Genomic DNA, 72,089 nt, shown 5'->3' with positions numbered 1-72,089 from the left:
ACTTGTTGCAATGCATGGAATTGCACTATTTTGTGATTCAATCCTGTTTTCAGGTGTATGAGATTGGTGGCTGCCCCCAATGGGAGTATCAAATCCCCCAAGGGCGCTGCAACCAAGTTCAGTCACCGGCCCAGTCACTGGGGCACTAGCTCTTTGGGCAGAGCTAGAATTCACCTCCACTCCATTGAATGTGGTACCCTGCCACCTCTCCTGGGACCTGGGAATGCACATTTGCTGTTCTAAGTCCTTACACTTTTTAAGGAGTCTGTTGGCTTCATCTTGCAAATAATTATTTTCATCATTCATTTTATTAATCACCTCCTGCATATCGCACATTTGCATTTGGCATTCATTGAACTCTTTATTTCTCTTGTCTCTTTCTTGAATCATTTTAACCATTTCTTCTTCTGCACTCTGGAGATCACCTTCTTTTTCGCAATGTTCTTTTTGTAAAATCTGCATTTCTGAAACAACCTCATCTTTATCCTGCCTAATGTGATCCACTAAGGCTTTTAAGTGTGCCAATTCTTGCTCACTATCTTCAAATTGTTTCTTGCTTTTGGATAACTGAGTATCAAAGTCTCTGCATTTTAATTGCATGTCTTTTTGGCATACATCCAATTCTGCTCTCAACATTTCCTGATTTTTACTTGCCCCCTCTAATTCAGTCTTTAACTTGTTAATTAGCTGAGTATCATTCTCTTGCATTCGCAGGGACTTGTTTAAAATAAACCATATTTTGCCGCATAGCCGTATTAAACAGTCTTTCTCTGCACTTTTATCGGCTGCATTCAATAATCTTGTAAGGCAGACCTGAATTATGCTGCCTTCTGCAAAAATATTGTCTAGTTTTTCTTTCTGCACCTCACCCTGAATGCGGTTACTCCATTCTAACGTGCTATTCGAAGACCAATTCCCATGTGCAAATAACTTTGCCTCTAAATATTGCACTAGATCTGAGAATGTGGTTTCCCTTTGTGACATTCTGAAATTCGTTTTTAGTGGCACACTGCTATTATAAAATGGGTTCCCTTTAATGTGCAAATGGCAGTGTGAGACACACTTGCCACACCCAGTAGGTACTCTATGATCACTTTCCCGGCCTGCAACGCACCATAAATATGTAGGGTATTTTGTGGAGATTTGGGGCCTGACGGTATTTTATTACTGCCGAAAAATAACTTAGCAATAATCACTCTTTGTATTCAGATTTGGCCATGTGCAACAATAATACAATGGACATGCATTATTTCAGCACCCAGACCTGCATATTTGGTATACGTGGTTGGTGGTATTTTGGTGAGCATAATTCCCTTGTTTTATTTGTGGCCCCAATGTCCAGAATCCCTTATCTTTGCTTAGATTTTTCGTGTGATCACTAGAGAGACCTCAGACCTGCATTCTAGGAATACCACATTTTCCAGTGATAGTGTTGGTGTGCCACCATGGGCGAACTCACTGACTTATTTACGACAGAGAGCTATATATGGTAGTCTTGTGGTAATTTCCACTACCTTATATACGGTAGGGAGCTATGTTCAGAGAGTCTCTCTTCCCGTTGGCTCATGTACCTCCAACGAGCTATGCTACAGTCACTCACAATTATTCATACTGATTCTGACATGCACACATCTGTCTTAAAATGACCATTGCACTGTTTAAAAATCTCCCCACATCATCAGCATTGTAATGGTAAACAATAAACATCACCCGTCTGTTTTCAAATATTTTTCTGTATTATAAAAGTTGTATTTAAACACCATCTCATTCTTTACAGAAATAAAATGGTACAGTCAAAGCATTGTCTGTGACACACTGCAAAGAGAGTGGCGGAGAACAGAACTCAAATTGCAACATTAGCACTTGATTAAGACACGCACAGGAATCCCCTTTCCTACACTGACTGCATATTTTCGTGCACACACACGGCTCCCACGCTTATGTAATTACCTTATCTGAGTTTTCTTCAGCTGTTCTCTTTCTGAATGTAGCTCCCTTGAAGATTAACCCCAGTAAAAGGATCGCCTTTCCTTCTCAAACCGGGGTCATTGCCTGGAATTCTCAGCTTTTGCAGATAGGAATGCCTCCAACCAGGAAAAGGTCTTCCTCCCAGCTCGGCCAAATCTTGACTGTAGCAGGACGCAGGAATCTGCATTCAGTCAGGGGTCCCACAGCCAGGTCTTCTCCCCAGTAGTGCAGAAAAATGTCTGCCTGTCTTTTTCCCCGATACTGCCCACTAAAACTTTCATCTCAGCCCTCTGTATGACGTGTCCCAATGAAATCCATCATCTCTCATCCTCCTACTCTCAACAATAGCTTCGCTTATACATTTGCAATTGTTGCAAATCCGACTTCCTTCTTCCTGCAGTTACTGTGCACAAAAACACGGAGAAGCAGGCAGAGAAGCGAAGAAAAAAAAATCTGCACACACATTTAAATGGCTTTCAGATTATGCCTAATTCTGCAATGGAGAACACATTTTATTAGTGGGTTATGTTAAATAAGGTTTTATTAGTCAGGTTAATGGTTAATAGGTTAGCTGTTAATTTTCAAATGTGTCTCTCGCACCATAGGCATTTCAGGTGAAAAATAGTGTGCATTTTTAAATGAGCACGTGTGCTTTTAACTGTAAAAATAGATTTGCATCTTATATGTTAAAATCGTTTTTGGCTGAATAGCCTGTCTTTCCTTGTTAATCTGGTAACCCATATAGCAATGCACCGCACCCTTGTGGTGGTGCTGCGAAAAAAAATTGCTACCTGTGCAGTAGTGCTGTACTCTGTGCTGTTTGCTACCTGTGAAGTAGTGCTGTACTCTGTACTGTAACACGCCAAATATCCTTACAAAACTGATAGTGGACCGGACTGTGTTAAGCTCAAAGTTGCAGTGGCAACATTTGCATAAAAGAAAAGAAGATAATAGACCAAGGTCTTTTGTGAACAACCAAGGTATTAGGGTTAGAGTGGTGTGGCGCCACGTGGGCGCTCATTCGAAAGACTCTAATGAATGCCCCACTCCTGAATGAGGAGGATGTGTTGAGTTGAGAAAACTACAAGAACCAAGAGGCCCTAGGAGAGGCCAGCTAGAGATGTCAAAAGGGTCCTACAAGGGTCAAGTCAAAACCCCTTGTACAGTCGAAAGTCTTTGATACGTTGTAAATTGAAAAGCTAAGTGAACTGCATTGTGGTGACAAACGTGAACCCGACTGAGGGATGTCCACAGTGAGTTGTTGGTCTGAGCTTGAATGAGGGAGGCTAACGTTGTGAATGGGATTGTAGGCCGGATGAGGGGGATCCTCGGGTGAAGAGTAAATGCCCGACCTGAAGATTAATATAACAAACTTTTGTTTGTTGTTTGTGATACATCAGGCCCTCATAAGCAAGAGACTTTGCATAAAAGAGACTTGGACACAGAAGGCCAGGGCAGGATATTGGAAAAGGAACATAAAACTAGGGACGGAGAAGCCCAGAAGTGTGATGTGCTTGAGAGTCCCATCTTGTCCTGTGCTTCAAACGTGGGGAAGGGAGACACTGGCCATAACATCCTGACATTTTGAGAAAATGTCTTACTTTGTGAACATTATCCCACACTATTTTGTAGCATAGCGGTAAGAATTGGCAATGGGTTTTTCTTAGTATCGGCCCTTCTTATTTGACTAGACTCCACTAGGACTGTATTATTATTATTTGATGGTCATAGCTTGCTCCCATCTTAGATTTAGGTTTAGATTAGGTGTTTATCTCACCCATTTTTACAGTTAAAAAAAAACACCCTTGAACTGTGATCACTTGTATCTGTCTTGCTTTGATACCATGCCTTCCTTGCAAAACTCCCAAAAGATCAGATCATTCACACATTTAAATTGATTGAAATACGGGAAGTAGGTCTGGAAACTCCAAACTCCAAACATCTTCTGCCTAGCAGGTGTATGCAAAAAATATCCATTGGCCACAAAAGCTTACGACATAATTGTTGGGTCGTGGAAGATGTTCCTTCCGCCTTTTATCTGGGAAGTGACATTCACAATCGATTCGCAATCAATTTGGACCTAATTCATAATAAAGCCTGGTCAGGACTGGTGGATAACACCATGGGCTTGGACAACACTGAAAAAGCATTCTGTTCAGCTTAATTGCTGCCTTATACTGTTGAAGTTTATGTGCGAGAAGAGGTTACCATCCCAGGCCAGGTGTAACAATTTACCATTCCCCTAAGACTTAAGCGAGGACGGACCTCAAACATCAGGACGCCTATATCAATTAAAAATTCCAGTCTCCAACAACAAGGTTTGTATTTAAATCCGACACTTCTAGTAGACCTAGAACACAACAGCATTTGAATATAGGCAGATAACAGCGACCATCGAAGTATAATTTGGGGCGCAGACACCTTTATTGGAATGACGGTTGATGCCCAACATTATTCTATTGTTTTGGGTAATGAAATCGTGGGACCTACCCAAAACGACTGTTTCGACATCAGTGACGGTATTCCACCAGAAAAGATTTTTAATACGCATAGGGGAAATTTCTTGGTTTACTCTTACTGCCCCTACGGGGAGGAAGAGGTAACCTGTGACATTAGGAGGGAGGCGGTAGTATTCAGAGTCAAGGACCATTACCTAGAATCCCTGGAAGCTCCTGTTCAGGTCAACACCATCAAAAGAGATCTTTCCACCCAACTGGAGGATACTACTGAAATTGCTAAGCCCAATGTCTTTCCAGGTTTCAAGCAGATGGTCGACTTAAGGATCAATCTTGCTGATGCCTGTGAGACAGAGGAGCAAAGGCAAAAGCTGAAACAGGTATTCCTGGAATTACAAGATATCTTTTCAGTGGACTCATGCGACTCTGCACGCCTCTCTAGTCATTCAACCACCATAGTCACGGACCGTGGGATGGCTCCAGTATTTGTAAAACAATACTGGTTACCTCTCGCGTCCATGGAGTCACTCACAGAGATTATTTCGAATTTAGAAACTTGTGGGATAATTTGTTCAATCCACAGTACCTTCAACAACCTAGTACTGGGGCTACTGAAACCAAACGGCCAAAGGAGACTATGTGCAGACCTGATAAAACAAACGTGTCCACATTTCAAGATGGCCACTTCCCTACATCAGCCAGGGCGTGGCACAGGTCCAAGGGTCAAAGTTGTACACCACCATTTACCTGACCAATGGCTACTGGACAATACCTGTGAGTAGGTAAGAACTTTAAAATCTTGCCTTTAACTTCTGGGAGCAGCAATAAAAGTGGACCTGAATCCTACTTGGATGCATAAACTCTGCAATGAGTTCAACATCTTTCTACATAAGGCCATGCCCGACTTGGGCAAAAGGGGAAACCTGGCCTATGTCGATAATATTCTGATCAAGAGCTCAACTGTAGAGAAACATATAGCAGAAATATGCTATGTTTGTTTGTTTATTTGATAAAGCGCAACCAAAACCCTCAGGTAGCTGGGCGCAAACATTACAAGGATACTTAGAAGATTAGTTAAAGGGTAGGTAAGTACACACATACAGTGATAAACATAGTTACATACAGTGATAAACATTTACTGCTACATAGTTTACAGTGATAACAGTAGTCCCAAATGGATATACCAAAAGAGTACAGTCAAGTGGTAAAATAGAACATATACAGTTGTAAGTGGTAAGGCCTAGCAGTCATTATAAAAAAGACTATGCAGTCAAGGTGTGGGTACAGCGGGGGATCAATTGGGATGTGAAGAGGTCGGCAAGATTAGGTATCATTAGTGCGTAACCAGGTGAGGACTTTACATCTAAAACTAGTAGGGTTGGTCTTTTCTGAGATCTAAAGGGAGTTCATTCCAGGATTGAGCAGCTACAACCGGGAAGCTAGAACCACCAGCTGTAGTCTGTTTATATCTGGGAACCTCTAAGGTGTAGGCGTTGGCAGATCTCATGGGTCGGTCAAAGGTTCTCTTGTTTATTCTTTCTACAAGGTATGGTGGCGCTATGTTATTTAGCCATTTGGACATGAGAGAAAGTGTTTAGAGGAGGATCCTGTCCTTAATCTTGAGCCAGTGGAAATCTCTTCTAAATGCAGAGATATGATCTCTATTTGGAATATTTAAAGCTGCTCTAAGGGCATTATTTAGGAGTATTTGCATTTTGTCAGTAATGTACTTATTGGATCCCGTGTATAATGCATTGCAGTAATTCAGTCTAGATAATATAAGTGCATTGGCTAGAGTGATATGGCTGGTTTCAGGGAGAAATGGTCTGCAGGCTCGGATCAATTTGCAAGTGTATGTAATAGATGATGCTAGTGAGTTTACTTGTTTCTTAAGGGTGAGTGCAGAGTCAAGATAGAAGCCGAGGGTTTTAACTGCAGGCATCACTTTGATGACATTATTTTCAATGTTGAAAGAAGCATAGCTAGGGTTAAGTTTTTTAATGGCTGTCTCTGAACCTAAGATCAGTAGCTCCGTTTTATCGTCGTTCAAGCATAGGCCATGAGAAGCCATCCATGCCTGAATGAGGAGGTATATCTTATTTACTAAGGCCGAGTCTTCCAAGAAGTTGCCCGAAAGGGGAATGAGGATCTGGGTGTCATCTGCGTAGTTGGTATAGGTGACACCCAATCTGTCAAACTTATCAAAAAAAGGCTTATGTTATACATAATGGGAGATGCACATGATTCCTGAGGTACGCTGGAGGAGACTTGTATGGGGTCAGCGGCTGCTAAAGGGGAGAAGACTCTCGGTTTGCTAGGAAGGATTAAACCCAGGTTATGGCATCACTTGAGAAATGGGCAGCTGACCTAAAGTGGTTGCATAAGACTGCATGATCCACCAGGTCAAAGGCTGTCGATAGGTCAAGGAGGAGTAGCATAGCTGATTTCCCATTGTCCTTCAACTCGTCAATTTGGGTCTTAAGGTCAATGAAGGCTGTTTCAGTGCTATGGAGGGGGCGGAAACCGACTGACATGATCCTAATAGGTTGTTGGCTTCTAGGTAGTTTTGTATTTGTAGGTAAGCTACTCTGTCGATGATTTTAAGTAAGAAAGGGACTGCAGTGATAGGTCGTTAGTTGGTCGGAATAGAAGGGTCTAGAGTTTGTTTTTTGAGCAGTGGGAGCACCCAAGATTGTTTGAGGTTATTGGGCACTAGGTTTGTCTTGAAGGAAGCGTTGATGAGCTTCGAGATGAAAGGGGCTAGGTATCTGGCTGCATCCTTTACATCTTGGGCTGGGCATTTATCTCCTTTGCAATTAGAGGGTTTAAGTGAGAGTATGATTTATTCTGTTTCGGTTATGGATATTTCCTTGAAGCTGAAGGGTGGGGTGGTGCTATCATGAGTGATTACAGGTAGTTGCTTCTGAGGTAAGGGCTCCGTAGGTAAGAGCAGCAAGGCTTTTTTTTGCTATTTTTAGTTGGAGGGAGGTGTTTTTATTCGAAAGAGCATTTTGTGTGTCAGTACACCAAGACTTGTCCTTAGGAGTGTTATCAACCTGAGGTATTGGTGATTCCATTTCACGAAGGATAGAGAATAGTTCCTTAGTGTCTGATTTTGCCTTGGATATTCTGTCATTAAATGTGTTATTTTTTGTGCTAATTATTTCCTTCTTGTACAGTTTAGAGAGGTTTGTTAGCTTAGCTTTGTTCTACTCATTGGGCGAGTGGTGCCAGATAGATTGCAGCTTTCTTTTCTGAGTCCTTAGTTCTTTCAGTTGGGGTGTGAACCACGTATTAAGGTGGGATTTCTGTCTACCTTTGCAGATTTTGACAGGTGCAATAGTATATAGTGCCTTGGTCATGGCACTATTAAAGACTTCCACTAGTAAGGTGGGGTCTGTATTGTTAGCTAAATTGTTGAGATTAGGGAGAAGATGTGGTAGTAACTTTTCTGCAGTAATGTCCTTTTTGCTTCTAATGGGGAGTGGTGGTGCCATAACTATCGTTTTGGGGCGGATGAGGTCAAGAGAGGCAGAAAAGGTGATTAGATCGTGGTCAGTCCAAGATTGTGGTGTAATATTGGTGATTGTAGTGTTACAGTTCAGGTCAGCAACCCAATGTAGGTTTCTTACTTTGGTATGTGTAGAGGTAGTGACTTTTTGTGCCAGCTATGTTCTAACACAGTTGCAGAAAGCAGAAGCAAAACTGTCCTTTCAGAAGGCACAGTGATGTAAGACCCAAGTTAACCTCTTAGGGCATGAGATCACCCCTGAGGCTCTTAATCCCCAGGTGAATAAGGTGGAAGCCTCATTGAAATTAAAATACCCTACTACTCTGCGAGAATTTAGAAGCCTTCTTGGTCTCACTAATTACAGTTGGAAGTTTACTGAAGACTACGCAGAGGTCACTCAAACCTTTGATCCATCTATTAAAGGCCAAAGTCAAGTGGTAGTGGGGTCTGCAAAAATCTGAGGCAGTTAACCACCAGGCTCCTTGTTTGGCTTACCCCATAAAGAACAAGGAGTTATTCTTGGGGACGAGGTTCTCAGATACGTGCCTAACAGAAATGTTGTACCAAGAGCACAACAAGGTCAACAAAATCATCTTGTACGAGAGCAAAACTATGTCCTCTGTGGATAAAAATTCAATGACTGCAGGAAGGCAAGGCACTCCTGGCCACAGTGTATGCACTGAGAAACAACCACCCATTCATCCAGGCAGAGCACATCATTATCAATACTCCTCAGCAACCTTTGCAATATCACCAAAGTGACAGAATCCGGGTGGCGAACATAATTCCAGAATCACTTCCTGGATTCAGTCCATACAAGGCGTCCCTGTGGAGGTCAGATATGGCCAAAACAAGAAGAGCCCCTAGCACATGGATTGGCGGAAGTGCATGATTCTGTTCAAGAAAACAGTCTCGAGGACAAAGGTCTAATCACCAACAACATGGAGGTGTACTTAGCTTCCCCACACAAGGTCTACAAAGAAGACATTTGTCAGGGGAAACCCACAGTTTATGTGGATGGGCGCTCCTACCATGTTCATAACTAGTGGCTGGCATTGGGAATGTCTGGTTGAATGATACCCTGGAACTCTGCTGGTTACAAAATAGGACCCTGAAGTAGTCAGGTTGCAGAGTTGATGACTCTTCATTAAGCCATCCTCACTTCAGTGCACCACCAACTCAAAGAACTGGTCATAAGCACTGACTCCGATTATGTCAGGAATGGGGTTGTGGAGCATCTGGTTAACTGGAAGAATCGAGGCATGCTTTGTGTCAACCATAAACCATTAAAGCATCCCAAACTGATCCAGTCAATTGATAACCTGGTGACCTCCAATGAGATTGTAAAGGAGCAGGTGAAATTTTTCTCACTAGTTCTTGCCCATCACCACCGACATATTGGAACAGCAGACGAAGGGCTATGGATAGTACCCCTTGTGTAATCCCACTAGCAGATTGAGTGTATGAGAGACGTTATGAACTCAGACAGCCATACAGAATGTACCATTGCAGTGAAAGTGTGGAAGGATGCCGCATGAAAGGATGTCAACATGCACCTATGGACATCATGGAGTGTTAAGAGAAATCTGATAAGGACAGAGTGATGTCATGAAGAAGATATATGAACCTATGCTGAAACGATATGAAAATACTTAAGAGTGACGATGTAACTGAAGCACCAAGAGAAATATGTACCTATAGCTAAAGTAATCGTGGAGATAAAGAAGAATGAAGTAACTTACTGGTTAATGACTGTAAATATGCAGTAACGCAAGATAGATGAGACATATGGAAGTTTGCTTTAGAGGAATATATAATGTGGCAAGGACGACCATGATAGGAAAATGGACGCTGGTTCATGTCGATTTCAAACAAGCTATCTCAGAGTCAGACCGAGGCTGTAGAATCAGGAGATGCTGGAAATGCAGTTTATCTGCAAAACAGCGATGAGTCGAGTTTGGCCTAGGATCAAGGATAGTATTTTAAGGAATAATTGCAATGTCACAAGGGGAGTTACACAGATAAGCTCTGAATGTGAGACATTGGGCTTCATTACAAGGTTGCCCGTCCGGTAAAATCGATGCCAGTATTACAGTACTGGCATCGTTTACTGGACCGGAGTATTAGGAGCTGTGATGCCGGTGTTAGCGGCATCGACAGGGACCCACCATGACCGGCCTCACCCTTGCCGGTATGAGCATCGGCACGCAGCAGCCATGCCAGTGAGACAGGCATGCCGCAGTTAAGTGCACATTAAGAGATGCACGGACATGCAATTACCGGCATGGACATGCCGGTAATAAGGGATTCAATGATGCCGTTAACACCGGCATCACGGTGCAGGCGTTAACAGCAATCAGATGTGTAGAAACCTGCCACAGATGCACACAATGAGCACATGTGGAAGCAATGGAGTCTGGCAGAGCACAAAAGGAGCACTCCCACATACCAACAAAGCTCCCAAATTCTCAATGCTACCATTAGCACCTGCAGTACTGGAGCTGGAGGATATGCCTGCACTGCTACTACTCACTGTGGAGGCAGAGAGGCAGAGAATGCAGCGGAAGCTCAGGAGGAGAAGGAGGGCGAGAATGGGCCAGCACATACCCATTGTGCAGGCAGTTCTACCCCACAGGCAGCCACCAATCCCTCGCCTAAGGGCCAGCCCATTCACCCTAACCCCTGCTCAGATCCACACCCTGTACCGGCCGGACAGGGACACCATCACCACAATAGTGGACCTCATTCATGATGACCAGGTGAGCCTGATCAATATCCGGACAGCCTTCCCTCTTTTACTGAAGGTAGTCTCTGTGCTACACTTCTTAGCTACAGGCACATATCAGCACACAATGGGGCAGCTGCATGGAATCTCCCAACCCTGTTTCTGACGTGGTGTGCTGACGCAGGTGACAGATGCACTCCTGAAACACGCAAGCAACCACATCATGTTACCACGGACTGCAGAGGAGGTGAATGCAACCAAAATAGCTTTCTATTCACTGGCAGGCATGCCAAATGTAATCAGTGCCCTCAACTGCACACAAGTGGAGCTGGTTGTCTGGCATGTTGTGGAGGCAGTGTACCGCAACAGGAAGCTGTACCATTCCCTCAATGTACAGATGGTGTGTGATGCACGCAAAATCATCACTCATTGCGGTGCAAGATTCATTGGCTCCACACATGACGCCATGGTGCTGCACAACTCCACGCTTCCCCACTACATGTTACAGCACGCTGCAGAACGTACCTGGCTGCTGGGTGAGTCTAACTACGGGTCCATGCGGGATGTTGAGTGGGGGGGAATCCAAAGCATAGTGTACGTGTCTGCTGGCTGGGACATGAGGGGTGTTTATTGTGGGGGGTGTTCCAAAGCATAGTGTACGTGTCTGCTGGCTGGAACATGAGGGGGGTTGGAACATAGCGTAGGATTGCATGCATGAGGAGCAAAAGTGCACACAGCATGCATTAATCCACCATCACTCCTGAAATAGGCGTAAATATTACCAGGCACTGGGTCGGGCAATTGAAGGCAAAGTCGGATGAGGAATCAGACCTAGCAACCTCCACATTCCCAACCAGCACAACAACAACCACACAGAATAGAATGGAAGAAGACCACACACAGCGTCCTGGGTGAACCGAACTATGACCTTAGTAAATTAAACAGAATGTGAATCACAGCCAATGCTTACAGATGTGCAAGGCCTACACAGCTGTGTGCACATGCAATGAACAGACACGTTGCACACACCAGCACATGTATCAGGAACATCAGAAAACATGACCCACATGTACCACAATGCACCACCCTGTTGTGACAATGCATGAATTACATGATCTCAGCAGAGGAATCACGAGTCATGCTGCCCTGCCTGAGAGAAACCCATCTGCCACACTGAATAATATCAGTCACTGCACTCAGTCCACAGGAACACTGCAGATCTGTATGCCCGTCATGTCACCTTAAGGAACACCTCCAAGTACAATGGGCCAAGTATGAAGAAGATTACAACCAGATATCATTGACTACCACCAGGATATGTTTGAGAGGAGCAGGACTCATCCAAAGTACCTTTGTTCCACCATGCAAACACCACCCAGCCGTATCACAGAAATGTAACCCTTCACCCGTGGCTCATACCAAAAATGTAAATCTAACCTATTCATATGGGGGAGGGTGTTAAATGTCATGTAAATGGAGACATGCAGAAGTAGAATGCATACTGGGGATACCACTGAGTGACATGAAGCCAATTAGGCCAATGCGTGATTATCCACTGTACATGCACAGTCCATTTCCATTGGTAACACATCAATGAAATCTGAGCCCATCATGGAGATTTGGAATTGATATGTGAGAGTGCAGGTTCACATTGAATGGTCCTTGGAACTGCAACTGCGCCCACCGCCCCCACCCCTGGGTCACCCCTAAGTACACTTACCTGGCTCATTGAAAAATTGACATGTCATGTACAGTAATGTATCCTTAGTAGCTCTAGATCATGAACACTGTACAGGCAGTGCCAACATGGGATTGCAAATTAACCACAACTATACATACTCTTCCTACCTTGCAGGTGATGCCGGGTATCCCATGAAGGGCTGGCTCATGACCTCCATCAGGCAACCAGTGAACAGGCACGAAGAGGACTACAACCGTGCACACGTACGCACTTGTGTCACCATTGAGCAGACATTTGGCATGTTGAAGGTCCAGTTCTGCTGCCTCAGCAAGTCGGGAGGGGCCCTAATGTACGGGCCTGAGAAGGTGGGAAGAATTGTGTTGGTATGTGCCATGCTACACAACATGTGCAACCGGTGCAACATCATCCTGCTCCCTGACATGGACATGATGTCACCTGAGGATGATGATGATGAGGAAGCTGGTGGAATTCCCCAGCGGCACAATGTAAATGAAGGATGTGCGATACGGCAAGATTTAATTGCCCACTACTTCTGATGGACTGGAAAAGAGAAGGCACTGGGCATGGGTCGCACTGGGAACTGTCCACAATTAAATAGACACACACTCATGAAGCAATGTCCACTCATGTGTTTTTCTTTCACGCACCAGCTGTATTGAAGAATGTATAACTATTTACAAATTTGCATTGCTACCTACCACTACTGTTCCCTTACATTGACCCCACAACCCCTCCCCCACTACCGACGCACCCAATTACCCAACACCCCCTCCCTCACTACCCCACACCCAATACCCCAACACTCCCTCCCCCACTACCCGCACAACACCTTCACAACTACTCTATCCCCACATTCACTAGTGACTAGTCCTATTCACGCCCCCTTTTTGGACGAGGGAGTTCACGTCTGTGCGGTGAACGAGTCGCTGTGAGCGACGGACAGGGCTCGTTTGGGTCGAGCTGGCTTGTGTTGTGCTGGTGGATGGGCAAGGTTGTGGGGTTGTGGTGACGTTGCACTGTTCTGCTATGGCGGTTGCCAACTGTGTGATAGCCTGGGCCATGGCAGACATCACAGCATTGCCTTCCTGGAACACACCTGGCCACGCGGTAGACGGCTCTGCTGACCATCCTTGCTGTGTCTTGCAGAGCTTCCTGCATTGCCTGGCGAGTCTGTTCAGCGTCTGACACATACTGTGCCACCAGGGCCTGCAATGCCTGCTGGCAACCTTTCATGCGTGACAGTCGCCCCTCAAGGTCCCTGATGTCCTGTAGACCAGGTACTGCTAGGGGAGGTGGGCTATGAGTGCTTGCGGGGCTGTACCCGGTGTTGTCACTGTGGGTGCCAGGCCCACTGGCCTCCACTGCGCCGTGTGCACCAGGGCCTTCTTCAGGTGTGACACCTGTGCTTACCTGCCTGGGTGGCATTGAGCCGGCCTCCTCATGCTGGCTGTGGCCTGGGGGCACTGCCTCCTCCTCCTCACTATGCAGTGCTGATGGAGCCGCCTCACCATGCTCACTCTGCACTGCAGATAGTGCCTCCTCCTGCTCGCAGGCCACGGGGGATTCTGGCTCTTCCACTGGAAGTGACTCCTGTGGCCCAGGTGTAGATGTTTGCCAGGGGGCAACACCGGCAGCAGTGGATGTTTGCCGGGGCATCACCGGCAACAGTGGATGTGTGCTGGGGGCCGTACTGGAGGTTGATGGTGGCTGATGGCTAGCTTCAGTTTCCTGTTGGTGGGGAGGCTGTGCCGTGGATGTAGTGCCACGCTTCTGTCTTGCCGACGGCTCCCGGCTGGAAGCGGTGTCTTCACTGCGGCAGCGATGACGTTGCTTCCGGTGCCGGTATTACCGGCCTTGGCATACCGGTAATAACGGCATCATTGGTGCTGGTGCTTGTGCCAGTGGCTTCGTGGATGCCGTTATCGAGGGTTTGGGGGCCGTTAGCGGCATGCCGGTGGTACCGTTACTGGCATGCCGGAATGCGTGTGCACGCTGACTCAGAATCTACCGTGGATTCTGGCAGCAGTGCTACACGGACACAGTAGCACCGGTATGCCGCTAATTTCCTTTTTTTATCAGCAAACTCGTAATGAGGCCCATTCCTCTTAGATTAAGGAAGAAGAAAACATCTGCAAAGTATCGGACAATTAAAAGTGTATGAAGTCTATATGAGATAGAGTGAGCAAGTCTCTAGAGGCCAAGATGAGCAACAGCACCCTATAATTGAATCAAATAGCAGTAAATAAGAGGATGAAATGGAGAAATTCACATGTGACTCAAGACAAGGGCTGTTCATTAGAGCCTCAGACGAAGATAGTGGTTGTGCTCACACTCCCTCAAATGTTCCAGAACAGTGAGCAGGCTACAAGATCAACTACAGACAGAAGACTTTGGCTTATGGCCGACCGATGAGGGATGATGGATTAATTGGGAGAACAGGGAGTAATCTAATGCACTTCAAAGCACCAAGGTGTCATTTTAGGTACGTATTGCTAAAGAGCCAAAAGTCCAAGGTTGGGATAATATGCCAACCAATCAGTGGGTCTAACGGGCAACCTGTTAGACAATGTTGCATAGACTAATCTGCTGCTATTTTGTCCACTATAATCAGTACTATACGTATTTGGAGGTAGGCCAAGGTGTGCCCTGCAGATAAGGAGCAGCCAATGATGTATTAATTCTAAAATAGTCTATATGTATACATGTTCCCCTAACCAATCCCTTCCTTTGATAGATTTTATGATTTGCCACATAGAATGATGTCACAAATTATGCACATTGGGGTACAAGACCTCTATGTAATCAAGCTACTGTGTGAGTGTTCATGCATCAGTCAGATGCCTGTCAGTTCTCCCTGCTTTATTACATGAAAATAAAGTAGTACTTTGCCATATTCCTTGAGTCTGTCCGGTTATTTGGTCTGAGATCTTTATTGTAATTCCATCTAGCACAAGAGATGCTTCAAGGTGCTAGAGCACAAGATGATCATCTTTTGGAAGAAAATAAAAGTCATTCCGAAATAGATGGGCCAGATGAGACTGGGAATGACATTGCAGAACAGCTGGCTAAAACCGGAGCTCTGCAGGGGCACTCCATAGAAATGGAATCCTTGTTCGGTAAAATCCAAGTGGCCACTGTCACCAGGTCACAAACTCATGCAAATAGTGTACCCTTGACTGCCCAGTGGAGTAAAGGTACCCCAGATGCAGATATGATCACTGCACAGAAAGAGGACCCGGTCATTGTAAAATTCTATCGACACATTGAAGACCCCATGAGTTTTCCTCCAACAGAATCAGAAGGTTCCAGTAAAGAGGATTTCTGAGTGTTGATGACATTTTCCAGAATGTTCCGGATCCAAGACGGCTTGTTGGTATGGAGAGCCCTATCTGGAAGTGACCTCTGGGTGATACCTACCTCATTCCGAAGCCTGATGTGAACCATGCCCATGACGCGGCCACTGCCTGTCATAGGGGGATTCAAATAACATTAGAATTCTTGCGTTAAGGTTGCCTACTGGCTACACATGGGCCAGGACCTTGACATTTACCAAAAGGGGTGTCTTGTGTGTGCTCAATTTCAACCCCGTTGACTCACACACAGAGCTCCCCTGCAAAAAAGGGGATTGGTTTCTTTGGGCCAGTGACTCGTTCCTCTAGAAGAAACAAGTAAATGTTGACTCTGACCTGCTTGTTCACAAGGTGGGTAGACTGGGTAAAGTGTCTTCCTGCCCCAAATTGTAAGGCAGAGACAGCTGCTGCATTAATGATCAACCACATGGTCTCTCGTTTCGGCATCCCGCAATGGATTGAGTCAGATCGTTGAAGTCATTTTACCAGTGAGATGATGGCAAAGATGTGGGAGATTCTAGAGGTAAAAAGAAATCTCCACATTGCCTACAGTCCAGCCTCCACCCTCAAATGGGGGGTAGAGAGATACAACAAGACAATTGTGAGTATCTTAAAGAAGTTTGTGGAAGACTCTGGTCCCACCTGAGACATTCGATTACCGCTTGTCCTGATCGATATTAGGTCTACACCATTTTCTGCAACAAATATGTATGTATTTGAGCTCATGACTGGACGAAAAGAAATGATGTTACCTCAGTATCTGCTCTATAGAACTCAGGAGCAGACACTGATAAATGTGTCCACTACTCATGAGTACATTGAAAATTTGAGGACGCACCTTATGTATGTTTGCTTATGCTCAGTGCTATTTAGAAAAGTCGGCTGAAGGAATGAAGACCTACTATGATCTAAAGACCACCAAGAAAGAGTATGAGGTAGGTGGCAAGGCTTACCTTACAATTTTTCAAAGGAATCAGACCAAAAAGCGGACATTTCTTCCATCTTGGTGTGGTCTAAAATTGTAGATAAATTATCACCTGTTGCCTACAAGATCTGCATCCCAAAAGGAGAACAGACAGAAGAAAAATTGGTCCATATCAATCATTTGAAAAGCTGTCATCCCAGACAAGCTTTACGACCGATTGAGGAGCCAAATGAAAGCTGAGCAGAGGAACCGTCTGACGGCTGAAAATCCTGAATGGAGACTTATAACAGGTGAGTAGTTTAAATAATATTCTGTGGATGTATTAAGGAAAATGTGTTAGGTGTATGGTTTTGAAATGTTATAACTATTTCTCTGTAATGTTTTTCTCTCAAATACAATGTCCTATCTTACGGGGAAATATGTTGTGTAAAAGTACTGAACCTTTTATTTTCTCTCTATTGCTAGATAATATACCAAACCGGCTCCAACCAAGAGAAAAAAAAAAAGAAAAAGAAACAAAAAGGGACTTTGGAAAAAAAAACCACTCTGCCCTGCTCTTTGCCATGTGAGAATCATGGAAGAACTTAGGGGTGTGCGGGGGAGGGGTGTTAATCAAGGGCTCAAACAAACAGAACTGAAACTTAAAAAATGACCTGCCAACCTTCAAAAACCTTCACACTGAAAATTGGTTTATTAAGGCAGATTGTTTGGGTTGCTGCAAGTAACTCAAAGAAGAACTATGTGAATGGCCAAGCATTGAAACTCAAAAGGCATATCTTTCATTACAAAAGGAAAGGTTGAACTGAAAATCGGGGGGCGTGGCTACGAGGGCCATGTAGGAGGACGTGATCTGGAGGAGCTCCCGAGATCCTGAAATGATCCGGGCGAAAAAGTGCGCAACGATGGGCCGACGACCGCTGAAAATACACATGTCGGTGTGTGAATGATTGAGCCACGCTTGGTGAACTTCTGGAAGGTGTAGGAAGAACGGCGGCAGAGATCTGTGCAGAAAGGATAAGGAGCGCCAGAGACAAAAGACGACACAAAATGGCCGACCAATGTCCGGAACAAAGCAAGGAGCAGGCCGCACGGTGACCGAGCGAAAGAGGCGTACTGGGTGCGCATTTGTCATTTGTGCAAAATACAGGTCCTCTGGGTCATGTCGAAAAGAACGGTGAGGCCAAAGGCGAAACAGCCCACCTAGACGACTTCGCTAAGACGTCCCCTGGTCAAGACAATACCAAGAGCAGGGATAAGCTACCTGCAAGCGGCATGACGACAACGGGCGCTAACCAAGAAGTCCTAGCTGCGATTGCGGACCTAAAGGCTGCCTGAGAATCTAAACTTGAACTAGCCGTCACTGAACTGAAAACGGCACTGGACCTCAAGGTCGGAGAGGTGCAGGAGGATGTTAATCTACTCCGACAGGACGTCAGGGCCTTGGCGGAGCACACGGAGTCCCTTGAGAAGGAGGTTAGCCCGAATACCGCGGATTGTGCCTCCCATTAGGCCGAATTGCATGCCCTGATACATAGAGTGGGCAACTTGGAGAGCAGAGCGGAGGAGGCGGAAGGACGCGCCCGACGAAACAACATCCGCATCGTGGGCCTGCCGGAGGGATTGGAGGGCCACGATCCCACGGAATTTATTGAGTCCATGCTACTACAAGAGATACCCGGAGGAGCCCTATCTCAAGGATTTGCGGTGGAAAGGGCACATAGAGCTCTAACAAGGAGGCTGCCGCCGGGAAACCCGCCTAGGCCGGTGATAGCCAAAATTCTTAATTACCGAGATCGGGAGAGGATATTGGAACACTTTCGCAAGGGAGGAACGATTACATGAGGAGCGGCAAACATCACGGCCTACCCGGACTATACCCTGTCTGTGCAGCGTAGCCGCATGAACTTTGGGACGGTAAAGCGGAGATTGAGAGAGGCAGGCCACAAATATATGTTACTGTATCCGGCAAAATTGAAAGTCATACATAAACACAAAACTTTGTTTTTTGAGACCCCGGAGGATGCCATGGGATGGCTCGATGCGCAGGGATGTCCCCAGGAGTCAGAAGTTCGGACGGAGAGAGAGCACGAAGAGATAAGTAACAATTTTAGTTAAGTGGCCATTAGGGCGACTTCACCCTACTGAGCTCTGTGCATTGTTTGGTGCTTGCAGGGCTAGATGTGGGGGTGCCTGAGTTCCAAGAACGGAGCTGGGCAGCAGTTGGGGTGTGTGGTGTTGGGGAAGGGACAGGTGGAGGGAGGGGAGGGAAGTTGGGAATTTGCTGTGTACATAGTTATGGATAGTTTGAGCTGGTACAAGAAGCTACAAGTAAAGATGGAGAGCTGTATCTGTATCACGTGGGCAAGGGGGATTCGCTACACGGAAGGCAAGAAGACACTCATGAGCCATGGGGGACCTTAAGATCGTAACATGGAATGTCAGGGGACTTAACAGTTACTTAAAGAGAAACAAAGTCATGATGTACTTGAAAAGACAAAAGATTGATATTGCGTTGTTGCAGGAAACACATTTGACCCGGCAAAAATTGGAACTGGTGGGGAAGAAGTGGCGAGGTACTGTAGTAGGCTCTCCGTATTCTGCCTACGCTAGGGGAGTGCTGGTCTGGGTGGCACCGCACGTTCCGCTCCAACTTACACAAGAAGTGGTGGACACGGAGGGGAGGTTGGTCATATTGAAGGCTTTGGTAGAGAATAGAGAGGTGTGCACTATAAATACGTATGCCCCCAACCAAAACACTGCGGCATATTTTAGAACCCTGTGTACTCATCTGGGCGCCTGTATGGGAGGAGCGGTTATCTGGGGAGGGGATTTCAACTGCGTGCTCAACCCAAAGGCAGACAGATCTGATGGGAAGATTGATAGGCCCACCCCAGCGGCCAGGGTATTGCAGACATTACTAGACGACTTTGGGCTGGCAGATGTTTGGAGACTGAAACACCCTAATGAAACACAGTACTCACATTACTCAGCTCTGCAGCAACTGCACACAAGACTTCATTACTTTTTTGCCACGCCAGATGTGGTGATAGAGACCACCCAAATAGACCATTGAGCGAGGGTCCTGTTGGACCACTCGCCTCTGGTGCTGAGTTGGCAGTACTGCCGCCATGGGGGCGCTCCGGGACCCGGTCTTCTGGGAAGAAATCAGGGATGCGATCGCACAGTACTTTGAGGTAAACACAGGCAGCGTAGACTCAGCATGCACGCCCCAGAAGCCTTTAAGGTAGTATTGCGGGGTGCTGCTATTGCTAAATCAAAAGGCCTACAGGGTGGGGTCCTAACGGAACTAGAGGAAGCGGAAGAGAAACTGGAGCGGGAAAGCAACAGGGCAGGAGGTGATGCGGAACTTGTACTCGAGTTACAGCAGAGGTGTGCAGAGCTTTGGGAAAGGCTCTGCAACCTTAACTATAAGAAGTATGTCGAGAGGCAACATGCAGGAGGGGATGAAACTGGCCGCTTGTTGGCGTGGTTATATAAGAGCGAAACCCCCAGGCCCCCGATTAGGACAATAACTAGAAAAGACGGGGAGGTGGTTGACACCAAGAGGGAGTCAACGAGGCATTCTTGGACTATTATAGGACATTATATGAGGACAGAGGAGGGGACAATCGAGAGGAGATTAGAGAAACTCTAAAAGACATGGAATTACCTAAGATTAGTGCTGAAGAAAGGGAGGAGCTGGACGCACTGATTACCTTAGAGGAATTGGAGGAGGTGGTGAAGCAGCTGCCCACCTGTAAGACCCCGGGCGCGGACGGATTCCCTGGCGAGTTTTATAAAACATATAGAGAGGAAGTACTTCCCCCCTATGCTAGAGATGCTCAATGAGTCTTTTGAGATGGGTCGGCTGCCGGAATCGCTTAGAGAAGCGTTAATTGTGCCGCTCCCTAAGCCCAACAAGCCAGGGCATAGCTGCGGCTCCTATAGGCCGTTGTCAATGTTGAACCAGGATAGCAAGATATTGACGGCGGTCCTGGCCAATAGGCTTCGTAGAGTTATTAGCAAACTGATACACCCGGACCAGGCAGGTTATGTCCCCAACAGAAATATAACCCACAACCATAGGCGACTCCACCGGGTGATTGAAGAGGAAAACAGGAGCGAGGGGGAAATGGCGGTGGTGTCCCTAGATGCAGTCAAAGCTTTTGATTCAGTGAGGTGGCCATGGTAGCTGGAGGCCCTGGAAGAATATGGGATCGGGCCGGGTTATGTTAGGTGGGCAAAATTACTATACAGTGAACCACTGGCCAGGGTGCGCACAGGATCGGTGATATCTGAGAGATGGCAACTCAGTAGAGGCACCAGACAAGGGTGCCCCTGGTCCCTGATGTTATACATTCTAGCCCTGGAGCCCCTGGCAGTGTACCTCAGACAACATTATGACATGGTTGGTATTGAGGTAGGGGGAGAGAAACACGTAATATCCTTGTATGCTGACGATTTACTACTATACTTGAAATATCCGGAGGAAAATCTTCAGTATATTCTAGAGGTTATGGAAAGGTATGCAGAACTGTCCGGCATAGCTGTGAACCCCCAAAAATCGAGCATTTTCCCATTGGGGAGCTACATAGGAGCCCCTCTGGAGCGGTTGCCAGTGCTGTCCGTACCTTGGGCGACTGATTCCTTCCGCTACCTCGGAATAGATGTGTATCATACGGTGGAGGGGGAACACTTGCATAATACCGAGGGGGCTGTGAAAAAAATCCGAACAAGTATGAAGTTTTGGGAGAAGTTGCCGCTGGCGATGATAGGACGGGGGGCGATGCTCAAAATGGTGGTCCTGCCCAGGCTGTTACATTTCTTCAGTAATATACCATACTTGATACCCAAAATGTTTTTTGTCAAACTGAATAGAATGTGCAGGGACTTCCTATGGCATGGCACTCGCAATAGAGTGGCGCTATGGAAGCTGCAGAACTTCCATGATAGAGGGGGCATTAAGCTGCCAAAATTTGAGGCCTATTATGTAGCTAGTCAGTTACAATATGTAACTAAATGGCTTTCTGATGAGGTTACTCCTGAATTTAGGCTGTTTGGGCAGGACTGCACCCCGTTTTACCTAAAGGAGATTATCTGGGTGCCTAGACTTGAAATGAAAGAACGCCCGGGTATGATGTTGCTTGGGTGGAAGATGTGGCGCAGAGTATGCCGACTGATGGAGAACCCGTACCCGTGTTCCCCACAGGTACCGCTAGTCGCCTTAGCTGGGGGAGTCAACCAACTCAGATGATAATTAGGACCTATTGGGAATTGGTTGGGCTGGTCACATTGGGAGATGTATGGCAAGAGGGGATCATTAAAGATTTCGAAGAACTGGGAGAAGAGGCAGGTTTGCACAGAGGCCAATATGTCACGTATCTTAGGCTAGTGCAGATTATTCGTAAAACCTGGCCAGAGACTGTACTGGCGGAGGAGCCAGACGTCCTAATGGGAACAATATATGACATATCAGAAGGAGGGCACGAGATTTCTAGACTGTACGAGATGGTGATGACCCGGGTGGGGAGGGATTTGACTCATTTGAGGCTGGACTGGGAATCGGAGGTGGGGGCACAGATGACCGATGGGAGGTGGGAACGTGCTATGGGATACCACAAGAAGGTGTCCAGAAATGCCAGATTGCAGCAGATACAGTTATACATAACGCATAGAGCCTATATGACCCCGAAGAGAATATCTAAGTTTGTAAACGCAGGAAGGCAAGCATGCCCAAAATGCGATGAAGAAGATGCTGATATGACACACATGTTCTGGTCTTGCCTAGTGATTGAAGCTTTTTGGGGGGAAGTGGCACGAAAACTAGCGGATAAAGGGGTCACGCTCAACATAGATACGGCCTGGGCCTGCCTGTTGGGAGGGTTTCCCAGACCACGGAATACTAAACATGTTGGGAAACTGAGGGGCCTGGCATATGTGCTTGCTAAAAGAAGGATTGCCATGGGCTGGAAGCAGTGCCACAAGCCACGGGTTGAGGTATGGTGGCGGGATTTGCAAAAATGGGCGGAGGCTGAAACGGTAGTGTGGCAGGAGACATGTAGCAAGTGCGGGGAAGAAGAAGTGGGTAACCTGATGGCTTGGAGAGTGTTAATAATAGGACTGTTTGGCACAATAATGGATTCTGCAGCTTCTGAAGGAAGCGATACTCGGCCACACGCAGCAGATACAGAACGAGAAACGCAAACAAGCTCTTGAGGGGGGGAGGGATTTGGGGAGCAGTAATGTGCGTTAATTGATGTTCACAAGTCTGTTGTAAATAATGCTGCAAGTTTGGTTTGTATTGTTTATTTGTTTTCAAAATAATAAAAAACCTTTAAAAAAAAGGTTGAACTGAAAAGCAGCTTTGAATAACATTGGCAGAAGAAATGCAAAGGCCCCTTTTACGTGAAAAGCCGGATTTTCAAACACTGACACTAAAATGGCTTTGCATGTGCATTTGCAGTTTTAAAGCAAGAAATGAGAAAAAATATTCCCCTGCTAAAATAACGATATCAGTGAAAAGACTTGGTGTGTGTTGACAAGATGTAATGTATAAAATATATATTATGCTTCTTATGCAAAATACCGGCAACATGTGAAAAGAAAAGTTCACTATGTTTCCATGGGCCACATGTAAATTTCATTTAGGGCCGAAGCAGACCTTTTTGCTTGTTGTTGGGCACACTTCACAAAGGACTCCCTCAATCCAAGCTGCTGGCCTTCTGGTCTGGAAAGGGCCTCCCTTTGAAGCCAATGCATCCCAGCTATTTACAACTGCAATAAAGTGACTGTCAGCCCTTAGTGGGGAAAATACAAGAAAATTAAGTTTTTGAGATCAAAATTATGGTCGACTTCAGATAATAAGACAGAATGTCGGATGCCATCATGGCCTCACGACATCACAGAGCCGGCCTGGCTCTTTATCTGCAAAGGGAAATCTCAGTGTGGCCGATGCATCCCAACTATTTACAACCTGCATCCCACCAGTTTCAAACAGCAAAGAGGCTGATGAGTTTTACCCCTGCCTTAAAAAAAAATACAGTCCAGGATGCTCTGGTCACATGTTTGCCAAGAATGGAAATTGGCCTGAAGAAACAAGAGCTAAGATTTGCATACATGTGAAGATTTCTCATTATTTTAAACAGACTATCTTAACTAGAGATTTGCCCTAAAATAGAATATAGAGATATATCTAAATAAATGCTAAAATAAATTTAAAAAAAAAATAATCAACTTGAACAGGGAAAGATTGGTATTAGGATAATCTGTTATGGGAGCTGCACATTAGTGGAGCAGTGAATAAATGAATAGTAATTTCTGATCTTTGTTATGGTTTAATGGCCTACATGGGAACCTTATGCTCGCACCACTCTGGGAAAGTCTACTTAAGGAAAATGATAGCCACAAAGGCTTTTGACCTTCCTATCTGGCGTCGCCCAATCACCATCCTAACTTTATGCTAAATGGACGGATTTTCATGGAGAATGGCTAGCGGTCTTCCACGGGCAGTCACCGTCTCTGCAATTCGGCGAGAAGTTGGCGTAAGCTCCTTAGCATGTCAAGTGTAGGTTGAGAAGTGCAAGCGCCTGTTCAAATTAGCCTCATCTGGGCATGATTAACTTGCAAGGCTGTGGGTATCAAGGTACATCTTTGGGTGTATAATCTGCTGCAACTCAGAGCAGAACGGGAGCGGTGAGCTTGATTGCAGTTACCACCGGCAGTAATCGGGCTATTTTCACAAGATTGCACCTGTTGGTCATTGCCCCGTTATGGCCTCCCAGTGGATTCCATGGGGGGGGATTGCTGGAACTTCTGCATGCAGTAATTATGGCAGCGCCTTTTCCTGAACTTATTGCCTCCGCACCCAAACACGTGCATTTTTGCGTTTCAAAACCCACAATCAGGGAAAGCGGTAACACGGGACGGAAGTGCCACATGCTCTAGCGATTCTGACACACCCATTCTAGGGAGCCAAATGAGCATTGCCAAAAGTGTGCCCTTTGATTACCCACTGGGTCATCTTTGATAATTCAGTAAATCATCATATTTTGAGTTTCTATGATGTCATGAATTGTGCAGTAGTTTTATCAAAGCAAGGTTCTGCCAATGGAAGTTTTAAGTCGGCAACACCGTCATGTACAGCAGCCGAACAGGGTACATGACTGTGCATGTAGAAACATGTTAACCACTGATTATTGCTGATTGCGTGTCAAAGATTGCATGCAATTTGTATTGGGTATTTACATTCAGTATTCAAGGAGCCAGGGGCTATATTTCTAGACGTCTGCACGCTAAGGCCCTCTAGTTGTTTTAGACTACAACCTCCATGTGTTCTCACTACTGACTATACTGGCTAGGGTTGCTGGGAGTTGTAGTACAGACAGACACCTGGTAAAAAAGGAATCCATGTTTTTAGACTTCAGAAGTGAAGTTATCAACACCAGTTTTCCTCTTTCATGTTATCCTTCTTTTGTAAATAAAATGGAACAAATATTTTAATTATTGTTGTGCCACACTGGGACAGAACTGCAAATGCTAGCATGCCAAAGGTCAGGTAACCCACTAACCAATATAAGCTCAAACTCTGCATACTTATCTCACTCAAACTCGCACAACCATCTCTCACAAAACAAGCTGCACGTACTTCGCAACACTGCAACAACACATAAGCCAAACCAACAGCACACACGGCCTATCACAGACCAGATACCCGCACCAAAGCTCAGTAGCTGCCAACAGAACACCACTCCTCTCATTATCCTACTCCCTCTTCATTTTACTAACCCACCCCGCCCCCACCTTATCATTTACAGATCCCAGAGCGCCTGGGGACCAGTTCCGTTGGTGACGGTGCGCGGTACAAATACCTTTAACATTTAACATTTAACACTTATGAAGTGGAATATTGATGAACTCGGTCAATTGTTAAGCTTTCATGTGTTATTCTTTAAGCAGTTGACCTGACTCATTTTGGGCTATACTTATTTTGTTACTTTTTATGAGGTTGACTTTGAATTTTTATTATTGTGTTGCTTGCAAAAGTTGCATTTAAACTGTAGTCAACATCGGGTTTAATAGTATTACAATAAAGATGAGGTCCTGAAAACGTTGAGGAAAATTGCGGAAGCAGGATTTTCACTCGATAGAAAAAGAAAAGTACGCGTCATTCCAGGAATAAGGTAATGTTGGTGTCTTTTATTATGAGGCTGCGTTGAGAATGTAGCACCTGGAAACCAGAATTAAAAAAAGGCACAATCGCGTGCGTTCCCCTGAAGGCTAAGGGCAGCGTTTGCGATCTTGCCCAATTCCCCATCAGGCTTCCTCCGGCAACTGAGAAGGATGTGGGCTGAGTCAGAGGCGTGCACGGATGCCACTATTTGCCAACAACAAAGTGTACATTAGTCATGGCCACACCTCGCCCATTGTACTGTACTCTCTGTACTCTTGTGAAAAGGAGGAGCACGAGGAGTTGTCGCCACACGTTTGCAGAATCATGGATGCCAAACTCCCTGAAACTGCCTCCCGGAAACATTTTTTTGAATGAAGTGTCTGCTCTGTGTGCAAGACACTCAGAGACAGGCACCCATCATGTTGGCCCGGGTCCTCTGAGGATTCCGAGGAGCAATGAACATGACCAGGTTCAGAAAATGCCTTGTAGCCTAGCAACAATGGATCATTATTAATCAGGACACTGCAGCAGACGCTGGGTGCTTTCCAAGAGCTGCCTCTGCGCCAGTCTAGCAGCACCCAAAGTATTGAAGCAATATCAACAGACGAGAAAGAATGTATGCAAGGGGGTTGTACAAGCTGGGCTTGTCTAAGGGGCAAGCATTGACCAAGCCAATGGTGGTGTGTTTTTGTGCACAGATTATTCCAGCTTTTGTCAGGCATTTACCATTTGTCTGATTTTGCCATGATATAATCACACCCTTTGGCCACGTGTTGTGAGGCTTAAATGGGAACTGAAACGAATTCTGGAACAAACTCTTCACAGCTTTATCTCAATTCAACCCATTTGCTGCTGTGGCGTTGCTAGGGTGGGGGTGGGCTGTTGCTAGGGTGGCGGGAGGGACTGGGGGGGGGGCTATAGCCCCTGGTTTTTGGTTGTAGCCCCAGATAGAAGCTCAGGTGCTACAACCAAAATGCTAACACCCGAGTCCTGCCAGTCCCGACATTAGCTTAGCCCCTGATCTTTTCCAGACTTAGCAACACCCCTCTCCATCTGGGAGAGTTCTCGCCAAAGAATTCTGTGCTGTGTAAATCCCTCTGTACAAGGATAGACACAACACGGGATGTTTGAAATGCACTGTTTAGTCCAGACAATGGGCCTCATTACGAGTTGGGTGGTATTCTGGCGGTAAATCTGCAGGAATACCACCCAATGGAATAACCGTTGCTGCCACTTGGTCTGGCGGAGTTACAGTCATATTACAAGTGGAGTAGTTAATCCACATTTAACTACGAGAGTCCATTGGAATTGGAATCTCTGGGGCATTTTTGGTGGAAGTACCGCTGGTGGAATTACTGCTGCGGAAATTCCACCGATGTTGACACTTTTGGGTGGAAAGTGGGAGGATTTACTGCCAGCATCATGCAGGAGCTAAATCCCCCACTCCACGGCCATACTCGTAGTATGGCTGTACATGTCTTCCTGCACCACCATACTTGTAATGAGCCCCAATTCCCTAAGCTCTGTACCTTGCACATGACAAATGAGGGATATGGGTGGCGGAGCCACCCACCAGCCCAAACTCAGAAAAATGCAAATGAATTCATGCTTTTATATTGTTTGCAATCTGCATTCTGTGTAGCTGGAAGGCGAAGCCCAAAGGGGTGAGTACTGAAGCGCAACGTGCAGTACGTTGGGATTTCGGGTGCGCACCTACAGACAGTTGGAGAAGACAGCAGGGGATGCGGGAGGTAAGTATTTGTATTTGTATTTTTATTAAATGATATAGCGCTTCACACCTCAGCGCTGCACATAGTAACCAACGGTACAGACACAATGGCATTTAAACCAGAAAACCAATAGATCAGTGAGCTAGAAGGTGGGGTTATAGGCAAGATTTAAAGAGAGGAAGGGAGGTATTTCTTAGGGGACAGAAGAGCAAACAAAGGCAAGGGCTTTTTCGGTAAGGGCTGTTCGATAAGGGCTGTCTATGGCTGTCTTTGGATAGCTATGGGTAGCGGGGACCCTTTAATGTAAAGCTGTTCGCTTACTTTGTGCAAGGTATTGTTGAATGTGTATTTTAACCTTGTTTTTGTGTATTTGTTTTGATGAGAAAAGTGCTAACGTTATAATCACGGCAGGGTTGAGAAATAGCACATAAGTGATATATTGCACGCCAGCCACAGGAATTGTTTAATTTTTACGCAACTGTTAATACAAATACTAAAAGTCCTCTTCCCTGTATACCCTTAAATCAAATATGCCGGCAACAACAACTCCTTTGAGGAGTAGCAACCTTTCTAGCCCGCATTTGAATAGGTGGATTTCAAAAAAGGTCATAACTCTGACGCCAGCAAGTATAAAAAACATGCCGGCGGCGGACATACGCGGGTTTGTGTGCCTCATGGCTCGAGTAAAGGGGCTGTGCAGCCACCGGTTGCAGCTGTGATACGTTTAAAACCTGCCACCATCGATCAAACAGGGAACAGGTTAGAGAGCAGGAAGACATCCGAGTCACAAAACACGACTACACCTAACAATCGATCTGGTGAGATTGGAAATGTACGTTTCTCATATAGCTCCGGCCAAAGACTCAAAGACAAAATGGGTTTGGTGAGCTTTAACACAATGTCGACTATAAAAAGAAACCTTAAATACCCGAGCGTGGATGAACAGTTCTTCCAATCTAACACACGCAAATGATACACTTACGCAGACAACTAAGGATGTAACGCATACCTCCATCATTGATTTGGTGCATTCATCGATCGCTGGAATTTCATTACATGCAAGACTATCTGAAGAGGCACACTCCTCCAACTTGCCAAGATATCCGTCTGTTTTTCAGGAAGAAGGATCAAAGTCACCGAATGTTTCAATATCATTTGTCGCCCCAACACCAAGGAGACCTACCGCACCTCGCATCCAAATGGATGACGCTAAGTCGCAACCGCTGCTGGAAATCACCCTAACCGTGATAAATAGGGCCATTGTTAGTCTGAGTCACATATTTGAATCCCTAAATCACAAATGAACTGAGCAATCAGTACAAATCAAACAAATTACGGACTGGATTGCCCGACATGAAAACATAAATATCAAGACCAGCATGGTCATGGATAAAACTGTGCAATCTTACATGGACACGCAACAAACAATTATGCAAGCAACGGTTAACAATACTTCGATACCACAGACATTACCCAGTTTTGATGCCGTGATTCGGCCAATTTTTGCCGAAAACTGTGTGCTCCCTAGTGGTGATGGACGTACAACAAATGTCACGCTCAAGACTGGGCCACCTAAAAAAACATACAATATTTTTCAATTGGACCATGTTGCTAGCCAGTTAAAATCCACAGGTCCAGGAAAGACTTTAGGAAAAACACAAACCAAGAAAACTAAAAATATGAAAAATCCAGGAGCAATGGTAAAATCCTCCTCAAAACAATTTTTAAGAACTATTGTTGCCTCTCAAAAGCAAATACAAAATGCATGTTTGACAGTTGTGAAGAAATACAAAAATCTATGGAAGGATAAAAAAAGCCGAACAGATGCAAGGAAATATAATCATTTCTCCATGCCAGCCATTAGATGATCTGGTCTCTGAAATTACAACGATAAAAAACAGAGATCATGTAAGTATGGGCCGAATCAACTTACATATAGACTCCATTGTTAAAGGCAAGCCAAAGACATTGATAAGAGTGATGAGATCAAAGCACAAGAAGATCGAAGAAAAGAAATTTGAGAGGCCATAGATGGCTACATGACTTCACAAATACCTCAGCCTCCGAATCAAACACCCATAAATACGGAACTTCCTCCCTTAGAAAAAGGAGGGAAGTTGGTGACAAAAGAATGTAAGTGCCTGCAGCACTCACAAAACAGTGATCTAGTAAACCAGGGCAGGGAGGCAAATGTTCATCCGCTGAACATTGCACAGCCAGAAGTCTGAGGGAGCAAACACAAGGCTTACCAACAGCATTCTTGAAACATTCAAGGCAAAATGGCCCTAAGAGGAATAACGAAGTTGGGCCAGTTAATCATACACTGATCATGAGATGTCGGGCATCTCCCTTCAACCAATTCAGACTGTGCGGTTCTAACATACTAAGTATATTTGATGATATCCCAAGACTGGAAGACATCACGACAGGTGATATAGCACAAGTCGAATTCCCAGATCTATATGATTTGGCGTCCGTGAGACTTTGGATTCCCTCAGGGGTCGTCCTTAAACCATCTGGTTGGCCAAAGCAGAGCTATACACGATAGGTCTCAATAATTTCACAGGATCAACCAAAAACAGAAAATCTGGGAACCGAGAAACACAATGTGAGCAAATGTGGGTGTGTTTGCCATAACTTAGTGTCAAAGAAGATTGCAAACATCCATGAAGCATAACTATGTATAGCTGACGCAGTGAAGTATCACCCAGAGTTAAGACAAGAAAGTAACATCAAGTTGGCAAGTTGGAATACCCGTGGGCACATACATCTTGCATATCTAAACCAAAATCATACTAATGAATACGATATAATTGCCTTGCATGAAACATGGCTCTTACAAAAACTGAGTTGGGATGACCACAACATCGTCTTTCTCAGGGCGATTGCTGCTCCAAAAGGGTGACTGATCTCTGGGCTCATGGTAGCTGTTAAAGTGAGCACAGGTTTCACTATACAAGACTGGGCAGCGCCTAACAACTTTATGCACCTAGTCAAAATCTAGCAATGGCACGGTGCCATCGCTTTAATCAATTTATACAGAAATCCAGTGGGCATAACAGATATGAGATTTTTTCACGACCTGGGAGCCCTGTTTGACACTATTTCTACTGACCCTTCAATCATAAACACAATAATTACTGGAGATTTGAACTTAAGATGTCTGGATAGCATGACAAGGAACTCTGATAGCCAACTTAGATGGTCTTCAAACGATGAAGGAGAGAGGCTTTCTCATGACAAACGGATCTTTGCCCCGGGATGTTCTGCCTCGACCAACATGGTCTACAGGCTCTTCATGAAGCATAATTGATTACGTCTACGTAGACAAACAACTGTATAACTTAGCAGACAAGTTTGAAATAATTGAGCAGTCAAACAGCGATCACAACATGCTCACGTTGCAGTGGCATTGACGAACATAGAATACTGTTGAAGCAAGTGACCATTACACTCTGCAGCTCAATACTAACAAGGCAGCCAATCGATTCACATGGAACTAACAAGAACTGTTGTAATTAAATAACATGTTCTTAAGTAATGAATTAAGATGTGGAAACACCTTATATGCATCTGCCCTTATCCTCTTTAACACGCATCCTAACAGCAACATGTGCAAACCTTTACAGAAGAGCCACTGTTTTGACTTAGGGCAAAAAGACAAAAAAGACAAACTACAATGAAAGAAAATGCTATTTAGAACTTCCTTCAAGATGATAGACTGTCAGCACTACCAGCAGCTAAATGCAAATATAGAAATTGGACTCATAGTCGTCATGCCATCAGGTACCAGCGAGACAGTGAAAACATCCTGTGAGCTATTGCATCTAAAAACACAGCCCTTGTCTGGACTATGCTCAATCAAGCCGCAGAAACCTTGCAGATTCAAATACAGATAAATGGAGTCACAGAACAACAATGGATAGAACACTTCTCTGCCCTGTATGACAATTCTACATGGCCAACAATTTGGACTAAACCCACAGCGCATGCACCATGGAGTCTAAATATATCAGTCGAAGACATTGAACATTTCATCAGAAAATCAAGCAGCTCAAGGGCCCCGGGGCCAGACGGCCTAAGCAATTATATGCTGAAAGCCCACCCGCATAGTTGGCCAAAGATTCTCTTTAACATCTTTTCTAACATCATAACAAAGAGATGTGTACCAAATCCATGGCGTAAAGCTGTAGTGATCCTGATCTATAAAAATGGGGACCGGGCAAGTGCTGGGAATTATAGACCCGTTTCACTACTTGAGGCAGCTGGCAACATTTTTGCACGTTTGTGCTACGGGATTTCAACTCATGGACACTGAATTGTCGGAAGCGAGATCCCCACCAGACTGGCTTTATAGCTAGGATGGGCACAGCTGTAAATTTGACAGCAGTACATGCCATCAAACAGCAGTACCATGCCTCAAAACAGCCACTATATTTTGTGTAAATGGACTTCCATGCGGCATTCAATTCGATCTCAATGCAGATACTGCTTATTAAATTACAAAAAGAGGATGGCCCAGCTACTATTGTAGACATTGTCAATGAACTACATAGTAGAACTTCACTCCAAGTCAGACTGATTATGCAGGGGATGCTTACTAATCCAGTGTACAGTACAAGACTGCTGAGGCAGGTGTGTATTCTTGCCTCAACCCTCTTCAACTTCTTTCTGTCTGACATGCCTGATATATTCAAGAATGTCATTGCAGATGCTTCAAATTCGGGACAGGAGAGAGTAATGGCACTCTTATACGCCGACGACCTAGTGTTAATCTCAAAGACGCCAATAGGCCTGCATAACTTTTTACAGGCACTGTCGACGTATATAGACATAAACCAACTAACAGTCAACATCAAAAAATCTAAAATTATGATCTGCAATGCTCAGCATGCAAGAAGGAGCAAAATACGGTGGATGCTGCAAAACTCTGAACTGGAGGTAGTAGATGTGTATACATATCTTGGTATTCGAATTGACAACCATCCTCTCAACAGGGTGCACTTACAGACCTTGGAAGTAAGATTAACAACAGCCATCTCTCAAACGAAGATGATCTTATGAAAACATGGCAAATTCTCTTTAAGATCGGCAATTGCATACTACAAACAGAAAACTGTTCCCATTCTTTTATATGGTCTAGAATCATGGCTTAGCACAAATCACATAAATCCTCAAAAATTGGAAGGTAAATACTGGAGGACAATTTTAAATCTGCCTCAATGCGTGCCAATGGCGATCATACGATATGAGATTGGACTAGCCTCTGTAAACAGCATCTTCCAGTGGCGTCAGTGCGCCCTGTTCAGAAAGTGTATACTAGCTAAGGGTCCCAGAACTTTACTCCTATCCCTCTCTGGTTACCTGCTTACATCAAGGCATGAGTTTGTTGTGGAGTGGAGAAATGCTATATTTGACACTATGGTTACAGCCAATCTTACGTTGAGTGTCCTATTAGAAAATCCTGAGAGAGCAAAGAAAAAGGTGTACCTACAGGATTGGACTCACAAATGGGAACAATGCCGCATGTATAAAGACTTTAGTAATAATCCATTTGCAGATAAAAAACGTAGAATGTGTGAGACATACCTCACCTTACATCCTTCTGTGGCTGTTAGATCTGGTTCCATAAGCTTTAGATTTAACCTTTGGCTGACTAAAGCGGTCATGGCAAAACGAAAATTAGCCAAACATTGAACTTCTGTAGGTTTTGCGAAATTACTAATCAAAAGGAAACCTTACGTCACATCATGTTAGAATGTCCAGCGTTGAGAAGCATCAGAGAAACACATTTTTACAAATATTATATACACTTCACTACACTTGATGATGATGATAGATGGAATCTTTTTTTTTCTACAAACCGAATGTCAATTTGTATTGCAGTTGTAAATTTTCTTAAAGCTGAATCATGAACATGAACATGTGTATAATCAGGAAATAAAATTGTATGCAATCGGTCCTTACATGTAACTGGGATAATCATGTGAATGAAGAGCTTGGATTTTTGAAAGCTCATAAGTGCTTACCAAATGTGACATCTTAATCTGTTTTAATTAATTTTGGGTTGTTTCTTTTAGAATCGGCCAAAACAAATTTTCAAAATCAAAATTTGTAACAAAGTTTTTGTATCAAATAATTTTGTAAAGGTGAGTAATCAGTTAAATCAATGATAACATTTTTTTTTTTAAAACAGCAAACAAGCAGAAACGGGATGAGGCATGGGAAACAACTAAGAGAAAGAGAGATTGGGAATGCAGTTGGCGGCTGGTGAGTAGAAAGAGATTAAAGAAGAGAGCTATGGAGGAGCAAGACCATAGAGGCATTTAAAAACAATACAAAGGAAGTCGAAAAGCAGACGATTTTCAAAAGAAAGCCAGTGCCGAGAAAAAAGTGATAGAGTCACGAAGAGAAAGTGAGTAAAGTTCCCAAATTTAGGAATGGTAGATAGAATGGGGAGAAGAAAGGTGACATGTACGGAGTACAAGTAGGAGAGTTGAGCAGTAGAACAATGAAGAGAAGAGTAACGAGGCAACAAGAAGTTTATTAGAGGGAAAGTTAAGAAACCTAATGTTAAATAGTGGATAGCGATAAGAGTGTGAGAGAGAAGAAATATGAGTCGAAAAGGATAGTGAGGAATCGAGGAAGACTCCAAGATTGCGGGCAGAGGGAAAAAAGAGAATGAAGAGGAGGCAAAGAGCGAGAGCGGGCAATGGGGAGAGGAATAATCAAAGCAGGGAAGAAAAGAACCTCAGTTTTCAATGGATTGAAATAGAAGTAGCGAGCGGACATCCAGCATTGAATTGCAAGATGGCAAGTGGACAAAGAAGAGTGAATAGAATCAGTAAAGGAGGGGAAAGATAGAAAGACTTTTGATTCATCCGCACAGAGGTGATAAGCAAAGCCAAAGGCTGAAATAATGGAACCAAGAGGAGATATGTAAAGAGAAAAAAGAACAGGGCCAAGAACCAAGCCTTGAGGAACACTGTGTAAGAGAGTAAAGATGGGGATGAGTGACCAGCCTAGAAAACAGAAAAGCTGTGCACTGAGGGGTAGGAGCAAAACTAGTTAAGGATAGAATCACAGAAACCCAGTACGGCAATAGAAGAGAGGAGCATAGTGTGACCGACTGTGTCAAATGCGGCCTAAAGTCAAGCAGAACACAGAGTGAGAAAAGCAGAGGGGGTAGAGGTGAATGAGGTAGCAGCGTCATGCAGCAGTGGGATGCTGCAGGGAGGGGGGCACAAAAGTACCAGGAGAAGGGGGTGGGAAAAAAAGACCAACCTTGCGGGGCGGCCGTCACGGGCTGGATTCCACACAATCGGTCGTTTGGTCCCAATCATCAGACCCTGATGTTTTTATGTGCTCTCTTTGTGCTTTTTAAGGAAGGGAAGTAACTGAAATAGCCTGGAGTCAAATAATAAGAAAGTGGTAAAGAGATGAAAGAAATTAATGTTTTTAATGGTTTGGACAGTGCAGCTGTGCAAAGAGGAACACTCAATTATAGAAAATAGTGGCACATTTTCCGTCTCATCTGTTTCATAGTTTGCCTCACTTAACATTTTGTTTTATTGTTATTGATTTTTATAGCCAGAACCTAGGTTGGGATCAGTGGGGTGCTGCACAGGTCAAAGCGCAAAACACAGGTAGCGAGAATTCATTGAGTCCACAAGTAAATATTACTAGTAATTATCATAGTACAATATATTGAAGGGGTGTGCACAAGATAGTTGGAATTTAGGTCACACCAAGGTGTTGTTGGAGGAGCCAGGTCTTCTGTTCTTTCCTAAACTGAAGGAGACTTGTAGCAGTCTGGATAGCCACCTTGTACCCTTCAGTAATCCAGTGCCAAGAAGCCATTCACAAGTAAAAAGTAATACAACTTAACATAGGCTGGTTCTTAACTCTTTAATAATCCTATAACGTTTCATTTCCACATTACATATTTATTAGCATTTCGATGAATTGTAAATGTTAACAGAATACTTGACCAGTGGAACATCATCGGGACAGTACAATGAGTACACAAACATCTAAACACCCCGGACTTAAAGTACATTCCTTTATTAAATACACCTGTACTTGCGATGAGGGTACTCTATGCAGGAATAACATAACACACTAATCTGGTGAGTCATATCGGTGTGTTAATATTGCCTTTCTCAGCAATTCAACAAAATCAGTTACCAAGGACAAATCGGCTATACAAATTGACAGTTCTGAAAGCTAAGAAAGCATATTATACCACGAAAATACAATCAGTAACAAATCGACAAAAAGAAATGTTTAGAATCATCAATAAAATAAAAGAAAAACTTCCCGTAACAACAGCTTTGAACCCTCGCAAATCCTATGTGAAAGCATCAAAGCCCACTGAAGTGCAAAAATTGAAGCAATACAACAGACGCATCCCTCAGGACCACAAACAACACCTTCCCAGAAACCAGCACCGCAATAATCAACACAACACTCAATTATTTTGGACCGATAAGCAAGGATATCTTTGACAAATTATTAACAGATACCAACACAGCTGGATTTCCCAGTGACCCATGCCCACTAAACATCTACAAAAAGATGCTCACCCATAAAACAAGAGCCGTCTACATTCGACTACTAATACATCTATCCCTAACAACAGGAATAATACAAAGTCATTGAAATCACTGTACATCAAAACTCCTCTAAAAGATGAGATGGGAAATACATATGGCCTGACTCACTACAGAACAAAAAAAGCCCCGAAGGGGAAGAGTTCACATGGAGGAGTACTATATTAATTTAAGTACCCAATTATAGGAATAGAGGTGGAAAAGAATAGTGGCTCAATCATAACAGATTCATATTTTCATATTTTAATAATCATCGCAAAACATTATAAAATTGCATAATATATAAACAGTATAACAACAATAAAATAGATGAATTAATGTTGGTGTAAAATACTTATACCAATCTAATACATTAAACCATTCAGTCACAATTTAATTACCACAATTCATGCCCCAGTATTAATCAAGGTAAAGCATCACTATCTTCATGTTTTTGAATTTCACTACTCACTACAGAGCCATATCAAACCTCCTGTTCCCAGAAAGAATCTTGGAGAACCACGTATATAAAGAACTACTTCATTAGGTAGAAAGCAGTTGAATACTTAACCAATCCCAGGTTGGTTTCAGACCCATGAGAGGAACAGAAACAGCATTCCTTTCCATATGGGATGACCTAAAAATTCATGAGTACATCAGCAGCCAGTTGACCCACAGATGACTGGACATATCAGATGCCTTTGATATGATCAAACACAAAACTCTAATCAAGAGACTGGAGGAATCCGGTATTCAAAGGTCTGAACTACTATGGCTGAAATCTTTACTCACTGACTGAAATGAAATAACCCACATCCCACCATTTATATCAAACACCAAAAATATGACCTGTAGTTTTACCACAAGAATCAAGCCTCTCCCCACTCCTCTTCAACATTTATATGAGCCTCCTAATGAAACCCATTCAAACCCATGGACTGACAGCCCACAGCTAAAGCAGACATCACCTAACCCACTTAAAGGCAACCAACGACAAATACCCAAACAACACCACCCAATAACTGACATAAACACATGGATGGAAACAACACCAAACTAAACCCAGCCAAAACAGAAATCATGATCTCCCCATGAGAAGGCAGTCCAACACAGAGATCCTTCACCTGGACCGCAACCAGAGATGTCAACAGTGACAGAAAATCTAGAATCCACATAGGCAAAAGTCTCACTTTGGAACCACAAATCAACGCAATAGCAACAATGTGTTCTACCTTCACTGATTAATAAGAGGGATCCTAACCTATCTCAATTTCACAGAATCCTTGCGATCATCTCCTTGATATTATCTAGGATAGATTACGCAAATAGTCTCTATCTTGGAATGCCCGAACACCTCATCAAAAAACTACAACAAATCCAAAATACTGCAGCAAGATTGATCCTGAGACTAAATAGAAGAGACCACTTCACACCGGCCCTAAGATTACCACATTGGCAACCAGTAAAGGAATGCATCAATTTCAAAGTCCTATGCATTGCCCATGAATAATTAGACGGGCAAGGAGCCAAATTCATCCAAGCAGACATCACCCTATATCAACTGAGAAGAGATTTAAGATCCAGCACCGGCCTCCAAATAGACACAAGGCATTCAGAGAAAAGAAGAAAAGAAGTTTCTGAGGAACCACCTTGTCCTATCAACAAGCTCAATTCCTAAGGAAATAAGAAAAACAGAATACCACCTAACCTTCAAGAAACAACTAAAAACAGGGCTATTCAACACGCCAAGATAAACATAGACCAACTATACAACAGCCACCAAAATGAGCAGTCCGCCCAACCCATACAATGATTGCTGCCACAAACCATAAACCAGAAACAAGCTAACAAGGGATACATATGGAACGAAAAACAATAACAGAGCTACAAATACCCAGAGATCACCCAAACCCCTTTGACCATTTCTTCTCTCTTCCACACAGCCCACATTTCCCACCTACAACATGCACCCAGAGGGCTCGTGAACCAACCCACCAAAATGCGTAAACCGCACATCACTCGCTATCCAAGCTACAAACTCAATAACCTCTGACAACAAACAACTCAAACACTGGATACCGCCCTTACGGACACAACAAGTCTAGTGCACAAAACAAAACACACTCAAATTCCTCACACGCACAGACACTAGCTCCTCCTGGTTCTGCACACATCAACAGATGAGCACAAAATCTCTCCTATCCCTCGCTCCCTCACTCATCAATTCAACCCACTTTTCCTTACAGAGCCAAGTGAGTGTCTGGAGAGCATGAAATGGCAGCAGTGCACGTTATAAATCAACTTAACATAACATATCAGCTGGCATCAGCTCGGCAGCCAACTATTAAGAATCTCTGCCAAAAAAGAACTTGTGTCACAGAGCAGTAACAATGGTCAATATATGCAGCTTAGTGTGATCCCCAAAGCCTGGTGGGTATGGAATGTTAATCTAGGTTTTTGCAGGCAGACTAGAAATTGCCCTTATGACTTTGTAAAGCCAGAGCCTGTGTTCTATAATCTGTCCATGATGTTTCCATATTAGAGCATAAACGCTAACACATGCAGCCATTCCTTAAAGGTTGGCCACTCCACCTTCCATACTGCTGCATTTTGCAACAGTTGGGAGCTGTAAACCCTGCAGCAATCCATCTACACCAATGCTTAGTGATGCTGCCTATGCCATGCCACAGAATAATCCTGGCCTCGCTTGTGAGTCTCCTCTGCAGGAGACAATGTTGTCTAATATTTGGATCCAGAATCCGGTCAGCCTGTGGAAGCACCAAGGTACTTGCATCATGTCAGCATTGGGGCCAGCACTGCTGTGTTCTTACCACTGGGCAGCAGAAGGAGAAGTGGTGGATTCTGATGCACAACCCCAGTATTCCAAGGCATTCCTATACCAGCTGCAAAGAATTGCCTCTGGGACAGAAATTCTCTGAACGTCTGGGATGGTGATTGAGATGCCCACTGTTGTATATTCAGTTTAAAGATGACTTCTGGCTCCTACTATCCCACTACAGTGATAGGACAGATATCAGTTTGGGAACATTTGGACCCGCACACCCTTTCACAATCCAATCATGCACAGAACCACCTTACCCTTGCCTTCAGGACAGCATGCACGGCTATCATAACATTGGGGATCCAGATGCATAAAGAGTCCAAGCAGGAAACCAGAAGCAAAGGTGAACTAAGAGGAACAAGAGGGTGTGACGGATGCCAGTGGTGGTGGGACTCACTAGTGGAACAAGCCAGGTAAATCACGGTAGCAGCTTGGCAACATCACTAGTTCTTCCAGGCTTTTAATGTCCATGATTCCCGGAAGGATTTCTTGTGTTGTGTAGAGTGCTATCTTGATATGGAGATTCTTCAAAGAGTTCCTACGGAGGATACAACACCCCACTTTCAAGACTGTGCATTATTCATCGAGCATGCTTGATATAACTTCCTGGAGCCCTTTCATGTGGTGTGACAGGATGCGACAGGTCCTTTTGCCGAATTTGGGTGATTAGGTCGAAGTGGAAAGGTTTGCGGCAGAAAAGACTGTAGATCATTTGAAATTCAACCTCCCTATCCCCTGTACGTAGCTTTTTCATGGGCTCCACCACTTCACCTATACCCCTGCGGCATCAGTTCCGTCCCTCTAATGTGGGTAGGATCTGACATTGCAGGGTCCCTTTTTATTTTATTTTTGTTTTCGTTTTTGGGTCCACCGCTTCCAATGTCAAAGAAGCGGGGGAAACCCATGCAACCCTTGAAGCTGAAAATACCAAACATGGGGAGGAAGGACACCCCCGCAACTCCTGCACCTCATATTTGGTATTTTCGGCTTTGTATGTATGGTACTGGCCGAAAAATGGTCAATTATACCATTCGTACAAACATATGTGGTCTTTTTGTGTCTTTCCCCTTTTTCCATCTTTTTCAAAGTCTTTCAGAGATATCATTGTGACACAGTGGACTTCATTATAAGTTTGCCGGTCTGGAAACAAGGGTGCTGGGAAGCTCACCGGCACCCTTGTTTCCGGACCGGCAAACTACAAGTCTGCCTGCCCGGGCCGTTGTGCCCCACAGGTCTGACCCTGCAACGGTGCCGGTGCTCCAGTGTTCCCACTCTGGGAGGTCAGGAGCTGGTAAATTATTGCGAGTCCGGCGGCAACCAGCCAGTAGCGCCGGCAGTGTTACCGCCAGACTTGGAATGAGGCCCATTGTATCAATGGATTTTAGAAGCAAAAGCATTGACCTGACATTGACTATTTACCAAACAATGCTTCTGTTGGTGAGCTGATATCTCTATGTGGTACACCAAAAATGGCCCTCTTCAAACTGGTATTTCTAGGCTTGGTGACAATCCAACTGAAAACTCTTTTGCAGAGTTGTGTGCAGTAATGCTGAAAGTATGTATAATACATCAGTTATTTTGTGCACACCTTTACTCACCAATGCCATTTAAAGGGTGAGGGGCTGCTATTCCGAGCCTTTGATTGCCCCAGAGTGGGACTTCTTAAAACAGGCAGCGGCCAATCTTTAGCCGCACATCCTGCATGGACCCCACCTGCGTAAGGCAGTAACTACTACGCAATGCTTTGCTGACCTTCCTCTCTCACAATCAACCTCACAATTGGTAATGGCTCTCACAAACCTTTTTCCAATTATGAATCAATCAGGTCTGTGTCCACTTGCTGGGTTTTCCTTAACAAGTAGTGTATTAAAAAGATCATGTCATAGAACCCTATGAGGAACCTGGAGCAGACACGCTGAGACATGGCCACCTATTAAACTGTAGCATTGGGCCTCAGTCAAGAACTGGACCACTTGCTCAATTGTTCTGCACGGGATCCATTGCAGCACCACACAGCAATATTGTAAAGTCTGATCAAAGGCCGGCTGAAACTGCAGAGGAGGTTGAAATGTTCGCTCAAGTAAGTTAGGAAGCTTCTTTGCATTGGGTCACATAGTGGACTGTTGTGCAAAAGCACTCTTGACAATGGGCTTTCACTGCATTACTTTCTTTAGGTAAAGTGCTGGTTGTGCAAACATAGTAAATATAGGTTGTGGGGATAGCTCAGGGGCAACGTGCTCGCCTTGGAAACAAGACAACATGGAACACCACAGGTTAGATCCTCGGTCCGTTATAAATAACTAATCATATCATATCACAAATGGCCCCCAAGTGGCATCACTGTAATTGCAACAAACATCTTCAAAGGGTTGAGTCTTTTCGTGACTACTGCAAGAGACCATTGAATGTTATGGAACTTCGAACCTAACGCAAGTAAGTGTAGCGTGTATCTGAACACATCCAGTTTTGATGTAAATCCCGAACATGTGTCACTGTTTTTGGACTTAAGTAGGATAGTCGATTTGAGCCAAGTCACACATTCCACAACCCCACCTAGTAGGTGCGTTTAGAATGGCTTGAAATAAAACGTTCGCCTGAAACGTGAAAGTAGAATAGTGCCTTTGAGCCAAGTGTTTTTTTCAAGCATTTCTAAACCCCACATAACTTTATTGTAGTTTTGTAGACATGCCCCAATGCTCCAACTACAATGCTCTCAAGACTGTACTGCACTGATGATCCCTAATAAAAGCAAAGCCTGGTATGTAGTTGTCTTGACAGCCTTGCAAAAATTACTATCTTGGGTTTATTCATTTATGCATAATGTATTATTGCCATCTAAGACAAATACAATTTCCTGGAGAAAAAGGCTTGCTTTTGGGTTCATTTGCATACCCACAATGCCTTGTTGATATGCAACGCTCAAGGCCACACCTCCTGCAGCTTTCCGCGGATGAGACGCAGTCCTACAGCAACTTCGCCAGTCTTTAGGTGCCTTAGTGAATCTCCGTCTGGGCCGGCTATGACATCTTCATCTGTCTTCCGTACCCCATCACAGCCATCTCTGCAAATTGCTGGTTCTACGATCTACTCTACTCTGGTGCTCGTAACACATTTCTTGTTCATTCCCATTTTTATCATTATGCCTTCTGAAAGCAAACCTTCTACTTGTAGACTTACCTCTACTCAAAACTATGATAAGCTTATCTTCCCTTCACATATTTCCAACGCTGCAGTCATTGACCTTGGATTATGGAATGCAAGATCAGTCTGCAATAAATCCTCTGCCGTGCTGGACCTTTTTCTAAGGCTTAATATACATTTTCTCTGTATCACAGAGACATGAGTTCCTCCACGGTCGCTGCCTCTATGACCACCTTGCAGCCCCCTTTTTTGTCATATCCCACGTTCCCTTGCTTGGGGAGGCGGCATTAGCATTCATTAACAACCTTCTTTCTCATTTATCTCTTCGCCTTTGGCTCTCCCTACTTACTCTTCCTTTGAATGTTCCTATAATATCTTTTCTAAAGCATATCCTATTTCCTTCTTGCTTATTTATCAATATCCTTGCCCCGTTGGCTCCTTTTGAGATTACATTGATCATCTTCTCACTTATATTCTTCCTTCTTCCACACCTCTAATACTGTTGGGTGACTTCAATCTTCACCTTTTGTGGACACACTCCACTCTCCCTTTTCTCTCAATTCTTGACTCTCATTTTCTTCACCCTCTTTCTACTCCTCAATCTCATATTTCTGGTTCCTATCTCTCCTGTATCCTCTCTACCAGTATATCTCTCTGACCACTATCTTCTTTCTGTGCCACTGTTTTCTCAAGTTTCTTCACGTTCTTCTGTTTTCTCCTCTGCGTCATCATTCTATCGGCGTGATTTATGTAACTTTAACTCTTCACTCTTTACATCCACCTGTATCTCAGTCCTTCCACCCCTTTTCACTTTTTCATCCCTAACAGCTGATGAGGCTGCCTCTACTTTTTCTTTGTCTCTCTCTTCTTCTCTTGATTCACTTTACCCCTCATCGTCTTTCCATCCTACTCGTAAACCTTCTCAACCATGGCTTTTCCCCTATCTTTGTTCTATGCACTGAAATACGCTGGCTCAAGACCAACTCTAGGGCAGATTATTCTTCCTACCATGCTCTCTAAGACGACTGTCTACTCTCTGCTAGACGTCTCTATTTCTCCGATCTCCTACACACACAGTCTGCCCACCCTTGGAGTCTTTTTCAAATGGTTTCTCGTCTTCTGTCTACAGCGGATTATTCTTCCTACCGTGCTCTCTATGACGACTGTCTACTCTCTGCTAAACGTCTATATTTCTCTGATCTCCTACACACACAGTCCCATCATCCCAATTATAAATAAAATTACAGCTGATCCACTACTTGTTTCAAATTTTAGTCCTAATACCTGGTACCCCATATCTCTAAATTACTCGAACGGTTGGTCTACTCTCAAGTTTCTACTTTTGTTTCTGATTTCTCTATTCTCCCACAATTCCAGTCAGACTTTCACCCTTGTCACTCCACTGAAACTGCTCTCCTCTCTGTTTTCAACTCACTACTTACTGCATGCTATTCTAAACATTCATCGTTTCTTATTCTCCTGGACTTATCTGCTGCGTTCAACACCGTCCACCACTCCCTTCTACCAGCATCTCTTTCTTCCTTTGGTTTCGCGGGCTCGGTCCTTTCCTGGATTCAATCATATCTGTCTCAAAGAACCTTTTCTGTTTTATGGGCTGGCAAATCATCTCAATCTTTTTTGCTTGCCCATGGCGTTCCGCAAGGGCCTATCTTGGGCCCTTTTCTCTTCTCTCTCTACACTTCTATGCTGAGGTTACGTTCACCTGGTCTCTGCGGAGGCTTTGGGGCACGGTTGCAGCCCTACCGGGGCTGAGGTTGCTCGGGTACAACTTCGCCATCTGTGCTTATGTGGTGACTGGTGGTAATAGGTGATGCTGCTCGGGACTGCTCCTACGTGGAGAATAGGGGGCGTGAGTATGCCAGCATGTGCGCCTGATCCCCTTTTCCCAAATCGTGGTACCAGTGGTCTCTGGAAAGCTCACCTGTTGATTAGTTTTGGCGAGAACTCTGTCCTGCTGCTTCTGGTAGGGGCACTTGTATGATCTGGACCGAGTTCCTACACTGGTCCCTTGCACATGGTAGTCCAGTCCTGCTGCGACTAAGCCACTATACTTCAGGTAAGTGTTACTGTTTGCCTTTGTCTTTCCTCATCTGTTTTTATTGTATTGTAAAGTTTGTTGCCTTGTATTGCTGTCCATTCCACTTTTGATGTTTGCTCTTTTGCTTTCTTCCCTTGTAGGTGAAGTTGCTGGCCCGGCAGAACTTACAGAGCTCGAGGCGACAGCCAGAGGGAATGAGGAACGAAGCTGCAGTGGTACAGTAGCTGGTAAATTGTTAAATAGGGGGCGCGCGGGGTTCAAATGTGGCGTGGCCCTAGGACAGATGTTCTAACCTTGTCTTTCTTCTTCTTCACAGGGTCTGAGTTCATGGATGCGGAGTACGCTGCTGCACAGCACATGAAGACCAGGCCTAGGGAGCCAAATGCGATGAGTCGGCACATGAGGATGTTCTCTGGAATAAAGGCTTTCAGCTCCTGGAAAGTTCTTGTAAAATAAAAACACTCCTGCACTGAAATAAAGTAAAAGCACTCCTGCACTGAAATAAAGTGTTCCTGCTCACATCTCTTTATGAGCCTGGTGCCAAAGGCTGAGTCCAACCAGGGCCCCTGTGTTTATAGGTCCCAAAGGGACATACGTGAGTCAAGTGACCCATTGCCCCCATCACTAGATGGTGTGGTTTTTGTGTTCTGGTGCCTGTGGCCATGACAGCTGGTGACATTCAACTTTTCCTTTAATTTTTTTCTTTTTCCTCTGAGATTCACCACACTCTTTCTGCTTGTCTTCTAGCCATCAAATCTTGAATATCTTCTCACTATCTGACACTTAATGTTGGGAAAACTGAGGTTCTCATTTTCCCCGCTAATACTCTATCCTCTCCTCCCCTCCGTCCTTTATTTCTTTCTGCCATCCCAGGTTTCAATCTCTTATATACGGTCCAAAATCTGGGGCTCTATCTTGCCTCTAGTCTGTCCTTTTCTCACCACATTTCGCTAACATCGAGCGCTTGTCGCTTTCATCTACACAATATCTGTAAGGCACATCCATTTCTCACTTTTCAAGCTTCAAAATTGTTGATTTCTTCTTTGATCTTTTCCCAACTTTTCCACTGTTCCTCTGCTCTTTCTGGGCTCCCAATTTCTCATCATGCCCCTATAAAGTCTGTTTTAACTCCTCTTTTCATCTCCTTTCTTTCTCATCTTCCCTTGCTACTCTTGGCTGGCTATCTTTTCACTCTCAAGTCAAATTTAAGTTTTGATACATCGTCTTTGAGTTCCTCTATGGACTTGCTCCTGACTCTCTTTCTGTCTTAGTATCCTTCTATACCCCTTTGCGTTCTCTCGCTCCTCTTCTCAATGTTTTTGGTGGCACCTCGCCCCCTTGTGCGTACTTTTACATTTCTAGCTCCTCTGGAACACTCTCCCTTACTCTCTATTTTCTATTTCTGTCTATTCTTTATTTCGTAAGTCATCTTTTTCAACATGCTTGATTGTTTTCTTATTGTTCTTGCTTATCCATTTTATTGTACCATTCTCTGTTCTCTGTACAGCGCCTTGGCTTAAGGCAATATATATAACATAAATAAATACAAAATATAAATACAAATATGGCTCAGCACTGGAGGTGAACTCCCAGCGATGGCTATTGGGTGGTTCTTTGGCATGTGTGTCTTGGCTCAAAGGGACTATGCTACTTTTACATTTCAGGTGAAAGTTATTTTTCAAACCTTTCTAAACACATTTATATATATATATATATATATATATATATATATATACATATATATATATATATATATACATGGACACACACATATATTGCTGCACTATAGTTACGTTGAGTATCAACATACATAGGAAACCCAAAAAATTAGTTGGTAATAACATTTCACTCGCATGATGGATATGGCTGAAATTCTTTCAGATACAATTGCGCTCACAGGCCTCACCAGATTGGAAATTATGGGGATGATCCATTGAAAAATTCAGAAATATCAACAAAACAATAAAAAGCAGTTTCAGCCTAGTCCCTATTAATTTTCCCATAGACAAAAGAGATACATTTTTGCCGGACTGCACAGAGAAAACCGCTGCACGGAATTGTACCAGGTCTGAAACAATTTGGCCATGTAGCATTCACTCCAAATCTTTTGGGGGGCTTAGGTTATTTTGTCCAATACTTTTAAAATATTTGACAGAAAAGGGGATGGCCCCATCTCCCAAAATTATAGAGATCCCTCCCATGGTGCTTTGCAGTATAGAGGCTTTTCAGAAATGAAAAAGCCACCGTCTTTTTTTCCCAATTTGAGAGTTAGCCGTGGTTATACTCACAGCTAAATGAAGGAAAAGCAGAAAAAGATCATTTGGAGCAGGAAAAACTACTAAATGGCATAAGAGTAATGGTGGGGGAGGGGCACCATATGAAATTTGGGAGTGAGGGGGGGGCAGGGACCAAGTTAAGAGCACAAACGATTTCCCATAGCCGTGGTTATACGGCAGGATAACCGTGGCACCAGAAGAAAAAGATGAGCGGGAATGAAAGTGCGGGGAGACAATGGGAGAGGGCTGGGGAGGAGAGTAGGCTTTGAGGGGAGTGGCAAGAGCAGGCACACATGAGGGGGGCACTTGATGAGTGGAGTTAAGTATTATTTTTTTAATGCATTTTTTTTAAATAACTGCTGGTATCTATCAACTACAGCTAACCGCAGCTATCTGTAGTACATAGTTATTATAGCTGCGGTTATGGGGAAAAAGATAAACAAATATATATATTTGTAGAGCTGCAGTGAGGTAGGGGGTGAAAAATCACTAGTCATTGTGGCCTGGTAGTGTTTTAAACAATAGAGTGGGCTGAAGGCTATGGCTAGTGGGCCCAATAAGATATGATATGATATGGCATTTATAATGCGCCTGTACACAAGTGTTTCTAGGCTTGACAATGCAAGGGGAGGAACAGAGGGAGAACGAAACTGATTAAATCGGAACAAGGGTTCAAACCGATTACGTCCATCAGGGGGTCAGACGGCGTAGTCCACACAAAGACGGACAAGATTAATTAAATCTTCCTTGGATTCTACTCCAAACTATACAAGAACACAGATCAAGTATTGGTACAGGAACATGACAAGTATGTGTCCTCCAGCCCAGTCCCCCCACTTGAACAGATAGCCACTCGAGAACCCATTTACCCTTGAGGAAATCGGTGAGGCAATCAAAGACCTGACGGCTGGTAAAGCCCCGGGCCCAGATGGCCTTCCAGCCGATTTGTACAAATGCTATGCAGATGAGTTAGCCCCCAGAATACTAGAACATTGGGAAGAATCCCTGGTGTCCGGCACGCTTCCAGAGTCTTTGAGGGAAGCCACTATAACTGTCCTACTTAAACCCCACAAACCTCCACAAGACCCCAAATCATATAACCCTCTTTCACTTATTAACACTAATACCAAAGTATATGCTAAGGGCGTAGCCAACAGACTCCTCCCCACATGAAGAAATTGATACACCCTGATCAATCAGGGTTCATCCCTAATAGTTACACATCCTTAAATCTATGGAGACTCTTTGCAAACATGTCACAACTGGACCAGGACACTGAGGCAGTGGCGGTCATGCTGGACGCTGAGAGAGCATTTGACTCAGTGTCCTGGAACTATATGTATGCCATACTGAACTGTATAGGGTTCGGCCCACACTTCTAGGGCTTTATCCAGCTATTATATAAAGATCACAGGGCTAAAATTCGGACTGATCAGACCCTATCCCATGCCTTCACCCTACAAGGAGGCACACGTCAGGCATACCCTCTATCTCCCCTCATTTTTGCCCTCATGATAGAGGGGATGGCAGCACACTTAGGTCACACGCACCTGCACTGCATACAGACCTGCGCCCCCCAGCTAGTGTCACTTTACGCAAACAACACCTTAATGTATCTATTGAACCCAGAAATCAACCTACTACTGGTCATGCAAAACATTACAGAATTAGCCAAATTCTCAGGCTATAAAATAAATCAAGCTAAATCGGAAATAATCCCTATGACACTGAGCGCTACAAGATCGCCTGCCATGGCACAGTTCTGCTGGGCCCCGAACTCTGTTCGTTACCTTGGTATAATTATAGCCACCAACAGGGATACGCTTTACAATGCCAATTACACCCCCTTTCACAACTAGAAACTAAACTAACAGTATGGAACAAACTCCCCATCTCAATATATGGTCACATTGCCCTTCTAAAAATGGTAGAGGTCCCGAAGCTGCTTTACCTATTCAGTAATATCCCCATATGGCCGGGCAATGCATTCTTTATTAAACTACAACAGATGGCCTCTGGCTTTGTGTGGGGCGGTGGAACAGTTCAGCAGAGGTGGTCTACATTAAGTGAGAAATTTGATTCAGGGGGACTGGCAGCACCAGACTTTACCCTATATTATTATGCGGCGCAAGCCCACTTTGCTAAATACTGGTTCCACAACGCTGAATCATATGCCCATATACAGCCGGAAAAACAAGCTGTCGGCCCTGCAGACATACGTTCCATTATATTTGCCTAAAAACAGGGCAGCCTGGTCGGCTTAGACCCAGTGTCCTGCACTGCAGGGGCCTGGTCGGCACTGTTCCGTAGAGTGATCAGCATGCATCCGTATTGGACCACACCCCTTTGTGGCATCACCCAGACATTGCCCCTACACGTGATACTGCACTGCAGAAGAAGTGGGACCCTGGGGAAGGCATATAAATTGGTGACCTGTTCCCCAACGGGGAATTCTTAAAACTTGAGGAGGCTCTGAGAAGAATTGGGTTGGGTCTGACAACAATCCTGCAATACCACCGCCTAAAGGCAACACTGAAACACATATGGCCATCGTTCCCCTCAGAGCCACCGTCCTACCTGTTTATACTCGACATAACAGAGCATGACGGGTTCAAAGGCACCATCTCTAAGATATGCACCATAGTCCAAACGCATACCATCTCTCAGAATACTATGAAATCTAACTGGGAAAGGGATTTGGAAACTGTAATTGAGGACACACAGTGGACCAGATATTGTCAATACACCAAATCCATATAGCTAAACGCCAATTTGAGGCTAATACAATACAAGGTACAAAACGAACTACATATCACCCTGGTACTATCGCCAAATTTGACCGCTCCTTGCAATCCTTGTGCCCCAAATGAAGGCTCCCCGAGGCCAACTCCTTCCATATGCACTGGGAGTGCCCAACTACGAAACAATTCTTGGAGGACGTTGCCTCCAACCTCAGTGACATCCTTGAGATACACATACCTCTGAAATACCTCCTGGGAGATATTGGGAAAGTTCCCACCAAGGCAAGAGGACTTTTCTTGGTCGCAACCGCAGTAGCCAAACGCTGTATACTTAGAAACTGGAAAGAGAAAACTGCCCCCACAATTCACTCATGGTTTTGAGACCTGATTGAAACATACAAATGCGAAGAAGGCTATGCAAGAGGCATCTCACCTACATGTCGACCTAAGGACATTTGGGCCCCTCTTAGAGGTTCCTGAGCTCTGACACCCAAAACCCGGACAGCACGGAGTAGCCAACATTCCCTGAACCAACCTACGAATTATATTGTGTTCCTGTGAACATAGTCTGTCGTTGTCTCACATGCATAGATCTGTACCAGTATGTCATTGTAACCTTATCTATTGTACCTCAATGTATTATTAGTATTATTATTAGGGGTATTTATTGAACGCAGATCTAGCTTCGGGAAGCAATAGAGCTGTCTAGAAGTCAAAGTGGGAAGGACACAGTGACAGAAGCAGAGATACAAGGGAGTGGAGAACTAACAATGGGGCAGGGTGGGCAATTAGGCAGAGCCTGGCCTTGTGAAGATGGGGTAGGAACACATCTCAGGTAATCATGGGAGGTCCAAAGAGCCATCCAATTGATTTCAGACTGAGAACTGAGGGAAATGTTGCACAGACTGTATCGTTAGTCTAATAGACTCTCAGGGGTCGGTTAGGGAGAGCAAGATATCATTTCAGAGAGCATGACTTCCATATTTCTTGATGCTCTATGTATTCATGTCGTTAGCCACATCATGGTTCCTAATGGAAATGGGGAGAATTCCATGGTAAGAAGGAACATCAGCAGGAAGAGTGGACCTCCCTGCCTGGTGCGTCTATAGATTGCAATGCATTCGGATATGTACCCAGTAAATGTTAATCTTGAGTGAGGGATTGTGATACAGTAGATGTAAACTGTTAATAAAAGAACTGTTGAATCCATACCTGGCCAGGATGCTGAACACGGAGACAAATTGGTTCCTACTGTTTGCCTTTTAATCATCCAATGAAAGTGTGAGTTTGTGCTCTGAGTACTTCTTTTGCCACAGTACGTCTAGCGTGTAATTTCCACATATTGTGCCTGCAGGACCTGCCCTGGACAAATCTCAGCTGTGATTTATAAACCAATTTGCATATAAACTGAATCTATTGGCAAGTATTTTCATATCAAGTTGATGAGGGAGATTGGACCAACACTGTCACAATTTGTTGTATCTCTTTCTCATTTATGGATGACAATTATGAGCACCATGTTGGTCTGTTGGTGTGGTGTCTGCTTCCTAAAATGCTTTAGCACAAAGTTGGCTTTGTTGAATTTTATACATTTAATCAAATTCCAGAGGGAAGCAATCATCTCCGAGTGACTTCCCGTTGTGTTGTGACTTACATTGTGCAGAAATATTTCCTTGCTTACTATACACTTCCATAGGAGCAGGGTTGATCTAAGTAGCGGGACACAGAGAGCATCACAGGGAAAGCAAGGTTGCCCAAAAACAAGAAAAAGAATGGTGGTTCATGGGGTCATCTTCTGTGGGGAAATGTAAACAATTATTCTGGGGTCACAGGAGTGTCGCTGTGAAAGCACACATACACACAAAGAACAACATTGGAGAGAGCCCTTTGAGGGAGAGAGAATTGAACAGCCCGTCAAAAAGGAAGGCTGCAAGGCTGTGAGGGTGGTGAGTGGTCTGAAAATAAGGGGAAAGGAGATCTGGGCATGAGCATAGCACTAGGGATAGGAGTACGAAGTGCAGGCCCAGTGGTGGGAGAGTCGAGGCGAGCGACGGCATGTACCACAGAAAGGTCATGAGTGGAAACATTACCCTGAAACCTTCCCAGCCACCATATCTTTCAGGACGTGTCTAATCCCGTGTTTGGGGAGTAGGCGCCCCAACCGCTCCCTCTTGCATTCGGAACATAATCTGGTAAGGGTAATCTGGTAAATGCACTCACTTCCACTTCAATCGTCCCATCTGATCATCTGAGTCAGACTGACAGAATAACTGTACACAGTATTGTAATATAGATTTGCTTTGTCCTGAATCTCTGATTACCACCCCTCAAAAGGGCAAGTCTACCCCAGGTTTGGTTGATCTGAAATGCACTGCAAGCACCATGTGCCTGTCCTTGCACCCTGTTCATGTTATTAATACTGAAGATTAAAAGGGCAGACTCTGCTTATGTTCAGCAAAGCTAATTTAGATGACCACCATTATTTGGTTTATTTCAGCCCTTTGCCCATCAAACCAACATACATTTGATTACACACACACTCAAAACAGCACGACCTCATTATTCAAATTACCCAATTAAAAAGGAACATAAGAATTAAGACATGTATATAAAATGGGCCGAATTAAACGACAAAGACATTAAAAACATAAATTCATTCAAATTATTACATAGCACCTCTACAGACTTGTAACCCATTAATGTGCATAGTAAAAGGACTCTGGATAAAAAATAACTAAATTCAAGTAATTGGTCCGCTAGGTCCACGACCTTCTTAAGTAATTTGCTACAGCAAACATGACCTGAACAGCTGATTTACAACAGGTCAGTGCTTCTGTCAAGAGTTTTACCCAACTACACTTAAGGATGGGTTTAAGCCAGCAACTACTAATATTTCCATATAGTTTTTCCCAGATAAAAAGCATGCGAGATATCCTCCATACAGGTGCTAGAACATGGATATGCATGAGCAGAGGTCCCTTTCCGATGATGTGTTTGTGAGAGAGGTTACCTAGACGTAACTTTATATATAAGGACTTTAAGACAGAAAGGCTTAATCAACTGAAAGTCAAAGCCATACCTGTTAAATCACTAGCCCTTTCCTGACACCCATTTCTTGAAATTTGTCTTCCAGGTTTTGAAGACCAATGGCCGTTTTTGAAATTAAAACACAGTCCTCTGAAAAGAGTAACATACTCACTCAGATTACAGTCATCAGCATTCACTTGTGATTCCTCCTGCACAGCATCATTGATGGACAATGAGAAGAGCAGTGGGAACAGCACACACCCTTGGCGTACAATCTTTGCTACTGGAAACCGCAACCTTCTTTTTTGCACTCAGCCCTGATCTCAGTGCAATCCAATTGTCTGAACAAAGACTCTTCATTGGAGTGGTCGATGAACGCAAATGCTGTCTTCAGATCAATGTCAACTAGGTATGAGACCCCCTTTTTCTTCACAATCAACTTCTGTAGTAGTAAATGAAGCCTGAATATCTGATCAATATTTCCATCATCCTGGTCGTCTCCTGCCTGTAAATGCAACACCTCAATCATCAAGGCATTTAAAAACAACGTCATTGAAATCTTGTACTGTGGTCTCAATGAAGGATATTGTATAGTAATTAGCTGGGTCCTCTATAGCCCCCTTGTATGTATATCTGGGATTTATGCATCATAGATTTAGCTAGGAAACAAAAGAACGCTGCACATAGGGGAAAAGCACCCAGGAGCTTACACATTTTTAACAAGTTCCCATTTTTAAATTAGGGATGACCTCAGTATAACCCCATGATTAAGGGGCCAAATGGAACCTGATCAATGAATTAAACAATACAGGAGGAAAGGGAACCCAAATAGCCAGCTCTAATTTTAGGCGCTCCAGCAGGAGCTTCTTGGGTCCTTGGAGCACTTCCAGGATTTTTGTGTATTTATTGGCACAGCTGTTTCCTGGTAAATAACAATAATATTGTCAGGGGATTGGCAGTCTAGAGTGGTCCGGATGGTCCCTTCTATCTGGGTCAGTGGCGTGTCACTTTGTGCAAACCACTAGAGTGATCGAACCACTGATATTCTGGGATCTTTGCATCTAAAGAGGGTTGATGATCTTTCACAGCTTTACTGACATTAAGTCAGAAGCTGACCTGATGGTTAAGATGAATAAGCTATTGTTGAGCCTCCAATTATTTCCAGAAAACTGTCCATGAAGTAATCGATAGCTGGTTTTTCTGGGTGAACATATTTGGGTTTTCACCATTTCCTTTGACATTTTATTGACGTTATCAAGTTAATTTGTATGATTTGTATGCTTGCCATCAAATGAGGAATCACATCTTTTTGCATATCCCTAGACCATAGGGTGCGGGGGGGGGGGGGTGGGGTAGAAGTAAAACGCTAAGTTATTAATTCCAATAACATTTCATAGGACTTGATAGGCTCGTTGTGAATCCTAGAGATTTCAGTAATCATAGGAATGGATATAAGCAATTGTATAGATTCTGGACTGGCTTCCTCCCCTCGGGATGTTCCCACTTCCTGTTTCTGGGATTATCCCTAGGGCTACCAGCAGATCCATCACTGAATGAGATGGGAGTGGTTATTATCAGCAGGTCGCCTCTGCTCTGGTGTGGGATACTATAGCTTTGGTTACGCTCCATCCTCGTCTATCAACAAGAGTATAATCAATATGACTACTTTCATTCAGCCTTCAAAGTGTGGGTCAAGCTAGAGAATCACCCTGCAGCCTTCCACCATGAGCTCCAAAGACAGATCTGGCTGCCAGGTTGGCAAACGGTTGGGCATTAAAATGCTGTCAAATGGGTTCTAACACATTCAGTTCTGGCATCATCGAGAATGAATCCTCATTTTCTGTTTTTCTTACATACATTCACAACTATCAATTCTGTAGGTTCAAGTCACCCCATGTCATCTTTGCTATTGGTCCATTCCTGTGATTATCCTCCATATCTGACAATCAATTGCCTAGTAGAGATATCATCCAGACACATAGACTCCTGTGGAAGAAATGTTTATAAACGTAAAAAATAAATTAAAAGATGTTAGGATGAACTAGTACCTTGAGAAGCTGAACGTCTGTACAGCCCACATTAATAGGGTTTACTATGGCATTCAAAGCTACCTTGAACGAAACCAGACCATCCCACCCACCTACTCTTCTTACTAATAAGAGATCAGTGGCCTCATTATTGAATGTGCGCTCCCTGGGGAAATACCACAATTTGCAGTAGTTGTAGCAGGTGGGTGTTAATTATGTATGTATTAACCAGGCTCACACTTCAATTTAGCTTGATGTCAAAGAGAGGTGATTTATTCATTAGCTTGGAAGTCAAGGAGTGCAGCTTTCTGCCCATAACCAAACCCATATAGTCCTTCCGGCACGTTTATCCCGCCTCACGCTCACCAATAGATCCTTTCATAGGAATTAGAGGTCCTACTACAATGTTCATGAATTGAAGTGACGTTTACCCGTGATGACATCCACTTTCTGATAACTGCCCATTGTTGATTCCAGTTCAGGCTGAATGTATCCATTGGAGCCAGGCCCACTGCCATGCTTCAGTAACTCCAGAGGTCATGGCACGTACTACCTCTAGTCTCTGTGCATGAGTCATTTAACCAGCATTGTCTTCACCCAACGGGGGAAAGGAAACCTAACAGAAAGTCATCTGTAAATAAGTAATTATGGATGTAAGGGGCATGATATCATAGTGTCTGGGCATGCTCATTGCCTTAGCTCATAGGGGACAGTCCTTGATCTCTCCTGCAACAGAAAACCCCTCTCTCTCAATCATATTCCCTCATGTACGTGCATATATTTATTAATCAGAAGGCAACATGCTCCCACATGTAAAATATAAGTCATGCATGGTAAGTTTGAGTAATGAGGCATCTCTAATTTATACTTGAAGGTTCTGAAGAGGAGTACTACACTAAGGAGGTAGGCCCTATTATGGCAGAAAGCATTTCGGATCAGAACAGGCTAATGCATGATCGCTCAATAGTAAAACACACGTTGGGAGGCACTACATCTGATCCCAATGAGCTTATTCTCCCCAAACCTACAGAGTGGAACCCTTTCACTCACGGAGTCGACTACTGCCAGGCAGAGGTTTTTGTCCAGTTTGCACCTCAAACAGAGAGGCATTGAACGAGTGTGTAAAGTGAGCTGTGTCCTTCCTCAGAGATGCTAACACTTCGCACTCACAAGAATGCCGGAAAAACCTCCTGTTAAAAATGATCCCAAATTTGGACGGCAAGTTGAGACTCACTCTACTCTACAGGAAGGTGAGCTGCATTTAGAGAATAATTAGTCAAAGATATTACAAAATACTTTTCCACTTTTACCTGCTTGAAGTTCATATTCTATCAATGGATCTCTACCAGGGCTGGTCATGCACAGGATCACTCCTCCTGCCATGGTTCTGGCTTCAATGCCCCCACCCCCTCAACTAACCAACAAGACCATTCTCTTAAGAATATACCTACTCATAATTTTCACCCGAGAGGTGAAATCCTTAGAGGTTTTGGGTGAAATAGACATAGAGTCTACCAAGGGGGGTGCTCTCAATACCTTTTCACGATTTAAAGCTGAGGGGAGAGTTACATATTTTTGACAAGTTGGTCAACGATAACACCAGACACTAGGGTTCTTGAAACATGGAAGGCGTTTCATCTCAAATGTATTTGCCCGCAGGTGCAATCTTGCAGACCGAAATTGCTTCTCCAATGATAGACCAGTGCACCATTATTTCACAGGAAATATTGGAAATAATAAGAAAAGGGGCAATAGAACAGCCCCACAGTTTTACTAAGCAATCTATTTCTGGTGAGGAAATATGGCAAGGGTTACATACCAGTCTAAGGCAATTGAATGGCTATGTAGCTGCCAACACTTCAAAATGGAGAGTATAGGTTTACTGAGAGAGGTATTAAGAACAGGGAATCGGCTAGCCTGTCTGGATCTCAAAGACATATCCCTTGCTGTGTCTATAGATTCTCCTGATACATGTGTTTAGAATTATTTTGGAATCCCTAAGTCTTTCAGTGTCCTTCTATTCCATTTCCCTGCACCTTGTATTTCATAAAGCTTCTACACTCGGTAGCAGATTTCCTCAGGGAATGGGTCATGATGATACTGATTACCTGGACGACATTCTCATAATGGGCAGGCATCAGGCGTACTACTCATCCCACAAGCATCTGACAGTGGAGGTACTTCGGGATCCGGAGGTCATTATCAATTGGGGCAAGTTGGTTCACATTCCTGCTCAGACCAAAGAGTTCATGGAATTCATCATAGATGCCAGAACCTCATCCAGTGCTTAATTTGTGGGCGGTGTTTGCCAGGGCTCAGCCGTAGCACTTATTTTTTTTTTTAGCTCTGGCAGTTATTGTCTCAGGCTCACTTTACTTATGAATTGGTGATAGTGTTCTGGTGTATTTTCTTGTATACATCATTAATCGGTCATACATGCATTAGACTAAGACTTAGCAGAGTAGATATATTGTGATGTCATGCAATTCTGTTTAGAGTGTTTTGATTCTACGTTACATTCCAGTGTGGTCAGTTGGAGCCTGCCTCTCAAGGGGGTGCCTGCTGTCTTTGTATCTTCTACTTATTAAAGACTTATTAACTTACTCATGCCTGGACATCAGTCTTAACAGATAGTCAGTGCATCCTTCAACCACAATGAGCAGGTGCGAGCGGTAGTGTAACCCCAAATATGATTCCACTGTGGGGAGCAGCTGTGGGTGCTGGCAGGAATGGTGGGGAACTACCTGCCCGCAGTGTCATAAGCGTGCTAGAAAATATTGGGCCCTGGCATTTATTATTCTTACAGATTAAGCACTGCTCCTCCCTCATCCTCCATCCTTTGAAGGTAGGTGATATGAGGGAGGAACTCCAAAAAGCTGTTCTATCCCTGGTGATGCGCTGAGGGAGTTGTCCAGAATCACAGGTCTCCTTTTCCATAAAAGGCACTTTTTCCGGGCCCTCTATTCCACGGGGTCTTTTGTGTCTGCAGATCAGATGCCTTCGGAAGGGACTGCCTTATGCCCAGTGGCCTCCATGATAGGAGGGGGCAATTGCAGTAATAAGGTGGTGGATCGTTCACATGGAAGCCTGGAGCACAAAAGACATTCTGGTTCATGCCCAGGTCTGTTATTGGAGTCTGATGCCAGGAGATCAGGAAGGGGCACTCGCTGTGGCTCATCTTCAACTAGAGGACTAAGGGCCACAGAGTAAACTTCAGAGCATATCAATTGTCTAGGAATGTCAGAAGTCTCCTTTGCATTCTTGTGTTTCCCCGAACATGGGAGGCGAAGAATAATCCAACTCTCAATAGACAACGTGATAGCAGGACCAGGGGTGTTGCTAGGTCTGGAAAAGACCCGGGGCTATGCTAATGTCAGAACTGTCAGGACTGGGGGCTAGCTAGCCTTTTGGCTGGAGCTCCTGAGATTCTATCCGGGCCTATAACCAAAAGACCAGGGGCTATAGCCCCCTTACCCCCCCCTAGCAACGCCTCTGAGCAGTACTATACATCACACAAGATCAAAGGCTCTAGCAGATGTAGCAAATGATTTTCTTTTGTTCTGTCAGTCTCAGTAGCTCCAATTCGAAGCAGAATTCCTTTAAAATTGTAGCAATCAGGTGTAAGATTGGCGCTCGAGGCACATCAGAGATGTAAGCGACTGGCAACTCCTACTGGCAATATTCAATTTGATTTGGCACCTATGAGGCCCACATCAAATCGACTTTTGGACCATGTCTAAATACAAAACTACCCAGGTTCTTCAGCTAGTGGCCATTGCTAGATGCAGAAGGGGTCCTAAGTGAAAAGATCTTTTTATAAAGATCTTTTCACTAAAAGATCGATGTAGTAAGATGGCACTGTACAAGCACAGAGCGGTCTTTCTAAATCACGCTGTCCCACTCCTGCCGCACATGAGTGCCTGCTGTGGCTGACGGGCGCTGCGGGACCGGAAGCGCAGGACCAGGAGAACGGGTGCGTGGGTGCGTGTGTGTTGGAGTGTGTGTTGTGTGTATGTATGTGTTTTGGTTTGGGGGAGCGGGGGTGTGGGGCTGATGCTGATAGACAGGGGTTCGTGGGTTTGTGTGTGTTGGTGTGTGTGTGTATGTATTTGTTTTGGTTTGGGGAGGCAGGGGTGCGTGGATGGGGGAAATAATGGGGGGCTTCTGGGGTGAAAACCCACGAATATTTTTTAAAAAAAGGAAAACTGCATTTTTTTAAAGTCTCAAGAGAAAAAGACCTCTACTATGCCGGTTTTCTGATTAAAAGAAGAAAATCAGTCAATGTAAATAGGTCTTTTTCTCTTGAGACCTTTAATAAAAGATCTTTTCACATAGAACCGCAGAAGGCACAGATGTGTTTTACCAGAACTTGGGTCAGTGGACATGTTTTATGGTTCCCCCTTTGCGTATAATTCCATTATTCTTCCTGCTGGTTTAGCCCCATAGAGTATTGGTAGTGCTGTTAACACATGTTTAGACATCTCAGGTGTTGTAACCACTGGCCCCGGAGCTGCCAGTGGACCCACTGGCCCTTTCATTTCCCCAACAAATGATCTGGCATTTCAGCGGAATCAGCCACCCCATCTAATAACAGGGGAGGTGCAGCTGATGGCATGGTACTTGCTAAGGATAGATGGAGGTCCACAGGACTCTCAGAATCAATGGAAAGATTCCTCAGACTCTCTAGTGCCACCAAGTACCCTCCGGTCCTACAATTCTTCATGGAATACCTCTGAGGTTTGCATAGTTGTAGGGAAGTCTTGGTCTCTTTTCCGCAGAAATAGTCCAGGTGGTCATCCTCCAGGCAGAATTAGCAAACATGATCTCCTACAGAGCATGCAATCAATTGCTACACAGCGTCGATATCCTATACAAATATAGTGGGTGAAGACCCTCTGGTTAAACAAATACCTCTTAAGCAAAGATTGTCTGGAAAACTCATCTCTCTCTGCAATCGCTCTCTGAAGAACTGGTTACTTTGAAATGCCTCGCATCCTCTAGAAGAGTTTCTGGTGCAGGTTATCTCATCTAAACAGGCCATGCACTTTCTTTTTCTGATGTTTCACTCTATCTGGCAAAACTCCCAAAAATGAATTCTGGTAAATAGGCTGACCCGACTCACCAGGCTAACTGAAACTGTGTGCCATGAGATGCTTATGTTGTTTTGAGGATTGTACATAGGATTCAAAGGTGACCTATTCACAACATTTCATCTCTTGGAAGAAACAGTAAAAGCAGGTCTCCTCTCCTTCACTGTCCAGCTGGGTTAGATCAGTCATGTCCAAGGCTGGGGTGGACATCCATGTCTTGAGTTATGGGGTGTTGGCAGTCAAAGACATTTAGTCTGGTACTCACTTAAAGATTATTCTTAGATCCACTGATTGGTCTAAGGATGCTTCATTGCATTCATTCTCCAGTAACCCTAGTGTGCATTCTCCATCAGAGCCAGGATTGTCTTAACAGACATCAAGGTGAGTATTATCCCTCCTATTCACCCATCATGTTTTTCTTTAATGGTTGCAGTCAGGCAGAGGTTCATTAGCCAGTTGTTTGGTTGAGGAGACACTGGACTGGTTTCCGTATGAATTTGACAAAGGATTCCAGGTGGGATGAACAGGACTGCATTAACATAATTAAAATATGACATTTTGAGGGAGAAGCATAGCTATACACTGTCAAGGCCACCCTACTTGATGGTTTTAGCACAGTTCAATTAGGGCAAATCTGGAATTTGCTATTAAGAATCTTAAAATAATAAAAATGAGAAACCAAGGAAAGGGATCCAAGCATGCTTCCATGTCTGTTAATTAAATCCTGCCCCTTCGTGGCCATGGCTGGGGGAAACTGATGTTTCCATTTTGTGCAGTGTTCGGTTTTTGAGGTTTTGGTAAACCTTCAATAAAACCTAGGTGTGTTTGTCCCCAAGAGAATGTATAAATCGGACAGATTTGCTTGTTCCTATACACTGGACAGGTTTTCATATTAAATGGACTAAGATTTACAAATGGGATTACCTGGAACTCAGATGTATTGGAGTGTCTGTGTCTGCCCTCATTCTGCCAAGCACAGGTCTCTTCAAAACAATGTTAAGCCACATTTAGTGTCTTTGCATAAGTCTGAGATATGCTTCAACCTCATCACGCCATGCTCCCGCTGTAGACCGTGACACTGCTGTTAATATACACAACCCGTGTACTCTGTAATCTCGGGCTATTTTCCTCCCAAGCCTTTCCCCTTCTAACAATATTTAACTCTCATGATAGCTTGTCCTCCCCTATACCATTCCTCCAGTCTCTTTATGCTGCCCGCCGCTTGCCTTTTCTTCCTTTCTCTCTCTGGTTCACTCTTTTTTTAGGTTTTATTGATTTTGCAAAGCGAGCATGAACATGTCTGACAGATTTATTTATTTATTTATTTGTACATTTGTAAAGCGTGCGTGGCTCATAGGAATCTTGGTGCTGGATCTTGATTGGTTACAATTTTTGGTACTTCATTAATACAGTTGCAGGTTAGTTACAATTTTGAGTACTTCATTAATACTGATATTGGTTACATTGTGTTGAACATGTATGTAGCACATGGTCAAACATAGGGAAAGGGGACATATGCTTATTGACTCTTTACAGGACAGTTCTCCCCTTAGGTTGGGGCCAACAGATGCCTAGGCTGGTGGTCCAAACATCCTAAATATACCTATATATGTATGCCTATGTAACATCTACTTACATCAGGGCTCAATCACGTTCCTTCCCGCCATTTTGTACAAGACATGACTCAGCTGCCCTACTTGGTTCCCTGCATCTCAGTAGGCTTATGCACCGAGACAGGGTGGCGAGCCCGCTGGGGGCAGTGCAACTGGAAACGGGTAAAGTCCCAACTTGCAGTGGGCGAATAAATAAAGGAAATGCAACAAACGAAAAGAAGGGTACCGTCTGGGGTGGGGTGTCTCCTATGTGGGTCTATTCTGATCCGGTCACTCTGTGAATTATCCTATTGCAAGTTCTAAAAAGACCCCACCCCCGCCTCCAGGTGTGAATGAAGACCCCCTAGGCGTGTCTTGTGCTCTGTAAATCAGCCTTTCATATGTTGATGTCTTTCTCATCTCTTCTTCCCACGTCCATCTATGTGGCCTTGCCACTGTGCCCCAGATCCTTAATATGTTTTGTTTTGCTACCAGTAGTGCTGTATGTAACCAATTCATGTCGGGAACAGTGAGATCTGGAAGGGAGGAACAGTCATTTAGTATACAAAGCTCAGGGTCCTGGGGGAGGACTGTACCTAGTGTGTTGCACGCCCAGTTTCTTATACTAGCCCAGTAGCCTTGCAGTGCCTGACAACGCATGTTGTGAAAGGTTTGCCGTCACCAATCTCTTTGGTGTCCAGTGCCAGCACTGTAGTATTTTGAAATATGTCAGCCTGAGTCTTGCCTCTTTAGTTCCTATCTTAAAGCTTGTTAAGATGCTCTTTGCAGAATCCTCTCTAACCTGTTCCCCGAGCAACTTTTGCCAGCTGTTCGTGATGCCTTGTTTTCTTTGTTCTGCATAAAGAAAATCTATTAATGTGGTATATAGAATTCTGATCAGACCTTTGCTGTCTTTCCATTCGCTGATAGCCTTGCTGATGGTTCAGCTATTTGGCTAGGAGCTGTATGCCCTACATATTGCCGGCAGACAATGTTGTCTGTGTCTCGATGCTTCCTTCCTGCGTAATTTGTATTTGGGGGAGGTCCTGTGAAAGTTAAAACAGAGCTCCCCTTCCATCATATCTATCTGGGAGAGCCCCACCTCACCCCATTGCACCCAGTAGATTGCTTTATTTCGATCTGTATTACCCTATAGCTCCATACAGGGGACCAGTGGGCCATTAACTGTTCACCTTGATCGTAACTGGGGCGCGTTTCCACACCCTCGAATTAGTATTGGGCGTTTCCTGGCGCTGCCACTGTAATAAAAAGTCATCACTGCTCCCTGTTTCTGCCCAATCTTTTCTTCTAGAAGGACTCATGAGGGCCTGTGCTCTGGTTTTCTGAAAAAGATCCCCACCGGAGAGAGTTTATGGGCTAGAGAGTAGAGCTCTATGTTTCGAAGTCTGAGGCCACCAACATATGTGTGCGTGTGCAGCACGGACGTCATTTTGAGGTTGCCAGGAGTAGCAAGTGAAACCCCTGCCGATTTGTTTACAACCCCTAATATTCTTTTGCGACCCCATCACCCTCCTCCAATCAGAGGATCCTGGGGGCATGGATAAGAGGCACGTGCGGGCGGCGCAGAGCGCTGCTTCCTCCATTTTGTCTTGCCTGTCGCTCGCAGTAGCAGCTCTCTCTTGTGGCGTTGTCTTGTTGAGCAATAGCCAGAGCTCCTGCCTCTCGCCCTGTGCTGTGTGCCAGAGAATGGAGGTCAGTTAAGCGGCGTGGTGCTGTGCGGGGTGACACTGGTGAGTGAGTGGTGGTTATTTATGTGTAAAATAATCATGTAAGTTGAGGTCGGGTCACGGTGGCCGGGCCCGGCCACGGGCCTGCCACCGTGACCCGACCTCGCGGGCCCGGCCACCGTGACCCGACCTCAATTTACAAGATTATTTTACACTGGCAGTCTTTGAGATGGTCTCTGTCCAATTCCTGAGGTATCCCTCCCTGTAAACTAACCGCCTATCCACTCTGGTCCTTGTAGCTTGACGCCCGGTGCCCTGTAACCCCCCGACTCTCCATGAAAAGCATATTTAGTCAAGAGTAATCCAAATCCATGATAACTAAATACATTTGAGTAATTCAAATCCATGATAACTAAATACGTTTTTCTTATGACGGTCGGGGGGGGGGGCACAGGGAGTGGGGACGTCATGCTACAAGGATCGGAGGAGATAGGTGGTCAGTTTACAGACTAGGATCAGAGGAGTATCCAGCATTGCAAGAGTGGGGGGGTGAGCCACGAAAAAAGTCCTGCTACTTTCCCCCCAAATGCAGTGCAAGCATCCGCATGGTCTCATTCACGCCCACAAAATGCCCACCCTTGACCCAATCTACTTTTTTGGTAACAGTCGCAGATGGCATTTTTTAACACATGACAAAAAAATGTAAACTGCTAATAGCATGATATATTAACATAAGCTCTGAAGTAAATCACTTACAGAGGTGCAGATAAGATACAGTGTGATTAAATTATCTGTCCAGGATCACACACTTTGGTTAAATGGTGAAACCCGGGATGTGGACAATTTAAGCAACTAATCACATTGTCACAGGTTGAGTTCATATAGATATTTATTAAGGTTTCAATTTGCATTTCATGTGCTCAAATAATACTTTATAAGTAGCAATGCCTTGGAAGCAAAGCACATTACATAATAAACTATCCTTTCGTAATTAGCTTTACATTATATACATCATCGTAGAAATATGTTGAGCAATAAGAGTATGGCTTTAGTTTTATTTTCCCCGTCCTGCGTGCAAAGTCACAATAGCACCATGCAGGGTAATGTTAGCCTAACACATCCCCCTTGGGTAAAGCCATAGGCCCTCATTACGACCCTGGCGGAAAGTGACTGACCGGACCGCCACAGCGTAAATAGCGTTTCCGCCATTGCAAGAAGGAGCAAAGTGCGGCCCATTCCGACCCATCGGGCACGAGCACCACGGCATGGCGGAAGTGCAAAGTCCGCGATGGCGGAAATGACCCCAAAACGGCCCACACCGCCGCCGTACGGCGCCCTAGGTGCAATACCGCCACCCATCACAGCGGACACCGCAGTGTGCGCCTACCGTAAAGTACGGTGACCGGAAATATACGGAAACGGAAGTTAAAACACGGGCCCGGAACGGGAAACAACCCGCCGTACACCTATAAAACCACTAAAACCACACAACCACTAAAATCACCACCCTGAGACACAACCCAACCCGTCATCCACCCTAGCGAAACCAAGAAAAATGGGAAAAGTAGCGAAGAAAGCGTGCGACCGCAAGCGGCAGGTCCACTTCTCCCGTGAGGAACTCACCGTGCTAACAGAGACCCTCCAGGAGAATGCTGCCGTCGTCTTCTCCACGCAAATGACCAGGACGGCACTCGCAAACAAGAAGGCCATATGGGCTCTGGTGGCACAGCGGGTAAGTGCGGTGGGGACCGCACCCCGCACCCCACAGCAATGCCGTAAGCGATGGGACGACCTGCGGATACGCGTCCGCAGCATACTCTCTGCCAACCGCAACATTGCCACAGCCACCGGGGGAGGGTCGGAATCACCAATCAAGCTGACCCCCTGGGAAGAAATCTGTGCCTCCACCATCGGAATGGAGAGCATAGAGGGAGTCAGAGGGATGGAGAAAGGAGTGCAGACATCCGAAGAATCAGGTAGGTGGGCCTAATGAAACAATGCTAAATCCACAAAGTCCATCCATGTGAAGCACCATGTGTCCCCATAGTGCAACAGAAACACATGTCCAGGAGAACGTCCACACACATTGGCCTGATAGCGCACGTTAAAACCCACAATAAATACATAAATAATTAAAAACCCCTAAAACACGCACTACACGTGCAGCAGGCACACCCTAACTGCAGGCTGCCAAACAACTGCACCCTCACTCCACACACAAATGGAAGCACCTCCAAGGCCCCGACCCAAATCACCCTCAGGTACCACCCCAATGCATGTGATACAATGCCATTCCAATTCCCACAGACCCACCAATAACCCTCGCCCTCCTTTACTCCACCACAGGGTCCGATCCAAACGACGAGCTGCAGGACACCCCTACCAGCACACCTGCAAAGAGGGCCAAGACCGACGGCCAAAGACCCTCCACCTCAGCTGCACGCATCAAGACACGGCAGCAGCACAAATCAGGTGGCAGCACACAGGAGGGAACATCAACAGGCACCCCAGCAGCCAGCATGCCCACAACACCACCACCACAGGTCCCCCCAACGGATGCCACAGAAGGCACTGCCTCCGGTGGCAGCAGCACCATAGGTGACACCCCATTGATGGCAGCATGCTCCGACACAGAAGACGGGGATGTCGAAGTCAGATCCATCCATGACCTGTCCCAATCCCCCTGTCTGTTCCATCCCGTACTACATGAGGATACCACGCAGGGGCACCCACAAGACGACGACTGGCCATCCCCCACAAGCCCTGTGGCAGGGCAACATGAGGACAACAGCCCCTCTGTGACACCCCCGCAAATGGCCATGGCCCAGCAGAGGCAACAGTCCCTCGACCAGTTAATCGTGCAACAGCAGCAACTGGCCACGCTCCTCAAGGACCATGCCGATGAATGTGGGGGCACTAAGGCAGACATAGAAACATCAACTGAGACACTTAGGGCACAAATGGAGAGAGGCACAGAGACACTAAGGGCACAAATGGAGAGTAGCACCGAGAGCCTGAGAGTCCAAATGGAGAGAAGCACCGAGAGCCTGAGGGGGGAACTGCATGCGACGTCCAAAGACGTATGTGGTGAACTTGCCGCAGTGCGCTGTGTGCTCACTGAGCTCTCGCAAACCCTTAGGGACATGCATGGACGTGAGCAGGCAGAGACATCATCCGTTGCAAGTTCCGACCAGGGCAGCCCCCAACGTAGATCTGGGAGGAACCTGCGCTCCACAGGCAGGGGTGCCCCTGATACCCGCAGAGGGGGCTTGCAATAGCGACTGCCCACGGACGATGAGCATCTTTGGACACTGGTGTTCGGGGGGAGGTGGGAGGGTGGAGGGGGTGTGTTGGGCTCACTTGGGTGGCGGGTCGATAGGGTGTACAACATGATATCACATATGCCATAAAAAGTGCACGATCAACCAATGAGATGTGTGGACATTGATCTTTGTGTACTAGGCCATCATAGGCGTACAGTCCATATTGTGCATGTCCCAGACACACACAGTGCCACGAGTCCCGTGTCCATGTATCAGCCACCAGGCGTGAGTGCTAGAAGCATGCATCTATGAGATGCTGACGAATGTCACGGGCCTCCGGTGCCTCGCAGACTCCCTGAGGTGCTGCCACATCCCCACCCTCATCATGACCATCTTCAGGTGCTTGCAGTTCTGCGTCAGGGGGCATGGGCACATTTCTACGTACGCACATGTTGTGGAGCATGACACATGCCATCACCATCTTTGCAACCTTCTCATGGCGGTACAGGAGTGCCCCGCCAGACCTGCTGAGGCAGCGGAAACGACCCTTCAGTAGGCCGAATGCCTGTTCAATGACTACAAAGGGTACGTGAGTGGGCATGGTTGTAGTCCTCCTCATGCTGGTCCCGTGGGTTCCGGACTGGTGTGAGGAGCCATCTCTTCAGTGGATATCCAGCATCACCTGTATGTGGACGAGAAACGTATGATGTGGAATGCCATTGCTACGTGCGCACACCCCCCCCCCCTTCCTGCCAGGTCATTGCCGAATCACATACCCCACATTATCATGCATGTAATGAGACTCACCGAGTAGCCAGGATCTGTTCCCTGCGTGTCGCTCCATGTAGCGTGGTATTGTAGAGTTCCTCAAGACCATAGAATCATGGGTTGATCCAGGGAATCGGGCACAACAATGTGTAATGATCCTGTTGGAGTCACACACCATTTGTACATTCAGGGAATGAAATTGTTTTCGGTTGCGGTACTGGGCCTCCATGGCATGTGGGACGACCAATTCCACATGGGTGCAGTCGATGGCACCAATGCAACCCGGTATGCCGCCAAGTGCATGGAATCCCACTTTTGTGTTGGTAATTTCCTGCTCCGAGCGTGGTAGAGAGATGTAGTCGTCTGCGTGCTGCAGGAGGGCATCGAGCACTTGCAATAGTGTCCGTGAGAACAGTGGCTGAGAAATGCCATGCAACTGTCCGACTGTGTGCTGGTAGGTGCCTGTGGCCAGGAAGTGGAGTACAGACACCACCTTCAGTAGGGGTGGGATGGCGGTTGGGCTATCTATCATGCTGACAAGGTCAGCCTGTGTCATGTCCACAATGGCGGTTATGGTGTCCCGGTCCAGACGGTAGAGGGTGTGGATCTGCTCATCAGTGAGGTTGAACGGATGTGCTCGGAGGCGTGGGATTGCGGGCTGCCTGCGTGGTGGTAGTGGCTGTGCTGGCAGCCCTTGCTGGCCCTGCCTTGGCCTCCTCCTCCTCCTGCGTCTCCTCCGTGCGGCCGGTTGTAGTTGGTGTTCGTCTTCTTCTTGGAGTTGGAGTACTTGCAGTGCTATCAGGTCCCCCAGGGCCAACATCGCGAGTCCTGCCGGTAGCATTTCGGTGTGGTTGTGGGAGGAGACTGGCTGTGCAATTTATGTGTTTCCAGGCTGAATGGCCTCCACCTGTGGAGATTCATTCCACCTGTGCAAACTGCTCTCCCCTTTGGCCGAGCACGTCCCGCGCACAACGCTGCAATTCGTGGAATGGCATCTTGCTATTGCAATCTTGTATTTGTACCCGATGGCCGTGTAACATTGGTTGATATGTTCATTCTGCTGTGGTCCCATTGTTTCACATACTATCTGTGCAGTCGCGAACAGAGTTGTGAAGGGTCAGTGGAACGTAGTACTCGAGTAACGGTGGGCCCTCATTCATCACTGTACCGAGTTGCAACGACGGGCGGGGCGTCCCATTCGTGGGTGAAGGCAGTTGCCATTTTCACACACAGCCGCACTCGATGGATTAATTAGTGTTTTCAAACGGCCACAGATGCCTCTTCGACGTGATGTTGCAAATGAGGAATTCGAAGGGCGGCGCTTTCGGTATTCAGCTAGCGGCGAGGAGATGCCCACAGGTCTGACTGCAAATATAACGTTCTATTGTTCAATGTCCTTGGGACAGGGGCCATGGCGAGAATGCTATGATTGATATGAATAGTATGGGATGCGCAATTGCGTAGTGGACGATAAGGCAGGACGTTCCCAAATACATGTTACTTCACTAGACTGGAATTACGTGCTGGGGCACTGTGGATTTTGCAGGCTGCATAACGCACAGACTCAATGGATATTTCTAATGTTATGTGAGTAAATATTCAGGCGTTTTCATTACGGGATGAGGGAATGATGAATGGATGCATGGGCAGGTGATTTGATACAGTGTTTGCCATGTACAGGGCTTCTTGGGATCTGTCCGCCCCCCCTGCGCTATGTGATGCAGGGCTGCCATAGTGGGACCATCGTCTATCTGGCCTTGTTGAGCCCTCCCTGTCTCGACGCGCCTTCAGACACTTGTGTCCATGCACGTTACCAATCCCATCTGAAGGATCCTGTTTTCACAGGCGCATGCACAGGTACACTCGTTTGTGATGGTGTTTTCACCTCGATATAGATAGTTATGATTCGCAAGTGGTTTTGGGGTGGTGATGATCCTTTGGAGTGGGCTTGCATGCATATGGCTGTGGATCTAGTGTGATCATTGAAGTGAGTTGTTCGAATGTAGTTCTGATGGCCATTCTATTCTGTTTCTTTTCTTTTGGTTGACAGGTATCTCCTCCCCTTTTGCCACTGCCATCTGTATGCCACTCCTGCAGATGGATTTTACTCCCGACACCTGCTGCTTCGTGTTAATCAGTGGAGCAGCATTACGATCTTATGGGACGATCGCCAATGGGCCACATGCCCTTACGCAGTACTGGTGGCTCGGAGCAACATTTCGGCCTTTCAGCTGGACTAGTGCCTCCCCATTGGGACGGCCCTGCGGTTCTGTGCGCTTCCATGTTGCCTTTTCGTACGTGTATGTGGCTCTGTGTACCATGAGGGAACAGGGCGTCACACGAGTAGTGGCTGGTCATTTCTTGCGGATGCAGCCCACAATGGTGAAATGTGTTTTGGAGTTCATGGCCTGATGGCTGTATGGGCTTGGTGATATTGATGTGCATTAAAATTCTATTCTGATATGGGCCGTGTAGCGTTCTTCTTTGCAAGTGATGTGGCATATTCCTATTTGGGGAGCGATGTATTGTGAGGGGATCTGCATTGGGTTCCAGCTTCGGAGTTTTGTTGCGTGGTCCTGTACTGGGCGCGTTTGCCTACGAAGCCCGTGAGGTCAGGGATGGGGGCTGCCAATATGACAGTTTGAATGTTGTCATGCTCAGGGGCGGGGGATTGGGTTTTGTGTGACAGATGCCGGTCAGCCAGGTGGACTGGTGGAATGTTGTGATTTTCTGAATATTGCTGGTCACAGGTGCCTGTGTTTGCGTGCGTTTCTTGGTGGGGGACTGTGGTCATGTCCATTGGGATGGCTTCTGTATTCGTGCCATCTGTGCCCTGCAGCTCCCATTGGCCCCTCTTGAGGTCCATTTGTTCGTTGGCATGCATGGGTGACTTGTGCATTTCACTGGTTGCATTGTGGCTTCGTTGCACCTACGGGGAGTTGTACTTTGTGGGCAGGGAGCGGTGTACGGGCAGTCAGTGGGGCCGTTTACGGTTGATTCGCGATGCCGTACTTCTCACCATGGCGGAATGGTGCATTCCGCCATGCTTGATGGCGTTAGGTACATGTCCGCTGGGGTCGGAATTGGCGTACCGTTGCGCCATGGTGGTGTTTACGATTTGGCATGGCGCGCGCGCGCGTGCTTGGTGCAGTTAGCGTTGGCGTTCACTACGGTGTCGCTAATGGCATCGTACTTTGCGGTGACGGGTCATAGTCGCACCGAGCGCTATTCGATGGCGGTATTGCATTTCCGCCATCGTTTTCCGAATTCCGCCAGGGTCATAATGAGGGCCATAGTCATTATTTCATAAAGTCTGCAGCATTATGCACCCTTTCCTTCTCACAGCTGATCGCTCCCTTCCATGCACATTTCTAAAGGGACAAAGTCCCTGCTAATAGTACCCCTCCCTCCCATCAGTGCCTAATGGCTCACATTGGAATACTCTGTTAGCACAGAGCAACATGAGAGCCCCTACGCTGCTTCTTGGAGTTCCTTGGGACATTGTTCTGGCAGTGGGACCCCTCTCCCGTTCGGAAAGGTACTGTCAGTGACTTTTGAACACAGAAGTAGACTGATTTGTTGCGAAATCTAGAGGTTTCCCAGCAGGCTGGTTTGGTTGGTGCCTCGGTAATGCCTGTATGGCTGGTTACAGAATCAGTCACATGCAAAGCAGAGCCTGATATCTGAATGTCCTGACCCCAGCCCTGCAGGCTTTTTAGAGGCCTCATCCTGTTGTGAAATCCCCCATCTTCCCTATGGACTCTGCCATTCTCTGCTTATGTTATGGCAAAGTGTGCCAGAGGCTTGCTTCGCCAGGGAAAGATTGCCGACCCTCAGGGAAGATTTCCCCAGAGTGGGGACAACTCTGCTACACCCCCCACACCTTACCTTACAGTGTGATGTGAGTATGTCCTTGGCTTAACTGTGGTCCGTTAGAGGCCTTTTGCGACACATGGGTTTCAGTGTTAGCGTGGGTGCCTTAAAAGAATGGGTTGTATGGTTGAGTGGCAGTCATGTGCAGCAGCTGAAGGTTGTGAAGGTTGGTTGGTCTTTGCGCATTTAATGGGTGGCAGGGTGGGTGGCTAGTGGGCTCAACCATGCACAGAACTATCATTCTGGCACCCCCTCAAGATGGAATCATCCATGGGAATCAGTATATATGCTAGGGCATCATAAATGGATAAAATAGCTCAGAAAGTTAAGGGCTTGCCTCCAACACTTGTTTGCAACCGGCAGTCACCGGTTTGCATCCCAGCAGGGCTGGCTGAGCCCTTCATCCTTCCAACATCAACAAACTGCATACTGCTATGTGGTTATCTCTACAAAAACCTGCAACACGAGGCACAGTGATTGATCGGCAGAGCAGGCCTGTGAACCAATGGAAACGTCTCACATTGAATGTTTTGTTGTTGCTCTCGTGGATAGATTTTAACATGCAATGACTGCACACTAGTATAGAAGGAATGGTTGGCATTAGGAGCCTGAGTTCTGTCTGTATCTAAAAACACGCAGCATAGACAAGTAGAGGAGTGGCTGATAAATGCTCTGTGTTTGACAGAGTGCAGGATTAGCTGTCTCTCCCTCGCTCTCTCCCTCTCCCCTCTCGCTCTCTCCCTCGCATTCTCTCTCCATCATCTCTCTCTCCCACTCCTTCTCTCTGATCTTCCAAGAATGGTTTCTGGTAGAGAACTACATCACAGGCGCCTGAGGTTGTGCTTTCGGAGCAGGGTGGAGAAACAGAGCCGTGCGCTGATATTTGGTTTTGTTGTTATGTTGAGTCGCATGCAGTGTTGCAGGCTGATGTCTGATGTGCAAGTCTCCTCTGTTGACAATGCACATGGCAACACTGTGAGAGATCATTCTTGGGTAGTGTGGCTGACTTTTGTTGGGGCTAACATAATGCAGTACACACACCTTTCAGCAGGGGGGCCAATGAAAGGGGCCTACAAGACTGCTTAAAAATAGCACAGGGCCTATACAGCACAATATTTGATGTTGCAGCGTGATTGAGCTACTTCAAAGAGATACCAGGAGGGTGTGTTTTAATTGGAAGTAGTGGATGGAAATGGAAACAGTGATAAAGATAACATAGGCGGTCGCTGGGTGGGTGAATAACAAAACACCCACAGGCTGTGTGTCCCTCCTGACATCTCATCTCCCTCCTATTTGTTTTCCAATCCAATCGTTTCGGCTTAAAGTGCCCCTAAGGTAAAATGGTGGATGGAAGTGTGTGTGGTGCTGGAATAGTCATGGGAAACCTAGACTCCGACATCACACTGTACTGTGAACGAGTGGATTGCTACCACACCACTATTTTAACATTAATGGTGTTGGGTATGTTGAAAGGCTGACTTAACGAAAAGGCACAGTAAAGACATAGGCTTTTGCTTTGAGCTACTGGCGCAAAAGGAGGGAATTCAGTGGATGTGTGCACACCTATATAGATGC

Source organism: Ambystoma mexicanum, chromosome 5p (genome assembly GCF_040938575.1).
Source record: "Ambystoma mexicanum isolate Mex_15411 chromosome 5p, UKY_AmexF1_1, whole genome shotgun sequence".
NCBI classification, from domain to species: Eukaryota; Metazoa; Chordata; class Amphibia; order Caudata; family Ambystomatidae; genus Ambystoma; species Ambystoma mexicanum.
The sequence above is the reverse complement of the archived record's forward strand: the minus strand, read 5'-3'. Positions refer to the sequence as shown.